Consider the following 72,089-nt stretch of genomic DNA (forward strand, 5'->3'; position numbering starts at 1 on the left):
ATTCCAACAAAGTGGTATCCGAGCCATAAAATCCTACCTGTGGAATGGCCAACCTACAATCGTTTCAAGTCCCCATGCTCAACAAGAGCAACTTCGACAATTGGAGCATCAAGATGAAGGCGCTATTGGGAGCCCACGACGTTTGGGAGATCGTGGAGAACGGCTACGAGGAGCCGCAGGATGAGGCTGCACTATCCCAACAACAAAAGGATAGATTGCGAGACGCGAGAAAGAGAGACAAGAAGGCTCTCTGTCTCATTTATCAAGCGCTCGGGGACGACGATTTCGAGAAAATCTCGAATGCGAGTACCGCCAAGGAAGCGTGGGAGAAGCTCCAGAACGCGTGCAAAGGAGCGGAGCAAGTAAAAAAGGTACGACTTCAAACTTTAAGATGAGAGTTTGAGTCTTTGCATATGAAAGAGTCCGAATCGATTTCGGATTATTTTTCAAGAGTCTTGGCGGTGTCTAATCAAATGAAAAGAAATGGTGAAAAATTGGAGGATGTAAGAATTATGGAGAAAATATTACGGTCACTAACCCCAAAGTTTGAGCACATTGTGGTGACGATCGAAGAAACTAAAAATTTGGAGGAGATGAAGATCGATCTCTTGTTGGGGTCGCTGCAAGCATATGAGGAGAAGCAAAAGAAGAAGCAAGAAATTTCAGAGCAACTTTTAAAAATGCAAGTAAGCTCAAAATATAAAGAAGAAGGTCCGAGCAATGGCCATGGACAATTCGGGAGAGGACGTGGCCAAGGGCAAGATCGAGGCAGAGGCCGAGCACGTGGACGTGGTCGAGGACGAGGAGGCTTCGTCAACAATGGTGAAAGAAATGAGTTTACAAGTGGTCGGGGGAGGAGCAACCCGCAGTCGAGGTACGATAAGTCTTCAATAAAGTGTTATAATTGCCATAAATTTGGGCACTATGCTTCCGAGTGCAGAAGTGAAAAAGTAAGGATTGAAGAGAAGGCCAATTACGCCGAAAGTACAAATCAAGATATTGGTAGTGTGCTTTTGGCATATAAAGGAGAAGCTGGAAGACAAGATGACACGTGGTACCTCGACACTGGTGCTAGCAATCACATGTGCGGGAAAAGAAATATGTTTGTGGAGCTCGATGAGTTGGTAAGTGGCAACGTCTCCTTTGGTGATGAATCTAAAATTCCAGTTAAAGGAAAAGGAAAAATTTTAATCCGCTTGAAGAATGGAAGTCATGAATTTATTTCCAATGTTTATTACGTGCCCAATATGAAAAATAATATCTTGAGTTTGGGACAACTCTTGGAGAAAGGTTATGATATTCACATGAGAGATTATAACCTTTCAATAAGAGATGACAAAAATAATCTTATTGTCAAGGTGCCAATGTCTAAAAATAGAATGTTCTTATTGAATATTCGAAATGACATGGCAAAATGCCTGAAAGCGTGTTACCAAGATAAGTCTTGGTTGTGGCATCTTCGGTTTGGGCACTTAAATTTTGGCGGTTTGGAGTTGTTATCAAAGAAAGAGATGGTAAGAGGTTTACCATCAATCAAGCATCCCGATCAACTCTGCGAAGGTTGTCTACTCGGGAAGCAGTTCAGAAAGCCATTTCCAAAGGAGTCAAGCTCAAGAGCTCAAAAGCCACTGGAGTTGATTCATGCCGACGTGTGTGGGCCAATAAATCCAAGCTCACTCGGTAAAAATAATTATTTTCTGCTCTTCATTGATGATTTTTCTAGAAAAACGTGGGTATATTTCTTGAAGCAGAAGTCAGAAGTATTTGATGCATTCAAGAAGTTCAAAGCTGCCGTCGAGAAGGAGAGTGGACAACAAATCAAGGCCCTGAGGTCCGATCGAGGGGGAGAATTCACATCCAAGGAGTTCTTGAAGTTTTGCGAAGTAAATGGAATTCGGCGGCCCCTGACAGTTCCGAGATCCCCCCAACAAAATGGAGTGGCGGAAAGAAAAAACAGAACAATCATGGAGATGGCAAGGAGCATGCTAAAGACGAAAAATTTGCCTAAGGAGTTTTGGGCCGAAGCAGTGGCGTGCGCGGTGTACCTATCCAACCGATCGCCGACAAGGAGCGTGTGGGGAATGACTCCACAAGAAGCCTGGAGCGGGAGAAAGCCAGGAATTTCCCACCTAAAGGTATTTGGGAGCAAAGCCTACGTGCATGTACCAGATGAGAGAAGGAAGAAGCTCGACGATAAAAGCGAAGCATTCATCTTTATCGGGTACGACTCTAACTCTAAAGGCTATAAGTTATATAATCCAAATACCAAGAAAACAGTGATAAGTCGAGATGTGGAGTTCGACGAAGAAGGAGTGTGGGATTTTAATTCCAGTGGTGACTTCACCTTCATCCCACAATTCGATGATGAAAGGACAGTCGAGCAAGTTGGAGAAGTCCAACAAGAGGTAGTGACTCCGCCAGCTTCACCTATACAAGTTACTAAAGTCTCACCACCATCTTTCTTAAATGAAAGAGCCACACCACGAGCAAGGAATTTGGATGAGATATATGAATACACTGAAAGGTTAGAAGATCTCACCTTGTTTTGCCTATCTGCTGATTATGAACCTAAAGCAGCAAATAGTGAAAATTGGCGAGTTACAATGGACGAAGAGATCAAAGCTATAAACAAGAATAATACGTGTGAGCTCGTGACACTACCGGAAAGGCACAAGACCATTGGAGTCAAGTGGGTGCATAAGGTTAAGAAGAATTCCAAAGGTGAAGTTGAAAGATATAAAGCAAGGCACGTCGTGAAAGGATTTCGCCAAAATTCAGAAGTTTGCTCGGAATGAAAAATCAAGTTTAAGGGGGAGCGTTGGAATATAAAAATAAACTTGATTTTTTGAGTGAAGATATTTTAAAAGAAAAATATAGAGAATTCTAGAAAAAGTAAGTGAAGATATTTGTATTAGAAATATCTAGAATCAAGATATTTTAGAAGAAAAATATAGAGAATTCTAGAAAAAGTAAGTGAAGATATTTGTAATATCTAGAATCAAGATATTTTAAGTAGAAAAATCTAGATAGAAAAAATCAAGAGAATTCTAGAATTCTCACTTGACTACTATATATATGTGGAGGTTGTATCAATTGTTTAGAATGAAGTGAATTGAAGAAAGATTGTGTTAGCAAACTCCAATCCTCCCACTCAAATTCTTAAGCGCACACACGTCCACAACCAATTTCTCTAAATTTCCTCCTACCAATTAAATAAATTCTCCATTTATATTCTTATATAAAATTAATAACAAATATACATCTAATCACTAACATTCAATTAAAATCATTTAATGTATATAAATTATAATTTTTTTCTTGTCAGACATGTAAATTTAATTTTTATCGAGATAAAATAAATAATAAAATTTATTAATTTAGATTATATGTAAGTTATTATTATTATATTTATTAATTTAGATTATATGTAAGTTATTATTATTATTATTATTATTATTATTATTATTATTATATACATTTATTATTAATTATATTTATTAAGATTAATGAATCTTATATGGAATGTAATAGTTAATTAATTAATAAATTATGAAGATTATATATGGTAAATTATTGAAATGAAACAATTCTAAGCATGCCACATAGGTTAAGGCTTAATCCTATTATAAAGAAGATTATATTATATATGAGCCGGTCTTGTGTGAGGTAACCGCATACTATGCGGTTGGGTTGGCCCTGACCCGACCCGAATTAAAAATGTATATTGTAGATTTTGATAAATAAAAATAAATTTGTGGTGTGGTGCAATGGCAACATGCGCATTATATTTCTTATCCCAAAGGGCTGGGGTTCGAAGCCCATTGCCGCCTATGATTTTCTGTGATTTTTTGCTTTTTTTTTGTTTTTTCCTCTGCGTTTTTTTTGGGGTTCGAAGCCCATTGCCGCCTATGATTTTCTATGATTTTTTGCTTTTTTTTTTTGTTTTTTCCTCTGCGTTTTTTTTTTTTTTTTTGGCTTTTTCTGTTTCCTTGCTTTTTTTGTTACGAGTTTTTTTTTTTTTCCTCTATTCCTTTTTCTGCGTTTTTTTTTTGCTTTTTCTGTTTTCTTGCTTTTTTTGTTTTCTTCATATAATGCTTCAATTTTTTCTTCTTCCTTTTTATTTTTCTGATTTTTTACAATATTTTTTTATTTTATTTTGTTTGTATTTGATTTATTTACACACTATATTCCATAGTAATTATTATTATTACAAATAGTAATTATTAACATAAAAAAGTACTCCCTCCGTCCCACTAGAATTGGCACTTTTGAATTGAGCACGAAGATTAAGAAAAATGGTTAAGAGTGTAAAGTAGGTAGGGTCCACTTATTTTATGTGTGTAGAGAATGTAGGGACCACATACTATTTTTAGGAAAATATCAATTCTAGTGGGACAAACAAAAAAGGCAAATGTGTCAATTCTAGTGGGACGGAGAGAGTAATATTTTTGAAACATTACTTTTCAACATTTCAATAGTTACTTTTTCTTACAACAATGATTACTTAACCAAATATACAAAATTATAAGTTCTAACGAGTAAAAGTAACATTGTTGTTATACATATTAATAATTACTTTTTCGTCCAATAATAATTATTTGATTAAAAAATTAAAAGTACAAATTCTCATAAATAAAAGTAACAATTATCGTGAACAAATGTAATAATTTAGAAATATTACACTTCTTTGTAACAATAATTACTTTTTATTACCACAATAATTACTTGGCCAGATAGTTAAAAATAAAAGTACAAACGAGTGAAAATAATATTACTTTTCTTCACATCAATAATTACTTTTACTTAAATTCTTTTACTTAAATTACATTTCTTTGTAACAATAATTACTTTTTATTACCACAATAATTACTTGACCAAATAGTTAAAAATAAAAGTACAAAGGAGTGAAAATAACATTACTTTTCTTCACATCAATAATTATTTTTACTACAAAAATTATTACTTGAGCAAATAACTAAACGTAAAAGTTCGTATAAATAAATATAAATATTGTTGTAAAGAAATGTAATGTTTCAAAAACATTACATTTCTTCATAATAATTACTCTCTCCGTCCGCCAACATTATGTCACAATTACTATATCGGGCGTCTGTCAAGATTATGTCACTTTCCTTTTAAGGCAATGGTCCCACCATCCTCTTTAATATTTTATCGTTACTAACACTCTTTATTTACAAAAAAATCCACCCAAAATTCAATCTCAACCACACATCTTATAAAGTGGTGAGACATTTTCTCCACTACATCAAAATCATCACCAATTTTATCAAAATTAATTTAAAAGAATAACATGCATGATCTCTTTACATATATATCACGTATAACCCCCATTATGTATCTAGTCCTAAAAATACTGGTAAATAACCCTAATATCTCGATCAATATAGCCCCCAACACAAAGTCTTAAGAAAATAGACGAGGTTGAGGAAGATTTGACAGATTTTTCGGTATTAACCTAGTTGGTGGCCAACCAACTTAGAGAAAGGGCGCTGCTGGAGGAACTCTTAAGATTATTGAGAATGGAGAAAAAAAATGTTGATTATATCAGGAATAATGAAAATACTCCGTCCCGACTTTTAGTATCCATTTGAGAGTGATACGGATTTTAATAAAGTGATTGGATGTGTTGTGAGTGGAATAACTTAGTGATGTCAATAAGGTCAGCCCACTCGGTTTCATGTTATTTTCAGTTTGAGCTAGTCGGTTTTTTTATTTTTCGGGATAAAAAATTTCGACTCTAATCCTAACCCACTCGGTTCGGGCCACAAGTTTACGATTTTTTTATATGTTTATTTTTTTATATATATAATCATACTCTTGTAATAAAAATATGTCGTGTTTTTTAAATCAAGACATATCGTCTTGGTTTAGATACAAAAATTAGTGTTATTTTAACGTAAATTTACATACACTACAAGAAATTAAGGATTTTAGCCACACATTCATGTGTGGCTAAAAGTATATTTATGTGTCATTGTTTCTTTTTACCCACACATAAGTCAAATGTCAACATGTGTGGTTAAAACTTTGTAAAGAAAGGGTATTATCCACACATATGTATATGTGTGGGTAAATCACCAAACATTTACCTACACATATATATGTCACGAATAATACATTTTATGTGTGGGAAAAGATATTTATGATATACTGCAGCGATGATGTGGAAATGACATGGCATTTACACGTGGCAAATTTTATGTGTGGGTAAATCATCAAATATTTGCCTACATATATATGTCACTAAAGGTATATTTATATGTGTGGAGAAAAATATTTTTTTAGTAATTGAATTTTAGAAAAAATATTACTATTTTCAAATATTATAACCTTTGTATTAGTCAATTATAATCATAATTATAATTATAATAAAAAAAATCAAAAATCAAAAATCAAATACTCAACACATTAAATATAACAAGAATATCGTACATAACATTTACATAAAAAAATATTTAACAAAATCAAAGTACAAGTCTAAAATTACTAACTACATATAATTTTAAATGTCTAAATTACTAAGCACTTAATCTACAACTCGCAATTAATCTAGGACTCATAATTTTTCTTCAAGTTCTTGATCAAAAAACAACTCCATTGTACATTGGAAGAGTTGAACATTGGTTAACCATCGTGACAACTTTTTCAATGACTCCTGCCAAGATAAGAGAAACAAGATATTAGTCATAATTTGGCCAACATCTATAAGCTACAATGACTTCCTTCACATAAATAAAGCAACAAGAATTTTTTTTCTTCTTCAACAGGATTTGCAAACAAACTATTTAACTTGCTGTGAGATGGTTATCAGCATTGGGCCACCTTACCCAACATTCTGCAATATAAAAGAGGAGAACGAGCAGGGGAACATTACCAGCACAATTTAAATAAACAGTTAATAATTGAAATCCTATGAGACTTACACACGCAACGTGAAACAAGTGACTGCAGAAGCAAGGAGTCCATGAAAGAGAAATAATAAAGGCAACAAATAGCAAGCTCCTTAATATGTCCTACAATCCTTATGAAGGGACCAAAGCATATGTCTACAAAGCAGAGCACTACATTCAGCACATGGAAAAATAATAAAGAAAGTATGAAGAACGGGTACAAGTATATACCATCCTCAACTAGAAGAAAATGAAGATTGAAAGTTGGCAGACTTCATCATCACATTTTCTTCGACGGGCCTAAAAGATGCGTCATTCTGTGAAACAAGAGCAGCAAACTTCATCAAAACACAAGCTGCAGTTTCAGCCAGAAAAAATGAAGATTGAAAGTTGGCTTTAAGATTTTTTCATCATCAGTTCTTCACCTTCCAGGTTCGATGATTCCACTAATTAACATCATGAAGAATAGGTAAAGGCTTATTACTCTGTCTGAATCAGAATCATTCACCTCCAAGATATTAACAATGAAGTTGAACACTGTAGGCAGAGCTCTCCCACCTACATAGGCCTCTGCATCAACGCTCAAGTGCTCGTATCGAACTTCAATAGTTGGAAGAAAAGCAGAACCCGGAGTGAGGTCCTCTCCGGGGCATAAAAATCCGGAAATCAGTTCAATTAATGGGGCCTGAAAAGAAAAAATAAACAGGAAATCAGTTCAATTAATTCAACGGTACCTACGAAATCAGTTCAATTAATTCAACGGTACCTAGAACGGAGGGGTTGGAAGGGAAAAGATACGATTTTGGAGGAAGAAGAGGAAGAAAATGGGTTTGGTGAGAGAGAGAAACCGAGGAATAGATACGATTTTGGAGGAAGAAGAGGAATAGATACGATTTCTGTGGAGGAAGAAGAGGAAGAACGCGGTGCTGCGTGTTCTGGCCTGGAGGCGTGCGGCGGCTGATGGAGCATAGCGGCGTGCGGCGGCGCTAGGGTGCAGAGCGGCGGACGGCGCTAGGGTGCAGAGAGGCTGGCGGAAGATAGAGTTTCGACTAGCTGCAAAAGGTGAATCGACGCAGATCAGTGGAGATGGAGATCCCTCTTTGGCGTGAATATGCATTCTGCGATTGGGTTGGTAGTGGAGGTGAGAGAGAATTTTGGTGGGGATGTGAAGTGGCGTAGTGGGAAGTAGAATTAATTAGAATAGTTTTTAGTGGGAGTTTTGGAAAATGGCGGTAAAATGAAACATCAATTAAGATTTAAATAAATTATAATCAACAGTAAAAAAAATGTGTCACTAAATTGTTCCTCTCACACTTATTAATTGTTTGCCAAATATATTAAGAGAAAAAAAAAATTAAAAAAAATATGACTAAATCTTTTTACCCACACATAATTAAATGTCTTAAACTATTTAAAATCGTATACTGAATTTACCTACACATATTCAATTATGTGTGGGTATATTGTCACACATGATTATGTGTCACAAATTATGTGTAACTAAAACTTCCACGTCAGCATTAAATATATTAAGAGTTAAATGGAAAATAAAAAATAAAAAAATAAATGTGACTAAATCTTTTTACCTACACATAATTAAATGTCATTAATTATTTAAAACTGTCTAATGAATTTACCTACACATATTTAATTATGTGTGAGTATATTGCCACACATAATTATGTGTCACAAATTATGTGTGGCTAAAACCCTTATATTCTTGTAGTGATAATATCTAACTTTAACTTCATTTCCAATAAAAATTGTATATAGATTTAACATAAATGACTATCTTTCTTTCACTTTTATATCATACATGTTTGTTATTAACCGTAGAAAAAAATCAAAACATATTCTACAAGCATCAAAATGTTTATTATTATCGAATTATAAAGTAAAGTATTAAAGTTTAAAAATCAATTATTAAGAAAGTGTTCTGTTAATCGGGCCAACTCACTCGATTTTGGGGCCAACTTCATCGGGCTCGGGCTATTTTCGATTCGGGCCATTCGAACTAAATTTTTTTTGGGTTAAAATTTTTCGCCCTAACCCTCCTTATTTATCGGTCTATTCAGGTCGATCCGTCGGTTTCAGGCTTTTTTGACATGCCTGGGAATAAGGATCTCATCTTTTATGTGAGTGTTAAAATAATTAAAGTGGAGTAAATGTTCTACCTACTTTTATTAAAAATAGAAATGAATATCAAAATATGAGACAATAAAAAAAAAGATGAATACTAAAAGTTGGAATGAAAAAAATAATTAATAATAGAAATAGTGAAAAAGTGAAAAGTAAAGATTAATGAATGAATGAGATATAATTTAAAAATAAGTACAAACCTTTTTTTGTGAATTATTGGAAGAAAAAATAAAGAAGCAGAAAGTTCTTTTCATTGCAGATTATTTTACTATTATCATGTTAGAATTGATATTTGGTGTTAAACTGGTTCAAGTCAGAAGCAGGAAAAACAATTATTTTTAAAAATTTACTCTATGATTGAATACATACAAAAACAAAAAGATATGGAGTACTAGAAAACAACACAAAATCTATTTAGACACGTGACGCGTATTGGAGCGCTCCGCATAACACAAGGACAAATATGTCAATTAAAGAAAAGGAAGATAATTCCTAAAAATGGGAAGTTTCCGAATATGGAACACGCGTCGGTGATCCATATGGTGTAGACCGTGCTCACATTCCGATTGGTCCACGTGTCAATATTAATGAAGATTGAAGTTGTTTTAAGCAAAAAGGTTTTATTCTGAGCGTAAATTTCCAAAAATAGCAGCCGCCCGATCGAAAATGTGGGAAGTCTTTGGGCATCTGAATAATGTAAGGTAGGGAGCAGATCTGAGTCATCCCTGTGAGTCGGAAATGCAATTAATTGAATAGAAAAAATGGGGAGAGGGAAGATAGTGATAAGGAGGATCGACAACATGACGAGCAGGCAAGTGACATTTTCAAAGAGGAGGAATGGACTGTTGAAGAAGGCTAAGGAACTTGCTATTTTGTGCGATGCTCAGGTCGCACTCATCATCTTCTCCAGCACCGGAAAACTCTACGATTTCGTCAGTACCCCCAGGTTCTCTCTTCCCTTTTTCTTTTTTGGATTTTTTCTGTGCTGTGGCTTCATGCCTCATCATTTTTATTGCATTTTGAGTTTGCTTTTAGGATGATACACGTCAAACTGCATTAATTTGTTATTTTATGATAAGATCAAGTATAATTTGTATGTATGATATTTGGTGGTGTTATTGCTATGAGTATGACTTTATCGTTAATACTATGGCTAGCACTAAAATGAATAGTATCATAGGTTGAAACACTACATTTTTTTCTTTTTAGTTGTGGGAAATGGGATGGATGGTGGAGATGCCCTCCCCTATTAAATATATACTGATTTTTATGAACTCAGATTGTGTGAAAGAACTCAAAAGAGTGATAGAATATCGATCAACTTGCTTTGATTTAGAGGGTGTTTGGCGGAGCTTATAAGCTCTTCAAAACAGCTTAACAACTTATAATAAGCTCTTAACAAAAATGTATCTTATAAGCTCTTGAAACATCTTATAAATTTTTTAAATAAGCTTAGCCAAACACCCTCTTAATGTTTTTAAATAAAGCACTTTGGTTGAATAGTTAGGCATTAATCCACAACTAATGATACCAGTGACGTAGCCTTTTTAAGTCAAATATTCTAAGTGATTAACGATTATTGTAGACATTAATTTTAAGATTGGTTCTAATAAAAGGGGATACATTCCCCTAATTAAGGTGAAGAAATGATGTAGTATATAACATGTTTAACCCCATCAGGCATCAATCCACAGAAATCCTTCAACCACATTTGCCTCATTCATTCTGCTTAATTTCTCTCGTGCGTTTATTTTATCAGTGAGGCTTCAAAAGAATGGTCCATCATAAATTAAACTCGAAACTGTACTACTACATTGTTAGCTCAAATTTTGTGTAAGGCCTCTGAGTATGTGAGAATCTCGAAGGCATCAAAGTTTGGAGACAAATTGGAATATGTGATTATGTTCATCGTTTGTTGTTTATGTCGGTATCATTTTTAGCAATTGCAAGCAGCGTAAGGGAAATCCTTAAGAAGAAATTAATACTCCCTCCGTTCCGGCCAAGACGCTACATTTACCTTTGGGCACGGGATTTAAGGAGTTGTAGATTAATGTTTTAAGTGTGTAATAATAAAGTGATAAAGTAGGAGAGAGAAAGTGATAAAGTAAGAAAGAGAAGGTAATAAAGTGATAAAGTAGGAGAGAGAAAGTGATAAAGTAAGAAAGAGAAGATAATAAAGTGATAAAGTAGGAGAGAGAATGTAATAAAGAAATATTTAATTAGTGTTAATTAAGTGTTAAAATTTCCTATTTTTGCCAAATATAGAAATGTAGCATCTTCGTTGGGACGGCCCAAAAAGGAATATGTAGCATCTTGGGCGGGACGGAGGGAGTATAAAAGACAAAACAATATCATCAGCGAGGCGGATTGAGGAAGTGGGGGGCACTATACCCTTTATCTTTTCAATTTCTGCAATATATTTTTGAACTAATAAACTTTCATATATGTTCAAAAGATTCTTATGAATATGTATATTATTAAATTCCTATATGTCTTTAGTATTCCTACGTATCATTAACTTTGCACTATTAGAAAATCCCCGATTAACGACCCGAAAAATGTTGTTGGAATATTAAATATATTTTACTATTTTTTTAAAATTAACAATCAAATTATCGATCGTTAATTAACTATCAATAGAACATTCATTCAGTGATGTAAAAAAGTGATCGTTACATAATAAAAAAATTAATTAAAAAAATTATGTAGTAATGATTGTTGTATCGGTCCGTAACCGTGAATGGGGTTTGGATTGATGATAAAATAGAATCCCGGGTCGCGAACAGTGATTCGATTGATGATGAAGAAAGAGAATTCTTGGTTCAGTTCTCCGCCTTAACGACAGAAAAAAGGATTGATCAAATTCTATTGAGTCTGACTCATAGTGATCATTTCAAAGAATGACTTTGGTTATCAAATGATTAAAACAACCGGGAGTAATTTACTTACGATACTTATAAGTTGACATTCATAAAAAGTATCTATTGAACTATAAGTTCAATACATACTCCTTTTTTACTGGGGAAAGAGCGGGGCCAACCATTATAAAATTAAATTTTTTAATTAAAAAAATTATGTATTAACAATCGAAAAAAGAGTAGTTAATTAACAACCGATATTTCGATTGTTAGTAATAAAATACCGCCGTTACTATTCTTAAACTTTGTACTACAGAAAAAAAATGGTCATTATTTAGTCGTTAAAATTAACGATTGGAAAATGATCATAAATTACAAAAACGACCATCAAATTAACGGCATCTAATATCGATCGTTATTGTATTTAATGACTAAGAGCACTCCCAGATGATCACCTAAATGCATCATTAACTCTAAATTTAGGCTAAAACAATTGAAAATGAGATAAAAAATGCATCCAGCAGATCTCCTAAATTGGATGGGGCCCACAAAATATTTTACACCTACCTAAATTCAATCTTAAATTTACACTCACCCTAAATTTATTTTAAGCTTATAATTAATAGGGCCCACACATAATTATTATTTTTATGTAGAAAATAGGAGATTTGATGTATGCATTTATAAAATCAAAATCCTAAAATTAAATAGAGAAACTTTAGGGAGGAATATAGGAGCATAATTTTGAGATTTCTGTTGGGAGTACTCTAAAATATCATTTTTAACAACCAATATTTCGGTCCTAAAAGCCGTTTTTTTGTAATAGTGTTGGTAAGATTTTGCTTCATAATATTTAGACAGAAATCACATGCAACCGTAATTCCTTAGGATAATCGTTTTCCTAAGGTGATAAGTATTTTTATGACATTATAATATTTTGTTCACTTTGAAATACAAGGTTTTTAATTAAGACTAGATCAATCTCTCTCTCTCTTTCTCTCTCTCTCTCTCTCACCCACACACACACACATATATATACATATATATTAAAATTATAAGAATATTTTAAAAAATGAAATTTAAATCACCCAATCTGTTTTTTTATTTTTTTATTTCAATATATTTCTTTTACCATCCTTCTCAACCAATCTAAAAAGTATCATTTATATATATCATTTATAAAGTATTATTTATATTTATATAAAGTACTCATTCCGTCCCATTTCAATAGGCCACACGGCCTAAGCACCGATGTTAAAAAATGAATAATTTATAATAAAGTTTTTCACTGATCTACACTGGGATCATGCACATCAATGTGAACATGATGGAGGGAAACATGATAATAGACCAAACATATTAGGAGAGGATAGTGATCAAATCTGTAGAATAAAACTTATATCTGAGGAGAAGTATTACCAGTCTATTACAAAACTACAAACATTTATTGAGTTCCATGTTGATGATCCCAATCAATGTATATTAGTGAAAACTCTGAATTTTTAGTCATGTTTTGATACCAATCTTGTGAAATACATATATCAAGGAAACACACAGAATCAAATGGTGGAACACGTCAAATACCGGTCGCCGGATTATTTTGGCAGGCTACAAATAAGAAAAAAAAAATGAAACGATGGGTATTGTTTTGTAAATATGCTTAGGGTGTGATATATTTGAGAAAACGCTCAAACGATGGGTCAAAAACTTATATTAACCCTTTTCTTTTAATTTTTTTATGTTGATGTATACTAATGATATGACACTTGGTTAGAACACGTCAAATACCGATTACTGAAAAAAAATTGCGGGCCATAAAAAAATGAAACGATAGGTATTGTTTTGTAATTATGCTTGGGGTGAGATATTTTTGAAAAAACGCTCAAACGAAAGGCCAAAAACTGATATTTAAACTAAAATAATGAGTTAAGTTAGGATATTTATTATGTATTGATTTTCTAGGAAGTGACCTATTTTATTAGAACGTCTAAATAAAGAAATGTGGCCTATGAATTGGAATGGAGAGAGTATCATTTAATTTTATACAACAATATAATTTGTGAAATATCATTTGCATACATCAAAGTGTCATTTTCTATTATTACAAGCGTCATTTATAATGTATGTTTACACAAAGTATCATTTACTTTATAAAAGTATTATTTGTTGTTAGTAATAGTATCATTTACATATAAATAAGACATTATAAAAATAAAAAGAACAAAATGCGGATTGGGTCGGAGCCGTCAGCACCATACAAACAAATGTACAAGAGACTGCACCAAATCTTATTTAAAATATTTAAATTGAAAAAATATGTATTGAAAATAACAAACCATAGTAACTTATTTTTGTAAATTATTATTGCTTATAAAATTATGTGAAATAACTTAGGATTGGGTAGGAAGGGACTAGGTTATAAACTCCTATTAAAATATGAACAATGAGTCATGAAACGCTGTAAAAATATATAAATTCAAAAATTAAAATTTTCGCTCCATATGAAATTCGAACCCAAGATCATAAATACATCCAATAAAGTGATGAATTTACCATATATCTTCATAGCTTGAGAGCTGAAAATGGTTCATAATTTCTATTTTAAAATGAGTTCTTATTTTACCCCAATCCAGAGTGAAACTTTTTTTCTAAGAAGCTTACAAGTGAACTTATTTTCACAACCTCTTACGAGCTTATTTTATCAAATCTCAAAAACCTATGAAGCTTATAAATTGTTTTAATTAACTTCTAGATGAACCAACACCTTCTAAGGTAGACCGTAGATTGAAACTTTAGAATATCTCATCGCCCTTGATAATTTCTATAATTGAGTTCACTTTTCTTAGTTCAAAACCAATTGGAAAATAAGACCAAAGAAATACTAATAATAAAAATGAAAATACTTTTTTATACATAATATAAACACCACCTAAGGGCAGAGTCTATAGTAAATGGCGAATGACAGCTCAATTGACCGACCGCACTAACAACTATTTTGAAGTTTGTTAACACACTTGACAACTTACTTAAATTGCTAGTAAGTTGCTATAAGAGTTTATTATGAGTATAAACCTCTAAATGTTGATTTGTTAACGAATTTCCATTCAATAATCAAGCATTAGAAGCTAAATAGTCAAGAATTCCATCGATTTGGAACAACCTGTTCTTCCTAAATATCCTAATTCAATGCTACCTGCCACACTCACCAAGTGTAGTCTTCGATATAACTGCTCCTAGTGTGTGATTTGTTGGTGTGTTTTGTGATTAGTAAGGCGGGGTGTAACATTTGGGGAAGAAAGAAAGTGAAAAGCTCACAATTGCTTAAGCTTGTAAGAGCTTCAATAAAAGGCAGGCTGTCAAGTGAATTAAAATCATAGAATATAATCAAATTAAACAAAACATGACATGTATAACCGAAATCATAATTATCCGAGTATTTCAAAATCTGTAGAAAGATAAACTATAAGACCAACAAATACATCTAAGATTTCATTGTTCAGACCCCCCCCCCCCCACCACCACCACCCACACACACATATATATAAGGAGAGGTTCAAATAAGAACCACTAAATAAAATAAGAACGGAAAATCATTTTAAGTCATTCGATCATCAAGATCTACAGTGGATGAATGCAGAACCTGGGTTTGAATCTTGAAGGGAACAAAAAAATTATTTTTTTCGAATGCGGTAAATTTATTAGCAGATGCATTAATTTGTATAGCAGATGCAGTAATTTTAATAATTTTCATGTTCTCACAAAAATTGTGGTTCTCACTAGAACCGCACCCTACACACACACACACACACATATATATATATAGGGTTAAGATCATGTGCGAAATCGTCTTTTTGTGAGAACGGAAAAATTATGAACAAATACATAAAATACATTAACAAAAAACGCATGAACAACGATGTTCATGACTAACCATGAACAAATACATAAAATTCATGAACAAAAGCGCATGAACAACAATTTTCATGTCTTATTGTTGAACAAACCGTCGAAAATATCCAAATCAACGGCTGTGATTAGTTCTTAAGTGTCACAAAAATATGGCATTCTCACAGGAATTCTCCCTATATATATATACACACACACACACAATAATACAAGTTCTTACATACTTGAGAATAGATACATGCAAAATAGATACCTAACAGAACGAGAGGAAAGCATGACATTGATTAGTACATATTCTCTAACTAAACTATTCGTACAAGCAGCCTTATGCATGTACTAAATTTTGAATATGTAGGCCTACGCTTTTAACTTTAAGCCATGGATGGATATAATTACATCCAAAGTAAGTTTATTAATCTCCGTGACCAATTTTTTGACTTTCTGTGTCTAGCCGATTAGACATTTATTTATGATCATCTTTTACCCACTTAGCTGATCATCCAAAGTTTGTGACTAATTTAACTACTGATGCGTAATATTTAGAGCGGTTTGGCACAGTCTCGCCTTGAGGCACTCCAATCGGTTTTTTACAACATTGATCCAAACTTTGACTCTTTCATACTGAGATCACAGGCAAGGAGAAGTTTACTATAGATGCGTAATATTTAGAGCGGTTTGGCACAGCCTCGCCTTGAGGCACTCCAATCGGTTTTTTACAACATTGATCCAAACTTTGACTCTTTCATACTGAGATCACAGGCAAGGAGAAGTTTACTATAGATGCATAATATTTAGAGCGGTTTGGCACCACCTCGCCTTGAGGCGCTCGAATCGTTTTTTACAACACTGATCCAAACTTTGACTCTTTCACACTGAGATACCAAGACAAGGAGATGCTTATTAGAAGAAACACACTCATTTCTTCTTTACTATTCTCCTTGTGTACAGATCGATTTATTCTTGCTGCATGCAGTCAGAATGACACTCGAACTAGATTCTGTTTGCATGATGGTCTTCAGCAACTAATCAAAGGAGTATACATGGATCAAAAAAATTAACAGGAATTGAGCAATGTACATGAATCTAAGAATAGATTATAGTATAATCAGGAATAGTTACCACTTGGCGACCACTTCTGACTTTTCTTTTGCTTTTTGAGAAATTTGTGTTTCTTTTGACAATGAAGAGTTATATAGGAAATCATGTGGCAAACAAAACGATAAATGCATAACTTACTACTAAAGAAATTCCTTACATATTCATGGAACACCATTGTAACTTATAAGATCTGACATTTATGCTAATTTTGTACAGCATGAAGTCGGTGATTGAAAGGTACGACAAAGCAAAAGAGGATCCTCACCAATTGGCAAATTCAACTTCTGAAGTCAAGGTAATCTTCACGATCAAATGTCCAGTGTCCATGTCCAACTCATTTAGCCTAATGAAGAGCAGTAATCTCCTAGACCTTAAAAGTGTAAATAGCCTAATGAAAAGGGAAGATAAAATCATGTGATAAGGGAGAGAAAGAAGTAATACTTCCCCATGTCCCACAAAAGTGTCCAGCACGAGTTTTAAAAATATTAGTTGAATGTGGTGTGAGTGAAGAGGGGCCCACAGTTGGTATTTGTTGTACATAAGTTGAGATGTTGAGGTTTAAAAATAAGGGATAAGAGTCCAAAATAGAAAGTGCATATTTTTGTGAAACGGATGAAAATGGCAAAGTGTCCATACTTTTGTTGGATAGGGGGAGTATTAAGTTTGACAATCATCAATGGTATATTAAGAAGTTGAGATTTTTGCATGAATCCTAAGAGCTTTTTAATTACAATGTCATACACAGATTGATAACATATCTACCAAAAACATACTCCATCCGTCCACAAAAAATAGTACATTTTTGCCATTTTGGGACGTCCACAAAAAATAGTCTCTTTTCATTTTTCAAAACTTTCTATCACATGGTGGGCATCTTTCTCCGCTCACAATACAATTAATTATCATTATTAACATCACTTTCTAAGTGAGAAAGTGGGACCCTTTCTCCACTCACAATACACTCAACTATTTTTATTAAAACTCGTGTCGTGTCGTCCACTTCTAGGACTATTTTTTGTGGACTGAGGGGGTATAATATACATCTAAAGCTAAAATATTTACACTTTTTAATCAATCAGGAGTAACTACAAAACTTAATTGCTTTATGTTCTTCTAATCAAAACTTCAGCCTTGGATAAGCTTTGAAGCAGAGTTTCTTCCAGTGGTTCAATCTTCTTTTAACCAGCTGATTCTGATATTACTAAAATAGCTCGGATTGTTAAACTGGCTTACGGATATGAATGAATTGACTTCTAGTATCCTCACAGTTTCATGATCCTCTTATCCATAAACTTTAACTACATAAATTTGTCATGACCACAAATCCATCAATCCGTACTTAGATTGCATTATGACAGTTACTCTTTATACCGGGACAAGATGCAATGCCAACTATAGACTTCTCTTGTACCTAGTTGATCAGAAGGTTTGAAACATTATACCTAGTTGACCAGAAGGTTAAAAGAAAATGATTGTGATTGGTTATATAGCTGATGTAAATTGTATGGATATTAAGTATACATACTCCCTCCGTCCCATTTATATAGGCCGGTTGCAATTTACACAACGATTAAGAAAAATAAGTGAATAAAAATATACAACTAAACTTCCCAATATGCCCATACTTATTATTTAATGATGAATTAAAGTTAGAGTAAATTAAAGAATTAAATGAGGACATATTAGTAAATGAATCAAAAAACATTACCTTTTATGGAAACAAGCCTAAATATTTGGGACATCTGAACAAAAAAAAACAAACCTATATAAATGGGACGAAGGGAGTATTTGTTGGGCATAAAATTTATTTTATTTAAGTATTGATTAGGTTAATTTATTTAAGGATTCATTAGGATCTAATAGTTATGGGTCTTGGTTTGTGGACTCCTTTCGTGAGCCTTGCTTAGCCTAACAACTAAAAAGGTTCTTTCTCCTTGTGTGAAGAATCATCTGGGATTTAGGATTTTAGGATCAGATTTCTGATCAAAAATCTTGTTTCCATTCAAAAATTCTTTTTTATATGGTTTTAACATGCTAGACGGCAATATCTTTTTTTGGATGGACACTAGAGTTGTTGGTTGGAGGGCTAAGCTCTCTCCAAGTGAGGGTCCAATTGACCCTATTTTGAAAGTTTGGGAATTTAAGACAACAATATTAAAGCTCCCTCCAAGTGAGGGTCCAATTGACCCTTTTTCATAATTAAGTAGTTATTATTATCTTTGGGTTGGAATTTGGCCTTTTGCAAGGGCCGTGGATAGGGTTTAAATAGTTGAACTTACGTAGGATTTGGCATCTTTTGAACGCAAAGTTGCAGCAGGTGCTGTGTTTCTCTGTGGACCTCGTGGTTGGGGGTATTTCCTGTTCTCTCAGTTCTTTCAAAAAAAGAAAAAAGGATCAATAATAGTTCATTATTTCCCCCCGTGATGACTCAAACCCCCGACCTAATGGTTGGAGGAGAAGTGTCTTACCAACTGAGCTGAGCTGAAAATCGTTGTCTGTTCTATCAGTTCAGTTTATCTTCTTTAAAGATCTCCAGCTATCATTTCATCTGGAGAATATCATGAGAAAGTCACTGCCAGTCTTTGGGTTATTTGTAAATTTGCACGCAATAACGCAATATAGATATTTTTTGCCTTTTTATGAAAAGTTGCTAGAGGAAATTTGCTGCTTCAAATTTGGCAGCATAACAAATGATGATTCTGAACTTCTCAGTATTGGCAAAGTGAAGTTAATATGCTGAGGCAACAATTACAGAAATTGCAAGAGAATCACCGGTAAATTTCTTTCATCTGGCTCTGGAATATTCGACAGCTAAATATATGAAAGATGACAATCACACATTCACACTCATTGCACAATGCTATTAACATAAATAATACATATATATAGCAACTTTTGAGCATTTCAAGGTAAGGTTAGCATATATGTATGTCTATATATATATATATATATGGATAATATATATTCATAAAACATCTTTCCTAATTCCCTAGAGTAATATGCTCCTTACACATCTATGTTGAATCATATGGTCTCTACTAATATCATTTAAATATTAGGTAGATGCAAGTCTAGCTCAAACAAACAAAAAAACCTTTGCTTTCTCTAGGAAAATAGAGGAAGAAAATAAATTAGAATACAAAGACAGCATAAGAAGCCAAAAAACGTAGGCAATATAAAGGAAACCATGAATAATAGTGTCGGAAATGAGCTGTTTAGGATGCCATTAACATAATTTATAACAGTTATGGAACCTAAAAGACATAATATACTTTATAAAGACCATTTTATATGATAACTGCACCTCTTCTCAAATCATAGTGCACCGGGCATCAAACAAATTAATGATGATAAACTTGAAAATTTGGTAATACTTATTGGACATATAAAAAATAATGCTTGCTGCAGAAAGGTACAATATGACACACTAATGAGGACATATATATGTAAAAAAACGAGAAAAATATAACAAAATGACAGTCTATATCTTCTAATACTATCTACCATTATTGCAGGCTGCTAATGGGTGAGGGACTTAGTGATTTAAAAGTCAAGGACCTACAGAACTTAGAAAAGCAACTGGAGATGAGCCTCCGGGTTGTTCGGATGAGGAAGGTTCATAACTTTTTTTATCTCACAAGGGATTTATGGTCAAATGTGGTCTCTAGCAACAAATTTACAAATTTTTTTACTCTTTGTAGGACCAGATCTTAATTGATCAGATTGAAGAACTGAATCAAAAGGTTGGCCCAGGATTATTGCATAGACTAAAGAATGCTATTTCAGTTTTGCAGAAACATCTAAAGCGCTAATCCTCCTGATTTTGTTGCAGGGAAACCTGATCCACCAAGAAAATTCAGATTTGAAGAAGAAGGTAACAGTAATTCACCAAGAAAACATGGATTTGTATAAAAAGGTAATGTCTTGGGCTTACAATCACAAGTTTCAAACTCTTATTTGGAGCTCAAGTATATATTTCAAGCCCTCTCAATCATAGAAGTCATGACGGTGCTTATGTTTCAGGTGTATAGAAAAAGAGATGCAAATGGAGTAGACAGTAATTCATTCACTACGGAAGGATTATGCATCAGAGACGACTCGGATGAACGTATCTGTCTCCAGCTTTGCCAGCCACAACAAACAAATCATGAGGCACAATTGGGAGCTACAAAGTCTGAGTAAGTTTTTGTCTACAGAAATCTCAAATTATTGAACTAGTTTCTGCCATCTAATACTGGATTTGGTAGATAAATTGCAGCAGATTGCAAATGCACTAGCAAAAGGAAAAATACTTTTCAAGAATGTTCACTTGACCATTGATGAGAAGACAGCAGTTGACTCTTATGTAACAATTGTTGAAAGGGCGAAGACATCGACAGCCATTTAGTTAAAAAAAACATGAATACTGGAATTGCATCTATCAAACATCAGAAATCTGACTGTAAGGAAAGACGGAACCTCAAGTCTTCACAAGAAAAATAAATGATTGTGTTAGACTCTATTTCTTTCATATTGTTCAATATTTCAAAAATCACTCTCTACAGCTGAAAGGGAATAATTGAAAAATACATATACATTTTTTAATGAGTTATCAGACACAATGTGGTTGAAGTGGAATATTGAAAGCATAAGATTCACAAGAGAAATATCAGTAATAATCCCTAGCATGGTCAGAATTGCGGAAGAGTGATGGTTTCATTGTATACGGATGTCTATGAGGTATGGTAATCACCAATTAATTTTTCTACTAGCTTAAGAGATATATTGTAAATTGGTATTTACATAATTTATGATGAAGTGGAATATTGAAAGCATAAGATTCACAAGAGAAATATCAGTAATAATCCCTAGCATGGTCAGAATTGCGGAAGAGTGATGGTTTCATTGTATACGGATGTCTATGAGGTATGGCAATCACCAATTAATTTTTCTACTAGCTTAAGAGATATATTGTAAATTGGTATTTACATAATTTATGATGAATGTACTTCACAAGGTCTTTAACTGAACTAGAATTGCGGAAGAGTGATGGTTTCATTGTATACGGATGTTTATGAGATATGGCAATCACCAATTAATTTTTCTACTAGCTTAAGAGATGTAAATTGGTATTTACATAATTTATGATGAAATGTACACTTCACAAGAGAAATATCAGTAATAATTCCTAGCATGGTCAGAATTGTGGAAGAGTGATGGTTTCATTGTATACAGATGTCTATCACCAATTAATTTTTCTACTAGCTTAAGAGATCTATTGTAAATTGGTATTTACATAATTTATTATGAAATGTACACTTCACAAGGTCTTTAACTGAACTAGAAAATATGTACTCCATTGAAGTCAATGAATCAACTGCATTCTTGAATATTTTACAAATAACAGGAGAAATCTCAAGCTTAAAGTCGTGAATTGATGTGCCACACCTACTCGGTTTCAGCATATCATGTTGTCTAAAATCTAAAAGAAAATCCTAAGAGAAGGGGTCAACCAGGCAACTAAGGATACACTGTGCTTAAAATATTCTCACCTCCACTATAGCACACCAAATTAGCCAATAGCAACTGCAGCTGTGCACATGTACCTGGAGGTCTATTATAACCAATATACTAACTCTGTAACTCACATTTTTTGTTTTAGAAGCCCATATACAAAGAGCAGAACAAAATATCAGTCATTACGATAACACAGAAGCATCTTCAATTAACAGCTTTTGTAATCTGTATCGCACATTTGAAATTTCAAGCGTAGTTTTCAGTTTTTTTTTTTGTCCTAAGATTAAGAAACTACAAGTTGCATGCTTTTACAAGAAAACAATACATCAGAGAAGAAAATATCTTGACTTCTTCTACTTCGTGACTGATACTTGAATTTTCACACTAAACCTCCCAAAAGAAGGATGATAAAAAAATTTGACACTAAAAACAAGAAAATCCACATACGTAGAAAATGTCACACTGATGCAATAAGTGAACTGTGTATACAGGATATATATGAATTAAACATTAGACGGAACTTACAGGTGAAGAGAGTGCTCAAGGTTCCATGAAAGACAAGGAAAAGTTCCGTGGCAGAAATATTAGATAATATCTTCTACAGCAATAAATTTGTGAAATGAATGAACCATCCACTTCATGGTTGGAATTCCTGTAATGAAGAAGCTAGACATTCACCACTCCATCTGAAGGCAATGAACACAAGAAAGGCTCGAACAACTTCAGCATGTGCTTCAAAAAAATTACAGAGAATGATAATATTACATGACAACTAAGTCCTCTACTAGACAAAAGATAAAGAACACAGAGAGAATCTAAAGGCCATCTGCAAAGAAAAATTTACCATTTAGACAATCTTCCTTCTAATGTTAATCACAAGGATACATATCTATTTTTGTAATCATCAAAACTACAAAAACTATTTCCACATGAAATTGCTTACGAATATTACTAGATATGTGGTAAAACCATTCACAGTTCTGAAGTCCACGTGGAGAATACTTGATGGAAGGAACAAAATAATTTTCTCAATAACAATATCCCATGCCCAAAAATTTCATGATCACTAGCAAGCTAGGAGGAAAGGTCAAAGAAATAAAGGTAATTCATTACTCGTTGTAAGTCTACATGTTTCAAGCTACGAAGTGTGTTTGCCTAATTTGCTTCAGCTGGTAGATCTCTTCTATGTGAACATGATGAAGCAATTCATGTGTCAAGATATTTATCCATTCCAAACTCCATCATCTATAGCAAGTACTCAAACAAGCGCAGTCACTTAACTTTTTCTCTGGGCTTGACATAAGCATGGGAAATAACTAGAATTTCTACATACAAACCGCTTCAGGCCCAAAGGACATATGTACGTACAAGAACAAAGTGTATCAGCACCATAGATTCTACAGACTCTTATCTCAGTTTTCTATAACTCTACAAGACTTGCATATTCCAGATTTGTTAGTACTTGAAAATTTCTTACCAAGTCTCAAAAAGTTAACTAAAAGAGTTTGAGAGTCTTTACACGTCGAATTTCGAGTCTAACCACTGACACAGGAAACAAGGAGACTCGCAAGAGAGTATTCATGTGGATAAATTCAGAGAGGTGGCATTCATGGAATACTAAAGTTGGGCAAATTCAGTGAAGAAGTTCCTCAAGTTTCATTTCAATAATTATCTCTAATTACTACAAGTTAAGCACTTAAGCGAGCACATGGACTTTTCTGGTATTAGAACGATCTACTGAGAGAGAGAGAGAGAGAACCTTTATATACACTCATAAACAATATCTATTGAAACAAAAGAGCAAGCTTCCTTCATTGCAGATAATATAATATAGTATTAACTTATTTGTAAGTTTATTTCCTTCCAGGAGCATCATAAGTTTCTAATTAATCACTTGTGAGTCACCAATTTAAACCTTATAATCTTTAATATGTAGTGGTAAAGCAAAGCACATTATGTTAGACTTGTCATCTAAAATAAAGTAGAAAGAATTGTAGAATTTTGCAAAGTAATCATAGGAGAGCATGAGTTACATACAAACAAATCCTAGCAACACTCTATGCATCCACTGAAAGATGACGCATATTTTAGACTTATAGAAGAGACTTTACAAAGAGTAGGGTAGGATGAAAACATGTTGGAACTGAAATACATAAATACCTGAGGACCCTATAACCCAAAGAAGAGAAGCACATCCAAGTCCAATACAAATGAACACATTAAAGGATCCAATTTTAATGGGGAAAAAAGAAAAGCTATAAAGAAACAAAAGTTAGAAAGTCCAATATTCATCTGCCATCAACAGAACATCTTATAATCAAGCCAACAATACAGTCAATACTCTTAAATAACATTATATCTACAGTTCACTAGGGCTACCAAATCAGGTACGTCGTGCCCTTCCTAAAGCAGCATGTTTGAGGGCACAATACAAATAACATTACGCACAAGCACGCTTATTGTGCCTAAAATGCTAACCTGAACATGACATGATAAGAACACGGTAAGCACAAACATGAGAAAATTGGCCGAATAAGCTCAGTATTTTGGTTTAGAAAGTTAAAATAGTTCAACAAAATTTTAATTTTTTTCCTTATATATATAGGGATGGGATCCAGAGGGAATCACATCTTTTGGTGAAAATGGAAAACTATGCACAAACACATAAATACATGAATAACATATGACCAAATCGTGAACAACTGAATATAACATGTGTATAGGATTGAAAATCAACTAATGTGGTTGTTCATGTATATAACTAGTTGTTCACTCTAGTCATTTCTTGTTCATGGATTTTATGAATTTTTGCATGATCCTGATGGTTCTCACGAAAGATAGCAGTTCTCACCAGATCATTTACCTATAAACTTACCAAATCAATCAAGTTTAAAAAGTAATGAAATACATAGACGAGGTTTTAAAAAAATTAATTATAAAATAATAGTGTGATATAAGCTAAAGTAAAACTTATCTTATACATTACTTTGCCGTTTCTGATTCCATCCATCGGGTGTCCCGATAACAACACGAACCTTAACACAACGGATCATTCCAATAATGGTGCCCAAACCCAGTGATTTTGTGTATTGTTTGTGCTGGTAGATTGTGTCGTCTCAATTTCGAACCCCACATTTCTCTTATATCTTTACTTAAAACATAAAAGCAATTAAATAAAATTTGTATAAAGTGGACTCTATTTATTCTTCTGATAAGTTCTCCTATAAGGCTATAAGTGGATTTATTTGAAGTGTTGAGTATATTCAAAGATCATTGAGAGAATGCTATTCATTCTTGACTCACGAGTGTCACAGTCACACTTTAAAAGTGTTCCGTGTGTAATCAAAAAATTATAGGGGGGAGGGAAATTATATGCACACTTGTAGAAAAATAAGCTTGCTTTTAACATCGTTGTTTGAACTTTTTAGCATTTTCGCTATTCCATTTTGGTTTACATTTCACCAGGGCAATCTACACATATATAGTGCTCAAATTTATGTATGCACATGCATGTGGTGTTCAAATCCTTCCCTACCCCTACGTCCCATTTTATCAAAGGCTCATCACATCTATTGTTTTTCTTTTTCTTTTTCCCTAAAAACAGTGCATATTATAACACAACAAAAGATACAAAGCATCAACAGCAAATTTAAGCAATTCAGAATGTAATCAGGGGCGTAGCCAGGGGGGGCTAGAGACCCCCCCAAATTTTGAAAAAAAAAATTTATAATATGTCTAAAAATGTTGTTATTATTATTATTATTATATTTGTATTTTAGTAAAAAATGTCTAAAATGTATTGAATGCCCCCAAAAAAATTTTTAGTAAATGTTTTGAACTATATTATCTATGAAAAATGTTGTTATTATTATTATTATATTTGTATTTTAGTAAAAAATGTCTAAAATGTATTGAATGCCCCAAAAAAAAAATTTAGTAAATGTTTTGAACTATATTATCTATGAAAATGTTGTTATTATTATTATTATTATATTTGTATTTTAGTAAAAAATGTCTAAAATGTATTGAATGCCCCCAAAAAAAATTTTAGTAAATGTTTTGAACTATATTATCTATGAAAATGTTGTTATTATTATTATTATTATTATTATTATATTTGTATTTTAGTAAAAAATGTCTAAAATGTATTGAATGCCCCCAAAAAAAATTTTAGTAAATGTTTTGAACTATATTATCTATGAAAATGTTGTTATTATTATTATTATATTTGTATTTTAGTAAAAAATGTCTAAAATGTATTAAATGCCCCAAAAAAAAAAAATCGGGGGCGGTCCCCGAACCCCGTAACAGTTCAGCCCCCAAAAAAAATCCTGGCTCCGCCACTGAATGTAATACGTAGGAAATTTGAGTTTAATGAATCGATAAAAGAAAGAAAAAAATACATAGAAAACAAATTGCAATAAAAGGATTTATTAGTGCAGAAGAGATGGAAACCAGAATCAAAATCCTTAAAAGAGTGAGCATTTGAAACGAAGTGAGCATTTTGAAACGAAGGGTGCATGCTCGTGTTTGTATTATGAATGCAAGCTCTCAGCTCATAATTCGGCAATTGAAATAGCAATTTCAAAGCGTAGAAAATTGAATTTGAAACGAGACAGAAGAGAGAAGCAATTTGTATATACCTTCATCTTCTTGGCCACATATACAAATATTATATAGCAGTAGCTTTTATTCTTGAGGTCAAAATTATGAATCCGCAGCGCGGAGAAAGAAGCATGAGAAGCAAAGATAGAAGAATCGGGAAAAGAATAGAAGAAGAAGATGAAGCAAGCGGCTGAGTGAGGAGAAGAATGAGCTGAAATTGTGCCTCGCTTTCCCGAGAGAGAGAGAGAGAGAGAGAGAGAGAGAGAGAAATGCCTTGATGGTGTCGTGTGCCGTGTTGTGTTGTAAGATAAAAAGAACAATTACGTGTGGCGAGAGAGAGAGAGAGAGAGTATTATTGTATGTGTGTGCTTCGTGGTGGGGAACAAAAAGATTGTAGACCCAAATCGTGGCACCAGATTCAAATGTATGTGGGCGGAGAGACGGTGAAGCCTTCTAGAACATATCCAATAAATTTTGAACACTAAAACCAAACCATGTAGGAGTACCTTTTTTTTAGCATAGACCAAACCAAGCACCTAAATATATGTAAATGGAGGTCATTTTAGAGGGTATAAGTAGGGGTGAGCAAAAAAAACGTATCAGGCCGATAAAATCGATTGAACCGATTATTTTTAATTTTGTTGGATTCGTACCATTAATAGTCAATTTTTGGTTCATTTTAATAATTAAGAACTGTCTAAATTTCGATTCAATTTTGATTTCTCTATCATGAATCGATCAAAAACCAAATCGAACCGATATTTATTATATTATCTGCTTTTGTTACTCTTTTACCCTCCCTCTTCATTTAAAATTACTACCATTTGTCATTAGTTATCCCACCTCTTTTGTTAACTCACTTAATTATAGAATTAATTATTTCCCTAATAAATTCACTAAGTAATTACTCCACTAAAATGAAGGGCATGCGATCTCTGTGCGTCGGAGTAGACGAAGCCGGAATCCACGGCGGGCTTCCCTCTCGAGTCAGGAGGAGGGGGTTCTGGCCGTGAGTTGACAGACGGCGGTGGCGACTCGCTGCTGATGTCCGTCTGACGGTTTGGGATTTGTGAGAGAGATGTGGCTCATTGAAAGGTGATCTAGGGCATCCGACTGGCGGCAGTAGAGGCGGCGACCCTACTATTGTTTAGTCAGGAGCAGAGCGGGAGAGAGGGTGGCTTGAGATACTCACCGGACTTGAGGATAGAGGCGGCGCTGTCGCCTGTAGTTAAAAAGAGCGGCAGCTGTTTCTGGATTTGAGGGCAGATGGGTGGTTGGATTTTGAGACTTGGGGTTCTGTAGAGAGAGAGGAACGAGGGGCGACGACGATGGTCATAGTTCCTCTGCGGCTGCTGCTGAGCTGGAGGACGACCGATGTTGACCGGAGATGAGGGAGAAAAGGTTGTCGCCGTCTTTGTGTGTCTGCTGGTGTGTGTGTTCTGGGAAGGTCAGAGGGAGAGAGAAGGGCGAGTACGGCAGCGGCTGTGACACTCAAATCTAATTAAAATTTCAATGTACATTTGTGAAGAAAAACCATGAATATAAATAAATATTTAATGAGAAAATCATGGAATAAATTTTTATTTAAAATACTTTACATAAAATAACATTTTTAGGCAAAGCTAAATTCAAAACATTTCTCTTTGCGAAGACGAGGGGGATTGATTCTCTTTGCGACGATCTTTATGATGCTTTTATTTCTGTAAAGGAGAAGATAGTGCTTGATTTTAAACATGTTCGTAGGGAAGCTAATAGAGCGGCCCATTTCTTGGCTAATTTAGCCGTGTGTGTTCCTGATGCAATGATCTGGAGATCTGATTTTCCATCAGCTCTCTTAGATATTGTTCATCGCGATTTGAATTAATAAAATGTCTCTGGTTGGTCTCAAAAAAAAAAAAAAATTCAAAACATTTAATCTGCCATTCGACCTTCCACGCGCCTCCGACTTTTAAAACCTAAAAATGATAAATATGGGATGAGCATACAGAGTACATTCAGTGTGGGAACATGCAATCATTGTCCACGTTAATAAAATGGTAACGCATATGATCCACTGTAACATTCATAACTGTAAGTCGTACGGTGGCATACCAAGGACCTTTATCGTCCTGGACCAATTATGCTGGCCCCTGGTGACTGATTGCAACCATAACTTTAACATGTACTCCCTCCGTCCGTCAAAAGTAGACCACTTTGGTTGGGCACGGGATTTAATAAAATTGGTGATGACTTTGATGTAGTGGAGAAAGAGTCCCACCACTTTATGAGATGTGTAGTTGATATTGAATTTAGGGTGGATTTTTTTGTAAATAAAGAGTGTTTGTAAGGATAAAAGATTAAAATGAGTGGTGGGACCATTTGCATAAGAGGAAAGTGGTCTACTCTTTGCGGACGCCCAATATAGTAAAAATGGTATACTTTTGGCGGACGGAAGGAGTATATCGCATTGTGGCATACCAAGGATCTTTACCATCCTGGACCAATTATGATGGTCCCTAGCGATATTTAATTTAACTCATATGATAAACACATAATATTAAAATGAACAATAATTAATCACAACATGCATTTAAATAAATCTCATACCTGAAACCTGAAATTTGAGCTTTGAAAAATACAATTACTAAATATATACTTTAGTATAAGGGTGTGTTTACTTTGATAGAAAAGGTTAGAAAAAGTATATTTTCCATCATTTTCACATGTTTTCTATGATGGATAATTTTCTTCGGGCAGGTTTGAAAATTTATTCGGGCAGCCCATTTTCACTCATTTTTCTCACAAATGTTGGATAATATTATCCTATTGGAAGGGTGTGAAAATATTTTTCAACATTTCAATTTGTTTATCCATCTATTTCCAACAAAGTAAATACATGATAAAAAATGAGAAAAATATAATATTATCTCACCTTTTCTTATCCATCATTTTCAAATAAAAATTTTACTACCAAAGTAAACACACCCTAAAGCTATAAATTAATTGTATAAGATTTTTTTTTTTTTTGAGAAAGAATTGTATAAGATTGGTAAAGTGTTGGGGATGAGAAAATAAGAAAACTGTCGAGGGTAGTATAGCTAGCTTGTATGAGTCACAAGCCTATTATCTTAGGCCTAACTATTCACTACTAGTTTTCCTTGCAAGCAAGACACGTGGCTTTGTGGGAAAGGTACATAGCTACACTATTAGGTATACACACATATATAATACTTCCTCCGTCCATCAAAGATATGCCACTTTACTTTTGGCACGGATTTTAATAAAATGTGGGTGAAGTTGATAGTGGAGTAAGGGTCCCACTTTAAATATTTAAATGTGAGTGGAATGATGTGGACCCTACTACTAAAAATGGATGTAGCATATTTTTTGTGGACGGACGAAAAAAAAATTTGTGGCATATCTTTGGTGGACGGAGAGAGTATGATATATTTAGCTTACTTAGAAAACTATCAGCTATTCATTTCGTATGGGTATAAAATACTCCCTCCGTCCCATTAATAAAGACACAGGTCTTTTGGGCACGGAGATTAAGACGAGATAGTTTAAGGAATAAAGTGTTGTGGTGTGTATTTAATTAGGGACTTAACTCTCAACTCTCATTTCTCGGAACCACCACTGCCCACCACCACTGACCACCACCACCGCCGCCGCCGACCACCCCCACCACCACCGATTCCCTATGCTATGCTGCCGAAAATGGAGCCCAGAAAAACAAACTAGAAATCGCAAATTTTCCAAAAAAATTAGCACAAAAAACTGATTCAAAATTAGCATCAAATTGCAAACGACCACCACCTCCGACAACCACCACCGCCGCCGCCTACGACAACCACCACCACCTCAGAAATTCAACCCCCAAATCAAACCCAAAATCAACACCAAAATCGAACCTGCAAAATCGAACCCAAAAATCGAATTGCGGCAAACCCTAGCCCCTAACCCAAAAATCGAATCGCGGCAGACACAGAGTCTAGGGAGAGAGAGATGAGCGAAAGAGATGAGGGAGAACCGAGAGGAGTCGGACAGAGAGAGATGCGAGGGGAAGAAGGAAAGCGATCGCGGCGCGGCCCCAGAGCCGACGTCGGCTGGAGAAGGAGAAGCAGGCGGCGACGGAGAAGGAGAAGAGAGGGGGAGGGGCGCCGCGCTGCAAACCCTAGTCCACCGCCGGAAAGTTAAATCTCCGCCGACCACCACTCTTCGCCGCCGACGTTGTCTTCCTTCCTCGGCGGAATTACCGCCGGCTTGCTCCTCTCCACCTCATACCCCCAGCACACCAACACACCACACTCGAGAGAGGGTCGCCGGAGACGAGAGAGGGGCGGCGGGGGAAATATGAGAGGGCGGTGCAACCGAGAGGAGTGGGAAAAAGGGAAGAGGGAAGAGATGGTTTGAGAAGACCGAGGCGGAAATGAGAAGAGGCAAGAGATGGTTTAAGCTATGTTAATTACCAATTAAATTGCCTAATTATTTACTTTTTTGGAAGTGTGTCTTTATTATTGGGACACCCCAATAAGGAAAGTGTGTCTTCAATAATGGGACGGAGGGAGTAAAATTTAATAAAATAAAATTCTTTTAGTTTATGTTAATTAGCTAACTACTACATATATTACTAGACATAATTCAATTATATATATATATATATATATATTTAATTATAAATAATTATATATATGTATTTAAAAACTTGAAAATTAAATAATTTACAAATAAAAGTAGTATAAAGAAAATAAATGGTTTTGGGCTGTGACAGCGGCTGCTACCGCCGTTGAAGGAGAGTGTTGGCGGTCGTGGCTTCTCGTCGGTGGCGCGCGGTTGTTGTGTGTGTTGTGTGAGTGATTTTCAAAGAGTGAGAGATGAATAAAAATAAATCCAAAAATTAAAAGCAATCTCGTAATCAAAGATTAGTAAAAGTAATCTAATCTCTTAACTACTACCCCTTTATTTCATCCACACCACCTTTTTTCAACTTTCTTAGTCTCCGTGCTCACATCAAAGTGGGGCTTTAAATTGTGGACGGATGGAGTATGTTAAATTAGAATTGGTTCGATTTAAAAACCAACTAAAATCAATCGATTTCCATCACTTCAGTTTTGGTCGGTTTTCGAACCATTATCGGTTTGATTCGGTTTAAATGTTGGAAAGGTCGGGTTCAATTTCAATTAAGTCGAAGGGGGTCGGTTCAGCTCAATTTTAAACTGATGCTCAGCCAGTCAGCCTCATGTATAAGAGATAAATTTTTTGGCAATTTTATAATTTAAAGTGTAAAATACTTTTACTTTTGTTCTTTGTTATTGGGCCAACACTTGAACTAAGACAGAAAAAAAGAAAGAAAAAAAAAACAAAAAAATAAAAACTAAAATTGCTAAATCCATATCTTTTAGTTTATTCGTTAAAAGAAAAACTAGGGATGGCAATGGGTCGGATCTGGATCGAATCTTATAAGTACTAGATCCAGATCCGTTTTATTTTTACAGGTCCAGATTCGCTCCAAATCCGACGGGTCTGAAAATTTGTGATCCAGATCCATATGCGTCAGATCTGCAGGTTTACAGATCTAGATCCGTGGGTCTACTGTTGTATTGATCCGCGGATCCGGATCAGAAAATTCAAAATTGAGAGGAGATCCTGATCCGGCCCAGATCCGTCGTGTCCAAAATTTTGAGATCCAGACCCTGAAAAATGGTTCTGGATCCATGGATCTAGATCGGGTCCAATATCCATTGTCATCTCTAAGAAGAACTTAGAGCATCCACAGTGGGGGCGCGGATGCCGACGCACATCCGACGTCAAATCTTTTTTTAATGTAATGCTTGATTTTTATTTTAATAACTTTTATGTTGTTAAATTTAATATTAGTTTTTATTGAAATCAATATTAAATCAAATACAAAATAAAAATCAAAATTTAAGAGTCTGGAGGCTTACTCTCCAATGTGGAGTGTGTCGGTGTGGGCTTTTAAGCGGTGGAGACCACTTTTAAGGATGTGCAACATCATCGTACATTTGCAATCATAACTTTAACATGTATATCGCATTGTGGCATACTAAGGATTTTTACCATCCTAGACCAATTATGATGGTCCCTAGCAATATTTAATTTAACTTATATGATAAACACATAATATTAAAATGAACAATAATTAATCACAACATGCATTTAAATAAATCTCACACCTGAAACCTGAAACTTGAGCTTTGAAAAATTCAATTTACTCGTCCAGCACCGTCAATTACTATATATTTTAGTATAAAGCTATAAATTAATTGTATAAGATTGGTAAAGTGTTGGGGATGAGAAAATAAGAAAACTGTCGAGGGTATATATACAAGCCTATTATCTTAGGCTTAACTATTCACCACTAGTTTTCCTTGCAAGCAAGACACGTGGCTTTGTGGGAAAGGTACATAGTAACATAGCTACACTATTAGGTACACATATATAATATGATATATATAGCTTACTTAGAAAACTATCAGCTATTCATTTCGTATGGGTATAAAATAAAATTTAATAAAATAAAATTCTTTTAGTTTATGTTAATTAGCTAACTACTGCATGTATATATATATATACACACACGTATTACTAGACATAATTCAATTATATATATATATATATAAGGGTTCAACAGAGAAGCTAAATATTGTGGAGAATAGAGAATTCGTAAAATAAAAACGAACAAATCTATAATTTTAATGAACAGATCAATGTACCACATGAACAACAATTTGCCAAGGGTTCGAATCTTGCTGGTGATGAGTTTTTTTTTTTTATTTTTACTAAATACGACTGTTCATTACTTATGTTGATCTGTTCGTAAAATGAATAGATTTGTTCATAATGAATAAAAAGACAATTCTCTATTGAACTCAACCATGTATATATATATATTTAATTGTAAATAATTATATATATGTATTTAAAAACTTGAAAATTAAATAATTTACAAATAAAAGTAGTATAAAGAAAATAAATGGTTTTGGACTGTGACAGCGGCTGCTACCGCCGTTGAAGGAGAGTGTTGGCGGTCGTGGCTTCTCGTCGGTGGCACGCGGTTGTTGTGTTGTTGTGTGTGTTGTGTGAGTGATTTTCAGAGAATGAGAGACGAATAAAAATAAATCCAAAAATTAAAAGCAATCTCGTAATCAAAGATTAGTAAAAGTAATCTAATCTCTTAACTACTACCCCTTTATTTCATTCACATCATCTTTTTCAGTTTTCTTAGTTTTCGTGCTCACATCAAAGTGGGGCTTTAAATTTTGGACGGAGGGAGTATGTTAAATTAGAATTGGTTCGATTTAAAAACCAACTAAAATCGATCGATTTCCATCGCTTCAGTTTTGGTCGATTTTCGAACCATTATCGGTTTGATTCGGTTTAAATGTTGGAAAGGTCGGTTCGGCTCAATTTTAAATTGATGCTCAGCCAGTCAGCCTCATGTATAAGAGATAAAATTTTTGACAATTTTATAATTTAAAGTGTAAAATACTTTTACTTTTGTTCTTTGTTATTGGGCCAACACTTGAACTAAGACAGAAAAAGAGAAAAAAAAAACAAACAAAAAAACTAAAATTGCTAAATCCATATCTTTTAGTTTATTCGTTAAAAGAAAAACTAGGGATGACAATGGGTCGGATCAGGATCGGATCTTATAAGTACTAGATCCAAATCCGTTTTATTTTTACAGGTCTAGATTCGCCCCAAATCCGACGGGTCTGAAAATTTGTGATCCAGATCCATATGCGTCAAATCTGCAGGTTCACAGATCTAGATCCGTGGGTCTACTGTTGTATTGATTCGCGGATCCGGATCTAAAAATTCAAAATTGAGAGGAGATCCAAATCCGGCCCAGATCCGTCGTGTCCAAAATTTTGAGATCCGGATCCACGGATCTAGACCGGGTCCAATATCCATTGTCATCCCTAAGAAGAACTTAGAGCATCCACAATGAGGGCGCGGATGCCGACGCACATCCAACGTCAAATCTTTTTTTAATGTAATGCTTGATTTTTATTTTAATAAATTTTATGTTGTTAAATTTAATATTAGTTTTTATTGAAATCAATATTAAAATCAAAATACAAAATAAAAATCAAAATTTAAGAGTCAAGAGGTTTACTCTCCAATGTGGAGTGTGTCGGTGTGGGCTTTTAAGCGGTGGAGACCACTTTTAAAAGCCAATCTTCTCCAATGTAGATGCCCTTCAAGACAATTAACGAAGCATTGTCTATTGTTGTGATTTGTTGTATTCAAAAAAAGGGAATTTGTTAAAGTATTGGTATAAGTGTTTTAATCTGATACCAAAACTTCTGAAAATATATAGTCCCACACCTTGAAAGATAATGTCTCAGCTTTAAAATATATCAGGTCAGAAGAAATTATTAGACTTGGGCTTTGAAGAAGAAAGCTGAAGAAAAATAGTTCCAAGATGTCGAAGTCAATCTAAAAAAATGAAGATTTGGATGCCACACTGTGCTACTGAACTCATTCTCTTAAGCTGACATCACGAAGAAGCCCTAGGAAACCTTAGAGTGTGAAGATCTTCCGATCTCAAAATACGAGGAACTCTTGATTAGAGCTGCATATTCATTTAAGTTCAGGTTTTGAATGACTATAGTTCGACCAGGCTCTAAATTTTAATGTCAGACATAACTATAGTACTCCCTCCGTCCCAAATGAAATGTCTTGTTTCTTTTCGACACGGTTATTTAAGAAAATGTTAATTATATAATTAAGTGGTCTAGTGTAGAGTTGAAAAGGTGATGTGGGTCCCAAAAATTCTACTTTTTGAGGATAATTTTTTCCACAAGACATTTAAAGTGGGACAACCCAAAAAGGAAAACAAGACATTTGAAGTGGGACAAGGGGAGTAGTATTTAGCTAGATTGTCAAACAAAATTGATAGTCCTTTTCTTAAAAACATTAAATTTCTTTTGGTTTTTTTTTAATACAAGCAATTAGTTAACTAGTACTCCATCTGTCTCAATAGTAGTGTCTCATAGTTTTTGGGCACGGAGATTAAAAAATATGTAAAAAGTATATAAAGTGGGTTGGTGAAAATTAATTAAATATTAGGTATAGAGAGATACTCCCTCCGTCCGCCAAAAGTGGACCACTTTGGCTGGGCACGAGATTTAATAAAATTGGTGATAATTTTGATGTAGTGGAGAAAGAGTCCCACCACTTTATGAGATGTGTGGTTGAGATTGAATTTTGGGTGATTTTTTTGTAAATAAAGAGTGTTTGTAAGGATAAAAGATTAAAGTGGATGGTGAGATCATTTCTATAAAAGGAAAGTGATATACTCTTTGCGGACGCCCGATATAGTAAAAGTGGTCCACTTTTGACGGACGGAGGGAGTAATATATTACCAAAAAGGGAATGAGACATTTGTATTGAAACGTCCCATTAAGAAAAATGGGACATTACTATTGGGACGTAGGTAGTATATTATTGCTATCTGTTAGGCGGATTCTTCTTCATTGGAATTGACGTGGCTGAAAGTACAACATTGCTCAAGCTCTAATTTACTTATGATCTAGCCAATATAAGGTCTCTTGTGGTTAAGGATGTCAATCAGATGAATTCATCGAATTTTAGGTTAGTTTTATAAAATTATGGGCTATTCGAATTTTTTAAAAAGTTCGAATTATAAATTCTAAATTCCAACCTTAAATTTTTAGTTTTGGGTTAGCCCATCAAGCTAGTCTGGCTCTAAAATTTTATTAAAAAATAAATAATGCTAATAATTAATATATTTCTCCTAATAATTTTTTCTATTAGTAACAAACAAATACAAACATAAATAAGTAATATTTTTTCGACATCGACTTACATTAACTAATATGCAACTCTTATAGGGATAGGGATTCCCACATTTTTCTTAAATGATTATCATTTTAAAAATTTTACATCTAAATATTTTATGTTAAGTATTAGATTAAAAACACAAAAAGGTAAAATAATGAGTATGACTTTCAAATATTGAATAAAAACATATTTCACAAACCTTTGAAAAAAAACTTAGTATACTAACTTTTAGAGACAAAATAATGAAATTGAAAAATCAAATAACGAGAAAAATTTCATATAACCAGGCAAACACATTGTTTTCTGGTCAGTCCTATAGGACTTGGGTTATCTTCGGGCCAACCATATCTGGTTGTCGAGCTATTCGGGCTAAAATTTTATTGGGTTGAAATTTTTCAGCCCTAATTGTCATTTTATTCGGATCAGCCCGAGTTTCGAGCTGAATTGACATCCCTATTTGTGGCATCTGCTCCTACCAAACATGAGGCTATTGATACCATTTGTTATAAAATGACACACACAATCATTACGAAAAACAAGTAAAACACAAGAGAATTTGTTACTCAGTTCCGCTCTATGAGATTACATCTTGGCAAAGATTTTATCCACTAGAGAATTTCTTATGAAAATATTGTGTATTCTACAATTACAATAAAGGGCAATTTATAAGAAAGGGAAAATCCTAATAAACATAATCATGCTCCAACTAGAATTCTTCTATGAGACTAATCTCATATATAATCATAAGTTCTAAACTTTTTTCCTGTATTTGTACGGTAGCGCCAAGCCTTCTTCTCAAGTTACCAGGCTAGTTGAAACTATGCATAGATACAATCTCTATAAAGTCACCTTCTTAGTAAACATAGACATCAGAGAATCAATCTTGTCCATTGTAAGTTTTCACTAGCTCTTATCCTCCACATGCATGCATCATCTGCTATTTGACATGCATCGGTGGTGGTAGTATGTTTGATTCTTTAATAATGGCTTGTTGATTCTGAACTCCATTGCTCCTACCCGAGTCAAATATCTAATTCAATAACTTGCCTACATGAACTATGAGAATCTTGGGCATCTGACTCTGCTGCTTCAAGGTTTTGTCATCCTTCGAAAAACACACAATTTTTTATTTTTCAAAATTACAGTCCTCACACTAACCAATCGTACTGAGATCTGATAGCTCTTGCTTCAACAACTGCTCTCCCCACCACACTCATGTGGCTAAGATAAACATCATCGTACATTTGCATCACACTTTGCTCCTACAATAGCAATTGCAATCTTTTGTATTGATCATCGTATACAACACCAATGATTCGAATTGGTTGCTCAAGATCAATCCATCTTAGATCTCATCGACTGACGTGTCCGTTGATCTTCACTTTTGATTTGTGCTCTCTAACAATATCTCCATCATCTCTTTCGTGGTCTTAGCTTTGGAATTGTGAAACATGATATTTCTAAGCAAACGATAAACGCATTACCTCAAATCCAACAACTTTTACTCGTCCTTCTTCTAATGAATTGGTATTTTTCTGTCAACTATCGTATTCGCTCGCATAAAACTTGGGGCTCTTGATACCACTTATTAGGAAATAACACGGAGAACAATTAGGAAAATTAAGAAAAAATATATGATAATTGATTATCAATTCATCCCAATAAGACTACGTCTAAGGGTGTTGTCAAGTCATATTCCTCTATTAAAGAATTTCTCTCTATAATTATAACTAGTAAGTAGTCCGTTGAACTTCGATGGAATCAATTATTACATAAATGTGTGAAATTATATAATTGCATTTTTTGATTCATGAATTCTATTTTACTAAAATAGAGTACAGAATGAAATTGTTTTAAAATTAATAAAAAGGTGTGAAATTTATTTGAAATTGCCTTAAATTAGATGCATTATGAAATATATATACAAGCAGAGTATCAACCCACAAAATGTTAAAAGAGAAACTGCAATAGTTATTTGAAATTTATCTCTGATTAGAGATTTAGAAAAAAAAAATTAAATTTGTATGATTATTTAATGGTTTTTAGATGTGGAGATTGATTAGAGATTTAGAAAATTTAGAAAAAAGAAATAAAAATAAATAAAAATTGAAGAAAATTATAATGTAATTATTATACGGATGCCACGTAAGATAGATTTCGTTTTCTTCTTCTTAGATAAATGCGCTATTCATAAGAAGGAAAAATTCATTATAATTATAATCCTACTATGACTAGAATAACTCTAGGCCTATAAATTTTAATTCTAATCTAATCAAGACTCCATGATCCAACAATGACGACACTTCAAAAGAAGTTAATAACAAGAACCGGCGACAAAGTATGGCTTAGTTCCTCAATTATATCTACCACAAAACCACAGCAAGCATCATAAAACAAGAAACTAATTTAATATGCATGATCTCTATGTAGTTAACATTTAACAAGATGTGACGGCCAATATATATTCCCACTCCCACCCCCACCACATACACAAGGTTAGATTTGATTGACAATTTGATTTTTTTTTTAAATAAAAATAATGAATAAAATTAATAATTAATTTTACGAATAACTTAATACAACTGATGAGCAAACGTATCTATTTAATATGTTCAAAATTTCACCACCTTCAGAATTCGAACCCCGGACCAAAATGCTTGTTTATAAATATTATTCATTTATTGATCAAAATTAAATAATTTGTTCGCGACTATTCAAACGAATTCTCAAATTGCTTGAATCTCAATAAATTATTTATCTCTCTATATATGTATACAACGATTATATTTCTGGCTAATACAGTAATACTTATTAAAAAAAATCACACTTTAGTCTTTAGCCCATTGAGAAAAGAAGAAGAAAACAATGTAGCCTAAAACATTGGAGTACTAACAAAAATAAAAATAAATAAATAAAGAGACTAATGGTCCAAACTTCGTGCAATTACCTTATTCTTTTTCTTTTTTCATTATCTTCCCCTCATATTATTACTTATTAATCATAATTTTCTTTTTCCCCTTATATTTCACTATCTTAACTAGGGATGTCAAAAAAGCCCGAAGTCGACGAATCGACCCAAATAGACCGATAAAAAATGAGGGTTAGGGCTGAAATTTTTTAGCCCGAATGACGCGAACCGAAAATAGCCTGAGCCCTATAAGATTGACCCGAAAACTGAGTGGATTGGCCCGATTAACCGAACACTTTCTTAATAATTGATTTTTAAACTTTAATATTTTACTTTTTAATTCGATAATAACATTTTGATGCTTGTAGAATATGTTTTGATTTTTTTCAACTGTTAATAACAAACAACTGGATATAAAAGTCAAAGAAAGATATTCATTTATATTAAATCTATATACATTTTTTGTCGGAAATGAAGTTAAAGTTAGATATTATGTAAATCTACGTTAAAATAACATTAATTTTTGTATCTAAAATAAGGCGAAATGTCTTGATTTAAAAAATACGATATATTTTTATTACTAGAATATGATTATCTATAAAAAAAATTAAACATATAAAAAAATCGTAATTTTGCGAGCTCAAAATCGAGTGGGTTAGAGTCGGAAAATTTTAGCCCAAAAAATAAAAAAATCAACTAGTCTGAACTAAAAATAACCCGAAATCGAATGAGTTGGCCCGAAATCAAGTGAATTGGCCCAATTGACATCCCTAATCTTGATGTTATATGTAGATATAAATGTCAGCTGAATATTACTCACATAAACTCATCGTACAGTAGTAACTATTAGTAGCCACACCATTATCACCATAGCTTCTTAACTAAATCGCTTTCCCTAAAATTCCAAGCATGGGAACAGTGGAAGAAGCTGAGCCTCCTCTCTCCCAATCCCAACCACCACCAAAACTGGACGACTACGACGACGACGACGAGATCTCGCCGATCGAGCAAGTCCGGCTAACCGTACCGATAACCGACGACCCGACCCTACCCGTATGGACGTTCCGAATGTGGGCGCTGGGGCTCCTCTCGTGCGTGCTCCTCTCCTTCCTCAACCAGTTCTTCTCGTACCGGCGGTCGCCGCTGGTCATCACGCAGATCACTGTGCTCGTCGCCACGCTGCCCATCGGCCGTTTCATGGCCGCCGTGCTGCCGTCGACCAAGTGGACGGTTTCGATTCCCGGGTTGGGGCCCCGGGAGTTCTCGCTCAACCCGGGCCCGTTTAACATCAAGGAGCACGTGCTCATATCCATCTTCGCTAATGCGGGCAGCGCTTTCGGAAACGGGCCGGCCTACGCGGTTATGATTGTCGATATTATCATTGCTTTTTATGGGCGGAAGATATCTTTTCTTGCTGGATGGCTCCTTATTATCACCACTCAGGTATTAATATATTAATAAAATAAAATACTAGTATTACATAAATATGTGCTTTTTTTCAATAGTATTATTGGATAAATATCAGTGTTGTTTGGATATGGTTGGTGACTTTTTGGTCGCCTTCTGCTGCGGCTTTGCTAGATAGTACTTTCTCCTCTATCCCTTGAACAATTTTTTTTTTACGAATTTTAAAGAGTTAATATTTTATATACAAGTGAAAATAACTAAATAAATAAATAAATTTTTACCATATTAAAGAAATGCTCAAATTTTGTAAAACAATTCGAAAAGAGTACTTTATATCCCAGTGTCCCACCCTCTATGATCGAACCCGCAGTGTAGAGTTATTTCAGCCTTTTTTTTCCCTTTTCCTTTGGTTTCAGAAAGCAATAAAAACTTTGTTTCGCATTCTGGAAAATTTGTTTTTTGGGTGTTGTTAGTGCGGTTGAACAGCTAATCCAATCAGCTGAATTCTTGTATTTTCGAAAATTACATAGCTTATTAAAAAAAGAAGGGAAACGTAATTATAGTTTATTGAAATTTTACAAATTTAATCATTGATTGCTGAAACTGAGATCACGACAAGAATACTTGATTTTTAACTGCAAAGTTTTCAAACCACTTTTTTCAATCTGGCATCATTTTGATCTCCAATTTGCAAATTTGTTTAGTGATTTTGTACGTATAGGGAATTCCAATCGTGGGCTCAATTTCATCGAATTGATTGAAACTGAGGTGGCAAGAAAAAAAATGTTTTTTTACTAATATAATAAAATTGTTAACAATTATGATAGTATTAACATTATTTGAAATTTTTCATAAGTTAGTATGAAAAAATTGTTTTTTTTACTAATATAATAAAATTGTTAACAATTATGATAGTATTAACATTATTTGTAATTTTTCATAAGTTAGTATAAAATGACATTTTTGCTAGAAAATAATGTTTTTCTTTTGAGTTAAAAAGAGTGTTATTACTGTTATGTCTGCCCATTTCTCTTGAAATATGTGCTTCATAACCTGCACTAATTTTCGATACAATTTGTGTAATGTTTTGTCTATTAATGTCCAACTTGCTATTGTAATTGTAATTGTCCCTTTCAAATCGTCGTCATCAGTATTTAAATGTGTATTTTAAAATTGAAATGATGAATCTCATTATCTCAAGATACGCTAGCTGCTGCCTCACCCCTAGAGATTCCTAATCCTAGCTAAAGTATATCATGGTCTAGATATATCGATTGATTATTCTTTTTCATTTTAATTAAATCTCGAATTATTTTAATGCTTTTAGGACTCGTTTGTTACGTGGTATGGGATAAGACGAGATATCTTTAACTATGATATCCATTAATTTATTAGATATTAATATCATATTTAGTAAGATATACTTTACGTTATCACAAGATGTGATATAGAATCTAAAAGATATGGATAATAGATAACGAACCATTAATTTATAAAGGACTTTGAGTTTTGACCCAAATAACATATTGGGATGGTATAGATATCTATTCAACACTTATCATACATTGCAAATGAGCCCTTAGGTATACAGTTTATTATAAGTTCTGCCCTCCAAATCTCGAATAAATTTGATATTTAAAGTTTTCAAAATAATTGAAATATAAATATCTTTAGTACTTCATGATACTCTGCCATTTAGATTCCTTTTGTTGAAAAGCTTTATCTTTTTTTTTTTTTGAGGGGGAGGGGGATTACAGCTTTGAGCTACAAACAAAATACTATTGTAGCATCCGGCCGGCAGCTGATGTTATGAGATGTGGTGACTTATTTTACGAATTGCATTTTACAATATTTATAAATAAAACTATTGGATTGTTTCTCTTGCTTTAAGGAATGGAAAGTCAATTCCCCAAACCCCCAAGACCAAAAATAAACACATAAACATTATAAAGATGATGATTCTTGGATTATGCTATAGATTTTTAGAATTTAATTTTCTCTTTTTTCGATATACTCCCCTTGTTCTGTTCCAGTTATACTTGTCTGAATGTCCTAAATATATAGATTGATTTTCATAAAGGATAAGATATTTCTAATTCTTTGATTAACTCTAGCATAAACGCATTATCAAATACTCTTAACCCAATGATTTTCTTAACCCTTACGCAAAATTAGGAAATTACAAAATTAATTTTCTTTACCAATGATATGCTTATATAATTTTCTTAACTATGCAAAATTAGGAAATTACTTGTATAATTTTTTTTACCAATGATTTTCTTAACCCTTATGCAAAATTAAATCTACCTATATAATTGGGAGGGAGAGGGCATTTGGTTTTTGAGATGATACAATGTTTGACGTTTTATGAGCGCTTATTTTCATAGTTATTGAGCTGATTAAGAGTGATTTCAAGTTACTAATTAATGTTCAATAAGTAAAGGAAATGAGGAATAAAAAAATGGAGTTTGACGATAGGTTCTTGGATATGGATGGGCTGGACTGCTAAGGAAATACGTAGTGGATCCGGCACACATGTGGTGGCCCAGCACTCTCGTCCAGATTTCACTCTTCAGGTTCCTTCATATATATTCTCACTTCTTATTTCTTACTATAAATAAATATGATCTCTTCTATTATTTAATAAAACACAGATACTGAGATACATATGAATTATGATAGAGATATAATTGTATTTTTGACGACTAGTAACTTTCATCTCTTAGCTGTAGATTGTTTTTTTATGCTAAAATTAAGCAACTTGGTATTCTAGCTTAGTTTAATTTGTCAACACATTCCCGTGAATGAGCTAAGGCCTAAATTCTTAGATATAATAATAATGATGCATCATTCCGAGTAAAGTAATCTGTCTATTTCATGCAGATACAGTACTAGTTGATTTTCACGTCCTGAAAATGGATCCCAATATTAATGATGCGCTGTCATAAGATGTTGATGTTTTAATATTATTTTCTATCATGCATAGCATAGTCGAATACAACGAAACTTCCTAGACGGCCTCGTTTGTGTTTATTAATATTCTCCGTCCCATAATTTTATACGTCTCATTCATTAATATATTTTATAAATATACTTCCTTAGTCCACAAATTAAGATTATACGGTGAAGTGAAAGATACGAATTTTAATAAATAATTAGGAGATGTGTATAAAATGTAAAAAATGGTTCATAATTAATAATTGGGTGGTGAAAGGAATTTAAACCACTAACATTGATATTGTGTAATAAACATACAATATTCGTGGACGAATGAAGTATAATATATATAATTATAAATCATAATTCACACTTTATCAATAAAAAAATGAAGTTTTAAAATATATATATTATATACCTATTATAAAATAATCAATTAAATGCTAAACAACAAGTAGAATTCTATAATTCGATGTAAGGAATTCTAAGTAATAATTGCAAGACTAAATTAAAATGAGAGAAAATTAAAAAAGAAAAAATAAAAAAATTAATCATGGGATGTAAGTTGAACACCAAAAGGTAGAATAGATTAGCCCAAATGTTGTATTTCGATCGAGTTGCTACCTACATTCCAAATAAAGAATCTTGTGAATCATGTCCTTGTGAGAGGATGTGGAGACCCCTCCAATTAGGATTTACTCCCTCCATTCTTTAGTTGTAAGTATTCCTAGTCACTAAATTAGTACTACTATATATATACCAAAAAAGTACATTTACAATCTTATCAATTGTTTTCTTTTTTTGATGCTGTTGTAATAAAAGAAAAGTAAAACATGAAGAATCTCTTTACATTTTGAAATAAGGTACATATTAGAAAGAAACAAAGAAAACAGAAATCACAACTGAGACTCTTAAAAACAATAGAAAGGAGTATATATTAATCCACAATCATAATTGCATGTTGTTCAAACATAGGTTCTTATAAAATGTGATTTATCTCATGCACAAAGTTGAAAAGCCCCTCTTTAAATTTCAGGTTTTGATATTAATATTGTAAGGAAATTATGGGCTTTGCAGAACACTGCATGAAAAGGATGAAAAGGCAGATGAGGGCGCGAAGAAGCAGATGTCACGATCCAAGTTCTTCTTGATTGCCCTAACATGCAGCTTTCTATGGTACCTCTTCCCAGGCTACCTCTTCAAAACCCTACAGAGCATCTCATGGCTATGCTGGGCCTTCCCACACTCCGTCACCGCCCAGCAGCTCGGCTCCGGCTTCAACGGCCTCGCCATCGGCGCTCTCACCCTCGACTGGTCCGTCGTCGCCTCCTTCCTCTTCAGCCCCCTCATCTCCCCCTTCTTCGCCATCGCCAACATCTTCGTCGGCTACTTCGTCATCATGTACGTCGTCGTCCCCATCTCCTACTGGGGTCTCAACGTCTACAACGCCAAGACCTTCCCCCTCTACTCCGTCGACCTCTTCACCGCCGACGGCCAAGACTACGACATCAAAGCCATTGTCAACAACAACTTCAAGCTCGACAAGGCTCAGTATGCGAAGCAGGGCCGGATTCACTTGAGCATCATGTTCGCTCTCGCCTATGGGTTTGGCTTCGCCACCATCGCAGCCACTATCTCCCACGTCGCGTTGTTCTATGGAAAGGAGATCTACGAGCGGTTCAAGGCCTCTAAGAAGGGGAAGATCGACATCCACACTAGACTGATGATGAAGAACTACCAAGACATACCTTCGTGGTGGTTCTACATTCTTCTTGCGGTGACACTGGTCGTGGCGCTTATGCTCTGCATCTTCATGAAAGACGAGGTGCAGATGCCTGTTTGGGCTCTTGTGCTCTCCGCTGTCCTGGCCTTCTCCTTCACGCTTCCTATCAGCATTATCACTGCAACAACAAATCAGACGCCGGGGCTCAACATAATCACGGAGTACCTCATGGGAGTTATATATCCCGGAAGGCCAATAGCGAATGTGTGCTTCAAGGTGTACGGCTACATGAGCATGAGCCAAGCGGTGGCGTTTCTCAGTGATTTCAAGCTGGGACACTACATGAAGATTCCTCCTAGATCGATGTTTCTGGTGCAGTTCATCGGGACGATGGTTGCGGGCACGGTGAACATGAGCGTGGCGTGGTGGATGCTCCACTCGATCGAAGGGATATGCCACCAAGACCCGGACTCGAGCAGCCCTTGGACGTGCACCAACGACCACGTGTTCTTCGACGCGTCCGTGATCTGGGGTCTGGTTAGTCCCATTAGGATCTTCGGCAGCCAGGGGAACTACCCGGCTCTCAACTGGTTCTTCCTGGTGGGGCTGATGGGTCCCGTGGTTGTGTGGGGGTTCCACAGGGCCTTCCCGCAGCAGTCGTGGATCCCCCTCATCAACCTCCCCGTGCTCCTGGGAGCCACGGCGAACCTGCCGCCGGCGTCTGCTCTCAACTACAATGCTTGGATCTTTGTGGGCACCGTCTTCAACTTCTTCGTGTTTAGGTATCGGAAGAAGTGGTGGCAGAGGTACAACTACATCCTGTCGGCGGCGTTGGATGCCGGGGTGGCCTTCATGGCCGTGCTGCTCTACTTCTCCACCGGCATCGAGAATAAGAGCGTCACGTGGTGGGGCAACGAGGGCGAGCATTGCGGATTGGCGATTTGCCCCACGGCCAAGGGTGTGGTGGTTGAAAACTGCCCGGTGTTTTAGTTTTCTTGCATGCATGTTTTATGAATATAGGCATCGTCATTCAAATATAGCTGCAAATTGGAGATTCCTACGTGTTTTGTTTTGCAGCAAAACTCCCTATTGTGCAATTTGTTTCCATAATGTGTTGATATACTCCAAATTAAGTTGTAATGATGCATGTGTTGACTCTCGCGTACATGTGAATCTATTGAGTCCATCAATTACCGGAAGAGTTTACAAATTGTTTCAGAAATATAAATGGCTTCAACCTCAAATCTTTACATTTTGGCACTACATTGAATCTATTTCTATAATAAAAGAATTATGTGTTTTATAGCATTTAATTTGCCTATTATATTCCAATTATATACTCCATAACTTAAGAGCAATAACCTGTAGCTATGCATTACTACTATGGACAAAAAGGCCCTTCTAATTTTAGGTATACCTATAACCAGGGGAGCCAAGGACACCCCCTCAATTTTGTAACTTTTGTACGAGTAATTTGATAATTTTACATATATGTTATAGAAAATAAATAAATAAATATAATATATATATATATATATATATAAATTTTGTATTAATTTCTAATGGGATATATATAAGCACATCTTGCTTATCTTCAATCCCTAATCTCTGGGAAATTCCAAATTTTTGTTTCGATCCCTCATTTCCCTACTCATTTCAGCGTGTTAATTGTCCGTCTAATGAGTTGCTGATATTTTTGTGTTAATTGTTCCAACTGATTTGGATCATAATTTGGTGTTAGCAGGCACGTTTCCTCTACCCATTTCAGTGTGATTTTTTATTAGGGTTATTTTTTTTTAAGATTATCTATTTGATATATATTGAGCAGAGGGATCGGTGGTGATTGGAATTTAGAGAATGTCATGCTAATTAAGTGATGATAATTTCTCAACCTATACAACTATAAGCTTTGAGCCTTAATTCAATTTCTTCTTATTTAGAGAATGAATATACGCTTAAATATTTCAATTGCTACGTACAAAGGAAGGAACAAGATATTGCAAAAGCAATGAAACTTGTTAAAGTAGCAAAAACACACTTGCAAGCAACATGAGATAAATGTTGTTTTTTGAGTTATAATTATTTTAATAATTATTACTCCCTTCGCCCCGAAATAATTTCATAGGAGGGAGGGACACGAGTTTTAAGATGAACATGTGAAAAAATAAGGGTAAATGGGGTACTATTGAGATTTGAGAGTGATGAAAATGTCAAAAATAAAAGTAAATGAGGTATTATTAGTGATAGGGTATAGTCTAAAAGTAGAATGAGAAGTTCTTTGGGAATGGAACAAAAAAAAAGTTAAGAAGTTATTTGGGAACGGAAGAAGTATTTATTTTTAATTTAATTATTAATTTTACTACAAAAACATTGGGCTCCTCTAAGTCAAAAGTCCGACTCCGCCACAACCTATAACATCTTTATTTTAATTATTTAAGAATATATTTGTTCATTTTTTTTTAAAGAATATACATAGTTTAATAACTTCGATATATATCTTTTATATATTTGATATATAAGATAGTAAAATTAAATAAAGACGAAAAGCAATATGAATGTCGAGGAAAAAAAAATGGGTCGACTGATTGCTGAAGGCCCATAAGAAAGAAATCCATCAATTGAACAGGAAACAAGGTTCGAAAAAAATTTGTATGCTCTCTTTAATGGAAAATGATGGAATATATTTATTTTTATATATTTGGGTGGATAATTTTCTTTAAGTAGCATAAATTGTATTTTTGAGCTATTTTTCTTCATTTTCATTCTAATTCATGATAATATTATCATAAATAATTGTATGATAATTTCCTATATTTTTTACTCTAGAAAAAATGATATAAGAAAAAATAATGTGATAAAATTTACAGCGAAAAGGAAATACTTTTAAGAGAATTAAAGAAGTGGCTGCCTGGCTGGACAAGAAGGAAAGAAGAGTGGATTTCAGTCATTTGGCCGAAGGCGGTGTAATAATTTATTTATTGTTTGCTATAAATACTTCCAAGTTCCAAGTCTCATCTCAAGCTTAGCTTTTTGAAATAACTATTTTGAAAAAAAAAACATAATATTTAGTCACTAATTATAAAAAATATAAAATTTGATCATTTATTATATGTAAAGACTATTTTACCCTTAATTAGGACGAACCGAATTCGGATCAAATTTGGGTTTGCACATGGGTTAGGTACATATGACACTATTAGTGCCATATGTGTCAACCGAAAAAAAAAATCTAAGTATATGGTACTAATAACACTAATATGACCATTAGTACAATTCGTGCAATACTATATAAGAGAGTATATGACACTAATGACACTAATATGGCTATAAGTACTATTCGTATGACACTAATGACACTAATATGGCCATAAGTATCATTCGTGTAGGACTGGGTCGTGTAGGATAACCCGCGCGTAAACTCGAATTCGACCCGAATTTTGTCCGCCCTAATTAAGGGCAAAACAGACCTAAAACGTAATAAATTGTCAATTTTTTTTTTGTCAATTAGTGACCAAATATTATGTTTTCTTTTTCAAAATGATCATATGAGTATATTGTTTCATCATATATTTATACTCATTTCTCAATTTTTTGGATTTGTAGAATCACAGAGCACGTTGTTTTTATCTTAAACTTATAAATATCGGTAATAGTATAAAAGTTATATTCACTCTAACAATATCTTAGTTTTTTTTAACTAATCATACTAGACGTTAAAATCAAAATCATGAAAGTCTCCTTGATATTTATCAAACACCCATAGATAGCTGTTAGTATTCATTTTCTTCATAATCACATTCCTAAAAGTTATATTTATATACAACTTTATTTGAACGTCGAGCAAAAAGGCTGAAATTATAAGTGATTTTGTTTGCCTGAAAGTCGGGCGTACGACTTGCAAATAAAAAAAATTAGAAATATAACCTTGGAATCGATTTCAAATAATTCGCAAATTAATTCGACACTCTAAAATCTCCTTTACAATAACAAAATCACTTATCCTATGTGACATGCTTAGAATTATTTCATTTCAAAATTCTTCAATTCTCATGCATTTACAATGATTTATTATGTATAATCTTCATCATTTATTAATTAATTAATTATTACATTCCATCTAAAAATTCATTAATAATAATAATAATAATAACTTTACATATAATCTAAATTAATAAATTTTATTATTTATTTTATCTCGATAAAAATTAGATTTACATGCCTGACAATAAAAAAATTACTATATAATTTATATACGATAAATGATTTTAATTGAATGTTAGTGATTCGATGTATATTTGTTACTATTAATTTTATACTCCCTCCGTCCCAGAAATAATGGCCCGTTTCTTTTGGGCACGGAGATTAAGAAATATTGAATTAAGGAGATAAAGTGATAGGCTATGTATTTAAAGATGTTATTAGTAACATTAATTGTTAGCTAATCTACAACAATTGAAGATGATGGCCCACCACCATTTTCCCCTCACTCTAGCCGGCAAAAATCCGCCAACGCCAACCGTCTGACCGACCTTCTTCTTCAATACTCCGGCAAAAATTCGGCAACTTCAGCAGTCGGACCAACCTTCTTTTTCAATATTCCGACAAAATTAGCAAAGCAAATCAAAATCAGCAAACCCAAAAATCTCATCTTCAAATCAAAATCAACAAAGCAAAGCAGCAAACCCAAAAATCCTATTTTGCTTAAGCAAACCCAAAAATCCAATCTTCAAAGCAAAATCAGCAGAGCAAAAAAGTAAACCCAAAAATCCTATCTTCAAAGCAAAATCAGCAGAGCAAAAAACCAAACCCAAAAATCCCATCTTCAAAGCAAAATCGCAAAGCCTAGCAACAAGCAACAGAGGCACGGTCGCTCCCCTCTGTTGCCTCCCCTTCCCCTGCTTCTTCTTCCTCCCCCGCTCTCCCTTCCCTTCTCCCTATAGTCGCCACCTCTGCAAACCCTAGCGAAGCCAAGGCTGCCGCCCTCATATCCCGTAACGGCGTCGCCTTCTATCGATCTCCGGTGACCGCAACAAAGGCACGACCGCTAACCTCGTTCTCCCCTCTTCTCACATTCACCTCTTTCACCGCCTCGACTCGACGACAACAGGGAGGTCGCCGCCTGAACTTCCTGTACCCAGCCCAGCAACAACCAAGTCGCCACCGGTGAGAGGAATAGAAAAAAGATGCAGGGCAAGATGAAGCGGTGGAGAGATGGCAGATGGAGGCGGTGGAGTAGATGGAAGCGGTGGAGTGAGAAAGAAATTGGAGTAGAGACTAGATGGGGTTTTGTTGGGCATAATTAATAACTTTAATTAAGTGTTAATTTTAGCCTAAAATGGAAACAGACCATTATATATGGGACAATGCAAAAAGGAAAATAAGCCATTATTTATAGGACGGAGGGAGTATTTCTCAAAAGCATATATATTATATGTATTTATTGTAATATATTATACTGTATAAATTTATGTATATACTATATATATATATAATATTTATCTTCTTAATTTTCAATAAAATCAATATCAAATAGAATTTGAATTGAGACAAGCACGTGTATGTAAATTATAAATGGGTCCGGTCATTGATTTACATGTTTGCATAATAAGATACAAATTCTATAAACAAATTACTTTAAAACAAAATCTTATTTTACGTCTATCAAAATAATTAAAATTTTATTTTTATTTTTTATAAAATATATCCGTACATTTTATTTGTATAGGGAATAATAATAATAATAATAATAATAATAATAATAATAATAATAATAATAATAATAACTTTATTATGATAATAACAATAAAATAATCTTATTTTATTTTTTCATATCTAAAAACTTTTTTTGTTTCATGAAATTAATAATGCATAAGTGAAGAATTTTTTTGTTTCAGTTTCGTCCATAATAATAATAGATAGATAGATAAATTATGAAATTAATAATGCATAAGTGAAAAATTTAGATAAAGAACAATAACCATAATAATAATAGATAGATAAATTATGAAATTAATAATGCATAAGTGAAGAATTTAGATAAAGAACAATAAAGGATATGATGTTAAAATATATTAGAAATCTTTCATTATGTATCAAATTTATAATAATCTCAATCAAGTGAAGAATTCATATAAATCACCTCATTTCACATTGATTTTTTTATAAGATTTCACCAAAATAAAACTTATACAAGAAAAAGCTTTCGCTCTCCAAATTAAACATTTACATTTAATTGGCGAAATGATTGAGACTAATACAATTTGAATTGCTTTGTCAATTCAATTTGACCAAATTTATTTAATTAAATACAGAATCTAATTAATTTAATTTTTAAAAAATAAATTACATAATCCAATTCAAGCATAAGAGTTCTTTCAACAACGAATAAAATAATTCCTTTTTGTATTCAATGGAAAGAACTCTTATGCTTGAAAGAACTCATATTTAATAAAATATATCGTTCTTCCAAAGTTGTATTTTTTGCTATGTTGAAACAAGTATTCTCATCATAAATGACCAAACAAAGAAAGGGCATCAACAAACACCAAGTATTCTCATCATAAATGGCCAAACAAAGAAAGGGCATCAACAAACAGCTTATATATGTGTGCTTGCAGAAAGGCATTACATCTAAAGAAATAAGCATATGTGTGCTTGCAGAAAGGCATTACCTTCTAAAGAAATAAGCATCCTTCACTTCTTGCTCTTAGATTTGGAGGGATTTTTTTTCCCATATGCCGAAAGCCTCGACGGTGATATCTTGAGTTCAGCATGTTTCTCTTTTCTCTTCCTCTTTCTGGAAATAGTTTTCTTGTCCCCAATCGATTCCATGGGTTGCGACTTTTCACTTGCAACCGCATTAACCTCCTCCTCTTTCACCTTACCCTTCTCTTTCTCCTTACCTTTCTTCTTATCTTCATCAACAGCCCGAGAAGTATTTCCCTTTCGATATCTATTTTTCTTTAGCTCGAGAGTCTTATTTCTAGGCACCTTCCATTCCTTCTCCATATATGGAGCTATCTTCTTCAAAGAAACATACTGATTCAGTTCCTTGTCATCTAGCGCAAGAATCTCTTCCGCGGTCAATCCAAATCTCTTAGCCTTAACTGGTTTGTATTTGAATCTTGTTTTCAAGTCTCCTATGGTATCCTCATAATCCAACTTATAGTACTCCTCCATGAGCTCCTCCATAACCGCCTTCTCTACTTCACTCGGCTTACGCTTCCTCTTCCTCTTACTCCCCTCCCTTCGCTCATCGCCTCCATCTTCATCCACCACATCTTCCTCACCATTGGCCAACCTATCCTTCATAATTCGTTCTCTAACCGACTTGAACCCTTCACCTGACTTATCCACCTCATCCCAGCCCTTATCAAGTCCAAGCAACTCATCCTCTTTGTCAAAATCTGGTTTCTCAAACCCCTCATCATCTTCATCGTCATCACTCCCAAACTGCAGGTCCACATCCTCAGCGCCATAATACTCCTCACCAAACGCTTCCTTCATCTTCCTATCATGAGCTTCGGGATCAAAGTCCTCCTCCAAATCATCCTTATCCAGAAATACCCCTTCGGCCTCCCCAATCCCAGCTACCTCCCTAATCTTCTCCAACTTCTCATTTATCTCTTTCTTCTTTAGGTTCTTTAACCTCTTCAGCTCCTCCTTCCTCTCCAACTCTGCCTGCGCCATCCTCTCCTCTTTCCTCTCCCTCTGCGACTTCCTCGCATTGTCTTTCTTCCTCACAGACCCTTCCACTCTCCTCGAATGCCCCATCACCCTGTCCCCAGCATTCTCCTCGAACCTAAAGTTATACTCCCTCTCATAATCCTCTTGCTTCTCCAGCTCATCCTCATCCTCAGAAACGTCTACCTCCACATTGCCCCGGCCTTTACTTTTCTCATCATCAAGCCACAGCCTTTTCCTAAAATAATCCTTCAAAAATATCGTGTCATTATCCAACTTCTCATCCTCCCCGAAATACTCATCCAACTTCTCCCCAATTGCACCATCCTCCTCCTCATCCTCCTCGTCATTGCCACTACTCTTCACTCTTAAGAAATCTTCATCATCATCATCATTTTCCCTCTCCTCCAATGATTTCACTATCTGCTGCCTCAGCTCCTCCTGCTCTTGCGAATAACTCTTCAACTTATTTTTCGCGCCATCATCAACATCATCTGCACTTTCCTCCTCTTCGTCACTAAACTCTGGACCCGCCTCAATCAATTGTTTCGAAACGACATCTTTTAAATACATCGGCTTCTCCTTCTTCCCCTTCTTCTTACTAGCAGTATTATCCTCATCGTCAGAATCGAACAATTTTGCATCTTGCTCCTTCAAAATCGGGTCTTGATTTTTCACCTTAATCAACGCATCAAAAAACGCGGCGTCGGTCTTCTTGCTCGGTTTTATCAACTCCTCCTCCCCGGACGACGATTCCTCGGAATCCGAGTCCGACGAGTCGACTAGACCCTGCTTCTTGAGAGCTTCGTACCTGTGCAGTTCCTCTCGCTTCTTGTTGTGCTCGTAGCGTTTGGCGAATTCCTGGTTGATTTCAATTTTGGACAGGTCTTCGTCTGAAGAATCTCCGTCGCTGTCGAAAAGCTTTAAACGATCCATCGGCGGAGGACTGAGACTATTTGCAAAGACCAGTATTTTTGAAATAAAATTGGGGTTTTTCTAAAGCTAGGGTTTGGTGTATAAATCTTGGAGGCTGATTAAAATCAAATCTTGGACTTTGTAATTTCTAACAATGAGGCGCAGCACAAGGCCCATGTTCTCAGCTTGAAATATAAACTGGCCCTCTTATGAAATATAAAAGGCCCATGTTCTCATCTTGATCGTTATTTATATCTACGATCATTATTAGCTATTTAAAATTTCCATCAAAATATCCATTTATTTTTTATTTTAGGTTTCTACTAGGAAAGATTTTCTAAAACTTTTTTAGGCATATTAGCAAATAAAAGTTTTTAAAACTTTTATTCTTTGATGTATATTATACAACTCATAATTTTTTTCAAAATACTTCATTCGTCCCAATTATATAGGTTGATTGAATTATGCACAAGGATTTAAAAAATCATTGAAAAAAAATTATACAAGTAACTTTCTAATATGCGTATATTTATTATTTGACAATACATTAAAGTAGGAGTTAATCAAAGAATTAAACGGATACATATTTGTAAATAATTTAAAAATGCACTACCTTTTATGAAAATCAACCCATATTTTGGGATATCTAAAAAATAAAAATGAGTATGTTTTGTAAATAATTTAAAAATACATTACCTTTCAATGGAATAAATTGAATGAGGAAAATGACATAAGATAATATAAAAATTTAAGATTTCTTGTAAGAAGGTAAATGATTTTTTTTTAAATTCAATTAAGTGAAATTATTTTGAATTGACATTTTCACATTCTTGCTTTCTTTTTACGTAGAAATAGATGCTTCTTGAAAAAAATTAATTATCTTCATAAGTTCAAATTGTAATGACAAATTTTATTTTATTCTAAAAAATTTAATCCTACTCTTAGTTCGTATTTTCTATTGAAAATTTATAAAATTGATAAAAAAAAATGTAGTAAATCACTTGTCTTGATTGAAAGCTGCTACTTTATGATATCCTCAAAATTTTAAAGGTGAAAATTTAATCTTTTTTATGTTTGTATATGTAAGTGACAAATTACTTTTAATGAACTACTTTGATTACATATAATATTGATATTATGAGTTAATTTGTTTAAACAACTATAATTTATAATATTTGGATGTTTTTGCCCCTTATATACTATTATTATATAGATATATATTAGATTAAATTAATGAACACCATAGACTATAATATCTTATCTATTATAGTTAAAATCAATAATATATATACACATATATTGTATGGTATATATCATTTATATAAGGGAAAATTGCACCTAAATACACAAACTTTGTCGAAAATCCATATTTGACGTGAAGTTAGGAATTTACATTTTAATACACCAATTTAAGAAGTTGTTCAATTTTGACACATTTTTCAATTCCGGCGACCGGCATTCTGACGTGGACGCCGGAATGCCAATGTCGCAGCCACATCACACACCCACTCTCTCTCACTCTCTACACGTCACCTCCCCCTCCCCCCGTCGGACCCTCCCCATCCCCAGAATCGCGTCGCACCATCGCCGCCGAGCCCAGCCTCCCACCGTCAGCCACTTCCCCCTCCCCAGAACCGCATCGCACCACCGCCGTCGAGCCCCACAGCCACAAACCCTCCCTCCCGCCGTCAGCCACTTCCCCCTCCCCAGAATAACGGCGCACCCGCCACCTCCACCAACCAAACCAACCGGATTTCCCACCACCACCGTCGATAGAGAGAAAGTGAGGGGAGGCAACTGGACAGCGGGGCTATTCGGCGGAGAGAGCGATGGCGGCCTCAGCCTTTGAGGTCGACCAACGGTCCAGAGAGGGTGAGGTCGACGGCGGTGGTGGCCGAGGGCTGCTGCTGTTCGTCTATCAAGGAGAAAGGCAGAGGCGAGGATGAGGGAGGCGGCGATGGCGGCGGTCCGGCTGACTGCTGTTGTCGGCTGGAGCAGAGGGGGCGAGTCCGGCAGTAACCTCGCCGGAAATCGTAGGAGAAAGAGGGTTTAGGGATTTAGAGAGAGTGATTTGTGGATTTGGGGATTTTTGTGAGGGAGGAGATAAGGGGGACGAGCGAGAGAGCGAGAGTCGGGGGAAGGAAGGAAAGACAGAGAGAGCGGCGGCGGCACTCGCCGGCCGTCTGTCGACGGGAAATGAGAGAAAAGGGAGAGAGTTTCATGAGTTACTTCATCTGGTTCGGTTTTGTGAATGAAAGAACGGGATTTGAGTGAGTTTGATGAGGGGAAGAAGGTGGTGGTGGCAGCTGGTGGCGATTTCGCCGGGAATGGAAGGCGGCGGCGCCGGCAGGAGAGAAGAGGGAAGAGAGGTAGGGAGAAAGAGGGTGGAGGGCGGCGAGAGTGATGAAAGAGAAGGGGGAAGGTGACGTGTATAGAGAGAGAGAGAGAGAGAGAGTGGGGTGTGTGAGAGAGAGAGTGGAGTGTGTGTGTGTTTGTGTGTGACGTGGTGATGATGTGGCATTCCGGCGTTCACGTCAGAATGCCGGTCGCCGGAATTGAAAAATGTGTCAAAATTGAACAACTTCTTAAATTGGTGTATTAAAATGTAAATTCCTAACTTCGCGTCAAATATGAATTTTCGACAAAGTTTGTGTATTTAGGTGCAATTTTCCCTTTATATAACATAATATATTATTAATTGTATATAAGTAGATCTTCTTAAGTTTATTACATGTCACGATAGAAATAACATTTAGTTAAAATATTAAAATTAATTTGTTTCTCACACGCTATGTCATTGTAACATTAATCATTAATTATTGATTTAAAATTATCAATGCATAAATATGACATGTCATTTATACATATCATTTTTAGAAACTATATATGAAACATAATTAAAAATAAAAGTTATTAATTATGACAATATGTAGTCGTTATTATATTATATATAGATATATAGATTGTAGTGACTTGATTAATTTAAAATGTTCAAAATTTATTTTATACTTGTTGACTAAATATTCATGAAAGAAAGATAAAATAAATACATATGTTAAAAGTCCATATATGATCATAAAAATCTTATCTATATTAATATTTTGATAATTTTATTTATATTTACTAAATATAATATATATAATATTTTATGATCTGATAAAAATATGTTATAACATACTTAATATGGTCATATAAGATAAAGTTGGGCTATAAATTCATTTTAAAATAAAAATTAAAAATCATGAAAAATGTAATAAATTATATGAGAATAAAAAATTGTAATAAAAGGATATTTGTATCATTTAGAGTAGACGAAATAAATAAACAAATAAAATTTAAAAATATAATTATTCCCAAAGATAGTAAGATAATGTTTGGCGGGAAAATACAACTTACTACTTTTGGAAATGATTGTGCTTTTATAGATAGATAGATAGATAGATAGATAGATTGGTTAAGTAAATTATTTCTTCAATTTAATTTGATTATAAAATAATATATTTTGTATAAATTTTTGAAAATAAAATTTAGATTCAACATAGATTTTTTATGAAAATTTATCAATTAAATTACTAAATAAATTAATATAATTTCAATCTCGCATCAACTTTTTTAAGCTATACACGAGATGATTTTTAGAACTTAGTTACGGTGTTTCAAACTTCAAATGAGATAATGTTCACGAGTCAATTTTATTCTTTCAAATTTCAAACGGGATGATGCTCGAAACTCAATTATGATATTTCAAACTCCACATGAAATAATGCACACAAATTTGTTAAGATTTTTCAAGCTGCGTACAAGATGATGTTTAGAAGTTAGTTATGATCTTACAAGCTCAATATGATAATGATCTTTAAAGCTACACACGAGATAATTCTTGTAACTTAATTGTGGTCATTCAAAGTTCAAATGAAATGATACTCACAAGTTAAATTTGTTCTTTCGAACTCCAAACGAGATAATTCTTGAAACCCAATTATAATATTTGAAACTAATAATGCATAAAAGTTTGTTAAGATTTATTCAAGTTTCATACAAATTGATGTTTACAAGTTAGTTATGATGTCAGAAGCTCCAAATCATACAATCTCACAAGTCAACTTTGATTTTTAAAGCTCCAAATAGTGATGTTAAAAAAATTGATGCATAAAAATTCATTTTTTGTATTTTAAGATCTAGACGATATGATGCTCAAAAGTCTGGTGTTCAAACATTAGATGTCGTCTTCCGAACTTTAGATGATGATATGATCCTATAAGGTTCAGACGAATGATGCTCGAATGAAATAAAATCTTTAATATCGATTTTTTTCCAAAATATTATTAAATAAAAATTTATATAAAAACTATTTATTATTCGAACAAAAGGTTAATATTTAATTGAGGAATATGATTCAAATTAATATAATTTTAGCTATATTATCTCAAATTAAATAAATTTAAAAATATTTTATATATAAATAATTATTGAGTAAAATTTTGAAGTAGCCAAAATGAAGCATAAAACACAATTTATGACCACACATTGAAAAAACATAAAATTTGGTCATTTTTATTGATTTGGACGTTTTTACCCTTAATGAGGCAGATCAGGTAGGATCAGGCACACGGGTCGCGTGCTGGGTCGGGTTAGACACTTATGGCACTAATAGTGTCATAAGTGCCAAGATTTTACTTTGGTTTTATTTTCGATTTCCGTTGGCACTTATGGCATTTAATGCCATAAGTGCCAACAGAAATCGAAAATAAAACCAAGTAAAATGGTCATTTTGGCACTTATGGCATTAATAGTGCCATAAGTGCCATACGTGCAACAGAAACAACAGCAATAGAATCAAGAAATCATAAATGGATAATCTAAACCCTAAATGGAACATTTAAACCCTACGGGGAAGTGTTTAAAATTGTCATTTTGACACTTATGGCACTAATAGTGCCATAAGTGCCAACGAAAATCCAAAATAAAACCAAGTAATAAAATGATGTGTATGACACTTATGGCACTATTAGTGCCATACGCGCAGCCCGCGAGCGCGCAACTCACTTATAAGCTTCCAGCGGCCACGCAATCATCCCAGCGGCCGATTAGGGCAAATTAGGCATACCACCTAATTAATGGCCATATTTTGATGTTTTAAGATTAGAGGCCAAAAATTAATTTTTCAATCTTTATTATGACCATTTAACTACATTGTTTCATAATTATTTATACAAAAATAATATCATATAATTTAAATAATAATTTAAAATAATTTTTCATCAAATTTTTACACGTTTCGCCCTAGTTTTGATAATATTGAATGATGCTAATAGCCACATTGAGGCCACCCACATTCTAATTTAATAGAGAAAATTTGAATTTATTTAATTTATTTTTTAAAATAAAAATAGGATTTAGTTATTTTATTGTATTCTCTATATTTTAATTATTTTTATAATTTTTTTCAACTTTTTTATTTTTGTTAAAAAATAAATTACAAAAAAATAATTATAATATAGAGAATACAATAAAATAACTTAATCTTATTTTTATTTTAAAAAATAAATTAAATAAATTAATTTTTTTTATTAATTTAAAATATTGGTGACCATAATGTAGTTGTATAGATTTATTGGATAATATTAACACGGAGTTAGTTCCGTCAATTCCAAATTCCAACGAAGAGGTGCATTATCATTTATCATAAAATAAAACAAGTTTAAAAAAGCTGGTAGGCAGCATAAGTCAAGATTGGTTCACTTAAATCGTCAAATAAAATACTCCATAAATGCTTTGTTTTTATTTGAGAATTTAAAGTTAAAAATTTAAAATTAAAGAAAGAAGCTTTTTCTTGCTTTCCATCATACCTTCCAATGCTAAAAGTCGACACCTTTGTGATTCATTTTTACTCCACAACAGAATTTGGTTGACTCCTTTTCTTTTCTTTTCTTTTCTGTTCTGTTCACGGTCCACGACATCTTTCAATGTTCAAACCACACTTATTTATCGAAATTGCTTCCATAGGTTTTGTTTTGCTTCCAAGCTTTGAATCCAGCTGCCATGGCGGAGAGTAGTGGCGTTGGAACACTGCATCAACCCGCTCAAGAAGATGACCAAAATCTGCACGCCATCTTTGATCAGGTCATTATCTTTTTGTTACGTTAACATCACATGATTTAAATGTATTTTCAGCCACGAATTGTTTTCCCTTATTTTTATTTTTTTGGGATTTGTGAGGTGTTGGAATTTCTGTAGCTAATATAGATAGAAATTTATCCCCTTTCTTTTGCTTGATTTTATGAATTTCTTGTTTGGCAACTGCTTTGTACTTCGCAATGCTCTGATAAATCGAGAAATAGTTTGAATTTTCATAGGTAAGTTATTCTGAACTGAGCTTTAAATTTTGTAAGAGATGGCTTATTATTAAATTGAGTGATTCTAGAGTTTAATGAGTAGGTTTTCATCTGTGTGAGTCAGTTTGCTTGTAATTGGGCGAGGTAGCTTTTGGTAACTTACTCTATTGAGTTAGATAGAGAGCTGATTGGAATTTGGATGGCATCTCATTTTTTTGGAAATTATGAGATGTTTTATTGTACAAATGGTTATCAACCTGACCAAGAAGAGAAGACCACGCATTTCTGATATAAGCAGTCATCAGAAACTTGTGGGAAAATAAGTATGGGTAAAACCATGTTTTGGATTGTTATATGATGAATCTAAATTGCTTGATTTTGGCTTTATGTGCATTCGGTCATTGCTATTGTGTATGAGAGAGCTGCAAAAGTTGAACCAAAACTTCTTGATCTGCACTCTAAAACGTAACTATCTCTCTCTATGGAATGTTATTGCAATTCAGTTTCTATTTTTCAGGAGTCAAGTATGCAATTAGTTTAGAGTGGGATGTAGTTTATGTACTGTGTGTATTATATATTTCAGTTTTGGAAAAACTCTATGACTTGTAGAATCTGTGCCATAATCATTCCTTTTATATTTACAGAAGCATGAACGAGGGGTTTTAAGACTTTTACTAGCATCACCACTCAATAGTGGTGGACAATTTCTGAATACATGCTTGCCAACAGTTTTTATTCCTGGTTATAAGATTATTAACATGATGAAAAGAATTATTTTGGATATGAATGATATCAGAGATATGAAAGAGAAGAAGCCACGTTAATGCCACCCAGACGCCCAAATCTCTCATCCTTGGAAATACCTGAAAGATCTTTGGAAGCTGCATTGTCCGATTTCACAAGGATAGACATCCCCAGTCCCAGTTCTACCAGAGCAGGACTGCCTCCGAGACCCAGTTCGGCGAAACTTAAATCATCTGTTAAGAACATGCTTTCTCAGAAGAGCTTCAGGGGTAAAATCCCATCTCAGGAAACTGAAAAAACAGTTCTTATTATACCAGACGTGCCCCATTCAGACAAGCCTTCAACTTCAAGATCATTTTCCTTAAACAAACTTTTGTTTTCCCCATCAACAAAATCAGTACATTCTTTACCTGTGACACCAACGACAGTGGCTGATCCTAAGCCCTCACTGGAAAATCATGCGGATCTTCAATCCAAAACTCTTGTAAGTTTGTCTCCTAATGTATGCCTAACATACCAAAGGAAAATACTTTGATTCCTCTAACTGAACTTTGTTTCTGACATTCTGTACAGCAACCTGAAGCTACGAAATTCATGAAACGCTCTTTTTCAGTTCCAGTTAATGTTAAAACCAGAAGCTTGAGGCGAACAGAATCATCTGGAGGTTTGATACGTGTGATATCAAAGCACCATCACCCTACAACAGTGGAAAATGCCTCCCCTGATATATCTCCCGAAACAGAAGATGGTATAACATTTGCTTCTCTTCATTTTATTCCTGTAAGATTTAAAATAGTTCTTGTGATTACTGATCCTAACTTCTACACGTTAGGCATTCCAGTAGTGTGAAGAGCTTGTAACCTAAGGTAATTCAAACTTTTTAAGGGGCAACTTACATATCATTTTAAGCCCCTGTAAGAAAAGATCACGAATGAAACGAACGCTAGAAACCCTTCAGAATAGGGTGATGGTCAAGGCAGACATGTATGCCTTTTTATTTAAGTTGTATTCCCTCCGTCCCATTGATAATGGCTCACTTTCCTTTTTAGTCTGTCCCATTGATAATGGCCTATTCCATAAAAGGAAACCACCTTCTCTCACAAAAAGTTGTGGGCTCCACCACTTCATATCACTTTTACCCTTAAATCACTCTTCTTCTTAATAATCGTGCCCAAAAGTAATGAGCCATTATCAATGGGACGGAGGGAGTATTATAATTCATTATATTCATTAACCCATATTTTGACTATTTACAGCCATAGAAGATGCTGGGGAAGATATTCCCGAGGAAGAGGCTGTTTGTAGAATTTGTTTAATAGAGCTTGGAGAAGGGGGTGAAACACTGAAGATGGAGTGCAGCTGCAAAGGAGAGCTTGCGCTTGCCCACCAAGAGTGTGCTGTGAAGTGGTTTAGCATCAAAGGTAATAAGACCTGTGATGTTTGTAAGCAGGATGTCCGTAACCTCCCAGTAACGTTACTGAAATTACAAAATCATCCTAATGTTGTACGAAGACCACCTGTTGCACCACAACAAAGGGAACCGACTCGTTACAGGTAAGCTAATCCATAATGTTTTACCAAGGATTGGTTAACCTTAATGTTTCATAACTAATTATGTGCTCTGGTATACTGTGAATTCAAGTCCGGCTCATTTTAGAGTATTATTTACATGTGTTATCTCAATTTGTTTTGCATTACATACACTGAGTTCACCAATCAGTTCGGACTTTGAGTCTATACGTTACTCTGGTCTAATTATTAATTCAACTGATGCTGTAGTCATATTGTCTGTCTTGATAGTTTAAGTTCATAATATTTGGATGTGTTTACGTAGTTTGTAAGTTGTTTCTTTCTAAGAGCCTTTTGGTATATAAATTGATATGCTATGGAGGAAGTTCAAGATATTTTCCTACTAAAACCGTAGAATAGAAAATTTAAGTTATTTAATGTAGCAACAAAACTCTCCTGAATTATTTTCTAGAAGTCTTTGTTCTTTATTATGTGGAACTTTTGGTTTGTGGTCAAGCTAAAGGCTAGGAATTAAAAAGTTTCCATGTTATTACTAATTAGTTTTGTAAATGGAGGATAAGAAATTGGCACTAGCTTCTAACATAACAATCCCATCCATTTTCCTACTTCATATGTTTCATTGTAATCCCCTTCATTGCCTCAGAAAATATTGTTGGCATTGCAGTAATTCATTTTATTTTATTATGGTAGATAAGTCCCCAGAATTGTTGGCATTACAGCAGCAATTGTACAATAGTATGGCAAAATCCCAAGAATTGGTGCAAGTGAAAAGATAAAACAATGGCTTCTTGATAGGAATAAGATTAATTCCTTTGGCATTTACCAAAAGAAGGGAAAGAAGATTTATCTAGTTAGTTGAATGATTAATTTATTTGCAGGATGCCAGGATCCATTAACTTATTTTAGGGATATCTTATTGCTGTTGTTTTATTATGAACAGAGTAGATGTAGTAGAGATCATTTAAAAGTTAGTGGATAATTTTACTATATTATGGGAGACCAATTTGTGTGATGGGATGACTGATATCTCTAATACTTCATTCTAATTTATCCTCAAACAATAGGCAACCTCTGACTGCTCATGATCTATCAATTTGGTCTGATCTTCTGCTCTTTTCAATTGATTCATCATTCATGCTACTAACATGAATAGAGGTATGGTTAGATGCAGTAGAGAAGGGAATCAAATTTTCATAGGTGGAGTTTGCCTAACTGCAGCCTTGATTTTAAAATTTTGATAAGATTGAGTAGATGTTAACTACCCTAATCTGGGAGAACAATTCATCAACCAGTGGCAGTTGACACAGATTCTTCACCTATTGTGAGCCACTTGTACACAATGGCCTCTAGTGGTGACATTCGGCTCTCCACTAAAACAGTAGTTTGCACTATACGAATGATTCCATGAAAGTAGATAACTAGAGATTACTTGGGTTGATGGAGGGCGTTGCTCTTCAGTGGGTACATTGGGTTGTGTGACATTATCCACGTATGTTGTGAAGTAGTTAGCTTAAGAATTGGTGTACCAGTACTAGTAGTACAGGTGCAACCCATGGTGAACGCCTTTGACTTGAGTGCTTGGTCATAACCAAGCAAGTTGGCAAGTTTGACGAGTACATGAATGCCTTTGTGGCCCGTCAGTTGCACGTTTATAGTCTCTCTAATTCCTTCTGCTTGGGGATATTTCTCAACAGCTTGTGAAAAGACATTCATGTGCAATATATTGTTGTTGGAGAGCATGAAGATGAACTGGATCTCGTAGATTACAACCTTGAGGACAAGGCTGTGGCCATCTAGTTAGAAGCAATTGTTTACCAGAGAACAATCACGATCTGAAATATATCCTAACATGTTATATAACTGAAAGCAATTACAAGCTGTCCATCTTTGGGTTTTTTTTCAAATCCACACATTCATCAGTTCAGGGGTTATTAGTAGATTTATTTGATACCAGACTATCCGAAAAATAATTATTCATATGTAAATGCTTCTTCTCAGTTTTTTGTCCCCTATTTTGTCATCATGTGGTTGATAGTAGCGACTTACTAAAGCATGACTTCTTCTTTGAAGTAGGTAACTCTTCGGTTCAATAATTTTGGCTTCTCGATTCCAATTGGAAGCAGTTGTAAAACTTTTAATTTGATGTTAGATTTATAAATCTCTAAGCATTGCTTGATCTGTAATTACTTCAATTCTCAACAGGGTCTGGCAGGATGTGCCTGTTCTCGTCATGGTCAGCATGCTTGCATATTTCTGCTTTCTGGAGCAGCTTCTGGTAGTACTCTTTTGTATTTTATATTTACATCCCTACTGTATCTCGTGGGAAATGTCAACTGATGCAAAACATTTGTTTTCTTGTTCAAGTACATTATGGTGTAGATCAGACTCATCGAAAGTTATGAGATGTTCATATAGTTCTCTACAAGTTCAAACTTAAGGAACTAGTTATAGACTTATTATAAATAAAGTAAAATCCCTCATAATTGCACAACTCTATTGCTATTAGATGATATGTTATTTTTTTGTATTCTTATTTATATAACTATACTAGTTAAAAGATTTGGAAGTTGAATACTAGGCAATAGCAGGGGAGCTTTCATTAGGGTGGAGGTATCTTATTTAATCATGTGAAGTAGCTAGTGATGTGGCTGGGACTTCTATTTCAGGTTATTGACATATGGAGATAGTTTTTGTTGTGTTATACGTAAGTAGATTAAACTACCTTACATAGTTGATCCTCCTTTTAGATTTCATCACTTGCTATTTTTAACAACATCTCCATAACAGGTAGCTGACATGGGACCTCGAGCACTCGCCATTTCTTTGCCTTTCTCTTGTGTTTTAGGTCTCCTATCATCCATGATAGCATCTACAATGGGTAAATCCATAAGCTTCTGTCTATTCACTTGTATTGTCACAAATTAATGAATTATGGAGCTTTGGTTTAATTATCAAGCTACCAGATCCACCTCCAAATTTCTTCGAATTCATTGCTTGGCTTAAGAAATGAAAAAATATTGAAAGAGTGCAGTTTTAACTGCACAGATAAATAATCTGGGATCATGACATTTTCTTTTTTCTTCCTGAAATGACTATCTTTTAATTACAGCCACTGAAGTGTAGTTCAATAAAGTAGCAGATGATCTTTCATTACCTCTTGTTATTAATCTACACGAGCATCTCCTGCTCTGTTCAGTTTTTGCATATCTGTGCAACTGATTTGATAAGAAAAATGTCAAGTCCATGCAAGTTTCTGTTAATTAGACTGTTTTTTTGTTTTATAGAATGCTTTCATGTGATGATTTGCAGTGAGCAAGAGTTACATATGGGCTTATGCTTCTTTCCAGTTTGCAATAGTGATCCTATTTGCTCATATTTTTTATGCCGTGGTAAGAGATGCTTCCTCTACTGTCTTCGAATTCGTCTTGTTCTTCTAATTTGTAAAATTTAGACTATAACTGCATCTTGCTTGCTTAAAATCAAATGCAGCTCAATGTCAATCCTATTCTTTCCGTGTTGCTTTCCTCTTTCACTGGGTTTGGGATTGCGATTAGTACCAATTCACTTCTCGTGGAATACTTAAGATGGAGAGAAAGCCGTCATCCCCAGACCTTACCACAACAAATAAGCAGCGGTGTACAGTCCCATCGACATGAACAAAGACACCACCAAAACAGGCAGCATCATCATCATTATCGGGCCCAACATAGTGATCCAAGTAATCAAGCACTGCAAACTCCAGTGACACTCACAATACCCGCGGGGTCATCAGAAAACACATGAGAAGCAGGGAATGCAGCTGAACATTTTAGGCAAAGATTGAAAGCTTGAAGAAGGCATTTTGAACTGAGATGTATCTATTTTACACGAAACTGAAGGGTTCAGATGCTCGGCTGGGCAGCTATTGTAAATTAGCAATGTTCTTCATGGATCTTAGTTGGAAGAGCTATTATATATATAGTCTGCAATCAGGATATTGTAATTTTGTTAACCAGCCAAATATAAAATTCAATGAGGTTGGAAGTTAAGTAGATGTCATTAATTTTGCAAGGCTATTTTGTTTCATGCATGTACTAGCCGATCAAGATCCGATTTTGCGGGTTTCTAGCATTGAAAATTACATTGATTCCGAAGTTGAATTATTTCATGTGCTTGGGATTTTCCAAGAGTAATGCGGTGGAGATGTCCGTCGCTTTTGGTGTGTTACTATATATTGCTGGCTTTTCTTATGTTGTTGGCACTAAACACGCTATAAATCCATCATATACAAAAATATGAAAACTGAGTTCCTATTGGAAAGGTATGGATCTCATACTCTGCCTTATGTTTGGCGATAAGGAATTATTCAAAATTTGGATGGTGGTTTTTATTCAAGAACAAGCTGTGAGTTGCCATCGACGAATTTTAGTGAGACGTTTCCCTTCCAATCAATAGATCGAGATTCCAGTCACCTAATGTGCATGAGTATGGGTGTGCATAACTCTAAATAATCGTCTTATAAATTTAACTGATGGATGTAACATTTAGTGTGCGTGAGTATGGATGTGTATATATAGCTCTAAGGGTGTGTTTGCTTTGAGGTATAAGAAAGGAATACGTTACGTTTATCACCTTAGAGCATCTCCAACGCATGGTGTCTTAGGGGGTGTCTTAGATGGTGGTCCCCACCTAAGACACACCCATCTCCAATGCATTGGTGCTTAGAGGGTGTCTTAGATCTCCATTTCCACAAAATTCATATTTCTACACTTTTATTTTTAAATTCCAAATTTCATTAAAAATAAAATTAAACATTACAATAATTAAAATAAAATTAAAAACATAATTAAAATACGATAATAAAATAAAAAATAACAATAATTTCCTAATTTAAATAAGCCCTCGACGCTTGAGCACTTCTTGAACTAGGTGGTTGTGCAAGGTCAATTGTGCCTTCGTCATACCCGTCGTGTCCTTGTTCAAGAGCTTCATATCCATCTCCTCCCGTTTCATCTCGGCTTGCATTTTTTTAACCTTGGCGATTTCCCCCGTTTTGTTGAACGTTGGTGTTGGCGTTCGCCGCCGGCGTGGGAAGATTTCCCGTAGCCAAGACATTGGAGGCTTGCGAAAATGGAGCAAATCCCATCATTGGAAGCCTCGAACTGCCTTGTTGCTCGAGGTATTCATCGAATTCACGATCCATTACAAGCAAAATGTAGAAAAGAGAATTGTTGTTGGGATTAAAAAAATTTAAAGAGAGAATTGTAGTTGAGAAAGTTGTGAATTTGATATTGTGGAAGAATGATATTTATAGAAGGGAAAAAAGGAAGAAAAAAAAACAAAAAAACAAAAAATAGCCGTTTACAGCAACGGTCGAATTAAAAAAAATAAAAAAATTGCAACGGCTATTAAAAAGTCTTAGCTAAGACACCGCCTCGCATCAGGGCGGGTCTCCATCGCTGGCAGCCTCCCAGCGACCCGGATCGACACTCCACTCGCACCGGCGAGTGGAGATGCTCTTATACTTTGTTTGCTTTGATGTATAAAAAAATTCGGACATGTTGTATAATTTTTCAGGCAACTCCTTATCGCTTCGGAAAGGGATAATCTATATCTATATAATATATAAAAGATGAGTTTTTTCCCTCTCTTCTTCCACCAATTTTTTCACTATTTTTTTCTTTTTATTTTTTATATTTTAATTCTTTTGTAAATATTGTCAAATTTGATTCATGAAAAAATATTATATATACATCGTAAATTTAATATAGTATAAAAAATATCAAAAATCAATAATTTATTAATATTTTATTTTCTCTTTTTTCATTAAAACTTTACAACTTATTATTTATATTTGTATATGAAAATATTTATTTATTTATTTATTATGATGCGTAATACTCTATAATAATAATGCGTAATGCTAATTTTCATTATCAAATAATTTTTAAACTTTTTTAATAGAAATAATTATCATTACGCTTTATACAAAGTTGAAAATTTATATTTTAATTTTGTTTAATATTTATATTTATTTATTTACTTAAATATATAATTTAATTTCAATGTTCGTCGTGCATCACACGAATGGTCATACTAGTTTTATACCTAAGAGAGAGTTGTATAGTTTTATACCACGTGATAAGGAGTGGATAAATATATTATCCTTAATAAGATATAAAAAATTTGGTTCTCATTTAAAGTGATAAATTTATACCTCATTATATTATCCCTCCGTTTAGATGAATAAAAAGCAAATACACCTAGAGTGTGTTGTGTCACTTGTGGGTGAGTATAACTCTTAACAAACAGCGTCTAAAAAAATCGCAAAATATTCGATAAGCCGATATAAGTTTGGCCCTAGAAAGCATCTGCCAATAGGATTGCCATTACACTGATTTGCCGACCCAAAAAAAGGGCTGAAAACATCATCAATGTGCACTGCACTTCACTCCCCACGCACTCACCTATTATTATTATTATTATTATTATTATTATTATTATGGAAAATCCATAATCCAAGTTGATTCTACAAGTAGGCATAGTATAATAGCAGACTTCACAAATAGAAAATCCACATGCCTGTTTTACCCTAACCACAAATGATTTTTCTTTAAAAAGGAAATGTCAAAAACTACAATTTAGCTTCTTCAACACTAAATATTTGCAAGATAAAAGCATAAATAAACTAGAAACATTTCCAGGAGAGATACAACAACAATATCAAAACTTTTAGGCAAAGAGGGAGCAGCTGAGACACCATGGTGTGTAAATTAGTGAATTAGGAACTCTCGATATATGTGCTGATCATTGAGAAGCATACCGGCTGCATTATGAAAGCCCTTGCGCATATGTAGTTGTCAACTTGAAATCATCGTACAATACTTCTAGAATTTGGTTTTGTCAAAGCTTCGACCACCCTGTACATCCATCGATCTAGCATTCCTGCAACATCAGCTCTAAACTTACACATTCCAATGGAAAGTAAATTGTATCCTAATTTGCTACCAAAACAGCCAGGCTGTAGGAAGGAAAAATCTTTGGTGGGGGCTGAATTTTCTAACTTTCGAGTTCAAGATTTCGATAAGCAAATTTTCCTGCTATTCAATTTGGAGGTGCGAGCTTTTCCACAACAACCCGCACAAATTTGCAGATGATTTGACGATCTTATAAGAATGAAAAAGTAAAAAATAATTGGTGGGGCTTAAGCCCCCCTTACTCTTATTTGGCCCCACCCCTGAAAACGGTTATTTCAAAGGTAATTTCCAATTCTAAAATTACAGCAGGTCACCAAAATAACATCTAGACAAATTTCAACTCAAATACTATGACAGCTATCTGATAATTGATAAATACTACTCCTCCCTCCATCCCATTTGACTTGGCCAGTATTCTTTTTCGGGCTGTCCCACTTGACTTGGCATGTTTTCTTTTTGAGTAATCACTTTACATTACATTAAATATGGGTCCACACACATTTACACTACAATCTCACTCTCCTAAATAATCACGCCGAAAAGAAATAGGCCAAGTCGGCTGGGATGGAGTCAACATTTTATTCAGATAAATATCTTATTTAACCCAGGAAATGAGTTTACTTCAAAATCAGAAGTCCTTTTTTAGACTACAGCAAGTAATTAACATTGATTCCAAGAGTACTAGCATGAAATAGAGATGCAGTCTCAAAAAAATTAAAGTAATGCCACAATTTACATACAATCACATAACCACCAAATTAAGTTACTAGACATACATGTACATGCACTGCTAAAGAAAACAACCAGGGGAAACAAGTGGAACCGACCTGTTAAGGCAAATGTACCACCCAGTACTGCACAAAGACGTGTAATGAAGTGGAGAAAACTACGTCGTTCTTCCCTAATGGTCACCGTAATTGGTGACAAGTCATATAGGAAGTAAACGGCTGCACCAAACAATGCAACATTAACCTCGCCACAGTTTGGACAGAAAGAACGAAGGATTCAGAAGTGTAGAAAACATTCTTTACATTGAGGACAACCTACCAGGCCATGCCCTATCATGCTCATTAATTGGAGAAAAGTACTCGGTGACAGAGAATTGATTTGTGGGTAAGACTTCCTTTGAAATATACTTGTATTCAGTCGGGACAATCTACATCATCAGAAAAGAAATAATTTCAGGACTGTTAAGTGTTAAGTAATTTCAAGTTGATGAAACATATGGCGTATATCCCCCCACAACATAACATACGCCCACAGGGCCAAAAAAGGAGATGATAAGCCTAAATCAGTTCAAGCCAAGCAAAATAGTATCAGAAAACTATTATGTCTAAATTCAGTCTACATCAGTCTGTAGCTAGCAGATGTGTCTTCCAGGAATCAGACCATTGAAGATCATCGCATCACTAACATTGACGAAAGGAGAAGACCTTCCCAATGCATGTCACTATGTCCAAAGGAGGTTCACACCAATACATTATTTTCTCAGTAAAAGCATCAGATGGATGAATTGCATCATAATATCATATACGGAGAGGAGATGCCCCCTGAAACTCTAATTCAGACACTCCATTTGCAAACAGAGAGTCAAAGCTGATTATATGTTTAGGTTAAAGGGGGAAGTAGGTGGCCCGTGGCCTACGTACCTAACAAGGATTCTCAGAACAACATTACCAAGCTATGCTAAGTTGCTAACAGTAGTTTATTGTCATATAGAAGTTATCTCTTGATGTCAAATTAAGTTGTCATTTTAGGATTCTGCCGCATATTAACCCATCTAAAAACCATTTTACCATTGAATATAGACAAGTTCTCATAGCTGTATACAGTAGGACAAGATTTATGCATATGATATAAATGCACTCAGGTCTTTTCTGCATTTTGTACTGATGCTTGTTTATATTTTTAATTCATTATTTTGTTTCTTGTCAAAATAAAAAATACATTATAGTTTCATTAAAATTGAAAGAAAACGAACCTTTATGTAATACTTGAATGTTCCGCTTGCTCCACGCAAAATTCTGGACGTGCCATCAAGTGGATTCTCTATACCAGGATATTTGGGCCCAAAGGACAAGTCATGAATTATATGACTCACATTGACATGAGAAGAACCTTCAAAAAT

General features: G+C 34.2%; 5 protein-coding genes and 2 long non-coding RNA genes across 17 annotated transcripts in view; 3 read left to right on the forward strand and 4 right to left on the reverse strand.

Moving 5' to 3' along the window:
• Positions 1-6,406: 6,406 nt before the first annotated feature.
• Positions 6,407-8,560, reverse strand: LOC130992703 (uncharacterized). Of its 4 annotated transcripts, none has more exons than XR_009091349.1 (4): positions 7,678-8,560; positions 7,337-7,596; positions 6,945-7,228; positions 6,407-6,676 (listed from the first exon to the last, which is right to left on the reverse strand). It is a non-coding gene; the product is annotated as an uncharacterized LOC130992703 (long non-coding RNA). The 4 variants fall into 4 exon arrangements; XR_009091348.1 differs by having other exon boundaries at positions 6,945-7,067; positions 7,143-7,596; XR_009091346.1 differs by having other exon boundaries at positions 6,407-7,067; positions 7,143-7,228; positions 7,678-8,556.
• A 1,106-nt stretch (positions 8,561-9,666) lies between these two features.
• LOC130992667 (MADS-box transcription factor 23-like) lies at positions 9,667-21,413 on the forward strand. 2 transcript variants are annotated; one of them, XM_057917409.1, is made up of 8 exons: positions 9,667-9,996; positions 17,129-17,207; positions 19,625-19,686; positions 20,428-20,527; positions 20,614-20,655; positions 20,745-20,828; positions 20,936-21,090; positions 21,160-21,413. In XM_057917409.1, the coding sequence occupies exons 1-8, from the start codon at positions 9,812-9,814 to the stop codon at positions 21,161-21,163; spliced, it is 711 nt and encodes a 236-aa protein (XP_057773392.1). In that variant the 5' UTR covers positions 9,667-9,811; the 3' UTR covers positions 21,164-21,413. The 2 variants fall into 2 exon arrangements, with proteins under 2 accessions (XP_057773392.1, XP_057773390.1); XM_057917407.1 differs by having other exon boundaries at positions 9,671-9,996; positions 21,171-21,413.
• LOC130992701 (uncharacterized) lies at positions 16,588-27,410 on the reverse strand. Of its 5 annotated transcripts, none has more exons than XR_009091343.1 (5): positions 27,052-27,285; positions 22,934-23,060; positions 19,381-19,460; positions 19,192-19,284; positions 16,588-17,300 (listed from the first exon to the last, which is right to left on the reverse strand). It is a non-coding gene; the product is annotated as an uncharacterized LOC130992701 (long non-coding RNA). The 5 variants fall into 5 exon arrangements; XR_009091341.1 differs by having other exon boundaries at positions 22,934-23,094; positions 27,052-27,284; XR_009091344.1 differs by lacking the exon at positions 27,052-27,285 and adding an exon at positions 18,621-18,654 and having other exon boundaries at positions 17,185-17,300; positions 22,934-23,955.
• A 12,981-nt stretch (positions 27,411-40,391) lies between these two features.
• Positions 40,392-46,960, forward strand: LOC130992559 (oligopeptide transporter 4-like). The gene is made up of 3 exons (XM_057917237.1): positions 40,392-41,174; positions 43,617-43,714; positions 45,153-46,960. Exons 1-3 carry the CDS (start codon positions 40,641-40,643, stop codon positions 46,786-46,788), a joined length of 2,268 nt encoding a protein of 755 aa, XP_057773220.1. The 5' UTR covers positions 40,392-40,640; the 3' UTR covers positions 46,789-46,960.
• Positions 46,961-50,175: 3,215 nt separating this feature from the next.
• LOC130992568 (uncharacterized) lies at positions 50,176-54,559 on the reverse strand. The gene is made up of 2 exons (XM_057917252.1): positions 52,470-54,559; positions 50,176-50,380 (listed from the first exon to the last, which is right to left on the reverse strand). Exon 1 carries the CDS (start codon positions 54,415-54,417, stop codon positions 52,492-52,494), a length of 1,926 nt encoding a protein of 641 aa, XP_057773235.1. The 5' UTR covers positions 54,418-54,559; the 3' UTR covers positions 50,176-50,380; positions 52,470-52,491.
• Positions 54,560-60,243: 5,684 nt separating this feature from the next.
• Positions 60,244-67,070, forward strand: LOC130992593 (uncharacterized). Of its 2 annotated transcripts, none has more exons than XM_057917290.1 (8): positions 60,244-60,519; positions 61,528-61,959; positions 62,049-62,223; positions 62,732-63,029; positions 65,208-65,280; positions 65,793-65,883; positions 66,315-66,394; positions 66,495-67,070. In XM_057917290.1, the coding sequence occupies exons 1-8, from the start codon at positions 60,439-60,441 to the stop codon at positions 66,786-66,788; spliced, it is 1,524 nt and encodes a 507-aa protein (XP_057773273.1). In that variant the 5' UTR covers positions 60,244-60,438; the 3' UTR covers positions 66,789-67,070. The 2 variants fall into 2 exon arrangements, with proteins under 2 accessions (XP_057773273.1, XP_057773274.1); XM_057917291.1 differs by lacking the exon at positions 60,244-60,519 and adding an exon at positions 60,594-60,752.
• A 2,499-nt stretch (positions 67,071-69,569) lies between these two features.
• LOC130992634 (uncharacterized) overlaps positions 69,570-72,089 on the reverse strand; it is a 6,625-nt gene continuing 4,105 nt past the window's right edge. The window contains exons 9-12 of one of the 2 annotated variants that reach the window (XM_057917353.1): positions 71,943-72,089; positions 71,009-71,117; positions 70,789-70,908; positions 69,570-69,929 (exon numbers count right to left, since the gene is read on the reverse strand). In XM_057917353.1, the coding sequence (XP_057773336.1) occupies positions 69,856-69,929; positions 70,789-70,908; positions 71,009-71,117; positions 71,943-72,089 (450 nt within the window). In that variant the 3' untranslated portion in view covers positions 69,570-69,855. Of the gene's footprint in view, positions 70,909-71,008; positions 71,118-71,942 lie in introns of both variants that reach the window. The other variant, XM_057917352.1, reaches the window with a different exon arrangement.

The sequence above is a fragment of the Salvia miltiorrhiza genome, chromosome 7, assembly GCF_028751815.1.
Source record: "Salvia miltiorrhiza cultivar Shanhuang (shh) chromosome 7, IMPLAD_Smil_shh, whole genome shotgun sequence".
Taxonomy (NCBI): domain Eukaryota; kingdom Viridiplantae; phylum Streptophyta; class Magnoliopsida; order Lamiales; family Lamiaceae; genus Salvia; species Salvia miltiorrhiza.

What these genes read in the sequence shown, in the direction of transcription:
- LOC130992559 (XM_057917237.1), top strand. Translation starts at nt 40,641, where the DNA reads ATGGGAACAGTGGAAGAAGCTGAGCCTCCTCTCTCCCAATCCCAACCA. An exon ending in TCCTTATTATCACCACTCAG is followed by an intron (nt 41,175 to 43,616) that starts GTATTAATATAT and finishes GTTTGACGATAG; the next exon opens with GTTCTTGGATATGGATGGGC. An exon ending in GTCCAGATTTCACTCTTCAG is followed by an intron (nt 43,715 to 45,152) that starts GTTCCTTCATAT and finishes TGGGCTTTGCAG; the next exon opens with AACACTGCATGAAAAGGATG.
- LOC130992667 (XM_057917407.1), top strand. Translation starts at nt 9,812, where the DNA reads ATGGGGAGAGGGAAGATAGTGATAAGGAGGATCGACAACATGACGAGC. An exon ending in ATTCAACTTCTGAAGTCAAG is followed by an intron (nt 17,208 to 19,624) that starts GTAATCTTCACG and finishes TGAACTTCTCAG; the next exon opens with TATTGGCAAAGTGAAGTTAA. An exon ending in TTGAAGAACTGAATCAAAAG is followed by an intron (nt 20,656 to 20,744) that starts GTTGGCCCAGGA and finishes ATTTTGTTGCAG; the next exon opens with GGAAACCTGATCCACCAAGA.
- LOC130992568 (XM_057917252.1), bottom strand. Translation starts at nt 54,417, where the DNA reads ATGGATCGTTTAAAGCTTTTCGACAGCGACGGAGATTCTTCAGACGAA.
- LOC130992593 (XM_057917290.1), top strand. Translation starts at nt 60,439, where the DNA reads ATGGCGGAGAGTAGTGGCGTTGGAACACTGCATCAACCCGCTCAAGAA. An exon ending in ATCTCCCGAAACAGAAGATG is followed by an intron (nt 62,224 to 62,731) that starts GTATAACATTTG and finishes GACTATTTACAG; the next exon opens with CCATAGAAGATGCTGGGGAA. An exon ending in CATGATAGCATCTACAATGG is followed by an intron (nt 65,884 to 66,314) that starts GTAAATCCATAA and finishes GATGATTTGCAG; the next exon opens with TGAGCAAGAGTTACATATGG.